At 45.0% G+C, this 71,761-nt stretch overlaps 2 protein-coding genes across 3 annotated transcripts; both read right to left on the bottom strand.

Annotated features, from left to right (window-relative positions):
- Positions 1–27,388: 27,388 nt before the first annotated feature.
- AMER1 (APC membrane recruitment protein 1) lies at positions 27,389–49,170 on the bottom strand. Of its 2 annotated transcripts, none has more exons than XM_015444219.3 (2): positions 49,046–49,170; positions 27,389–35,610 (listed from the first exon to the last, which is right to left on the bottom strand). In XM_015444219.3, the coding sequence occupies exon 2, from the start codon at positions 35,510–35,512 to the stop codon at positions 32,108–32,110; it is 3,405 nt and encodes a 1,134-aa protein (XP_015299705.1). In that variant the 5' UTR covers positions 35,513–35,610; positions 49,046–49,170; the 3' UTR covers positions 27,389–32,107. The 2 variants fall into 2 exon arrangements, with proteins under 2 accessions (XP_015299705.1, XP_005593829.1); XM_005593772.4 differs by lacking the exon at positions 49,046–49,170 and adding an exon at positions 48,337–48,475.
- Positions 49,171–64,888: 15,718 nt separating this feature from the next.
- Positions 64,889–71,317, bottom strand: ASB12 (ankyrin repeat and SOCS box containing 12). The gene is made up of 3 exons (XM_005593774.5): positions 71,171–71,317; positions 65,518–66,364; positions 64,889–65,160 (listed from the first exon to the last, which is right to left on the bottom strand). Exons 2-3 carry the CDS (start codon positions 66,338–66,340, stop codon positions 65,027–65,029), a joined length of 957 nt encoding a protein of 318 aa, XP_005593831.1. The 5' UTR covers positions 66,341–66,364; positions 71,171–71,317; the 3' UTR covers positions 64,889–65,026.
- Between the last annotated feature and the right edge of the window lie 444 nt (positions 71,318–71,761).

Genomic DNA, 71,761 nt, shown 5'->3' on the forward strand with positions numbered 1-71,761 from the left:
GGAGTGTAAATTAGTTCAACCATTGTGCAAGACAGTTTAGTGATTCCTCAAGGATCTAGAACTAGAAATACCATTTGACCCAGCACTCCCATTACTAGGTATATACCCAAAGGATTGTAAATCATGCTACTATAAAGACACACACACACACATATGTTTATTGTGGCTCTATTCACAATAGCAAAGACTTGGAACCAACCCAAATATCCATCAATGATAGACTGGATTAAGAAAATGTGGCACATATACACCTTGGAATACTATGCATCCATAAAAAAAAAAAGATGAGTAAGATGAGTTCATGTGCTTTGCAGGGACATGGATGAGGCTGGAAACCATCATTATAAGCAAACTATCACAAGGACAGAATACCAAACACTGCATGTTCTCACTCATAGGTGGGAGTTGAGCAACAATAACACATGGACACAGGGCAGGGAACATCACACACCGGGGATGGTCATGGGTGGGGCGCTGTTGGCAGGATAGCATTAGGAGAAATACTTAATGTAAATCACAAGTTGATGGGTGCAGTAAACCAACATGGCACATATATACCTAGGTAACAAACTTGCACGTTGTGCACATGTACCCTAGAACTTATAGTATAATTAAAAAAAAAAAAAAGAATTGAAGGGAGGGAGAGGGAATGGGTTGAAAAACTAACTGTTGGGTACTATGCTCAGTGCCTGGGTGAGGCGATTAATCATATCCTGAACCTCAGCATCACACATTATACCCAGGTAACAAACCTGGACATGTACCTCCTGAATCTCAAGTAAAAGTTGAAATTATTTTTTAAAAATGAATATAATTCGTAAGTGTTCAGCTCAACAAAGTTTCAAAAGTTGAACATGTTTATGTAACTGGCATTCTACATCAAAAAATAGAACATTATCAGGACTGTAAAAGCTCCCTCCTTCCTGTATCAGTCTCTACTTACCCTTCCAAAGTGATCACTGTCCTGATTTATAGACAAAAAATTAATCATGTCTGATTTTGAAAGGCATATAAACAGAATCATAGAAAAAAAAAAAAAACAGAACCAAAAAAAAAACAACAGTCTGGCACCCCCGCCCATTTCTTCCTTTCTTCCCATGTGATCTCTGCATGTGTCAGCTCCCTTTCACCATCAGCCATGAGTGGAAGCAGCCTGAGGCCCTCATCAGATGCATAATCTTTAACTTTTCAAGACATCAGAATCATGAGCCAAATAAATCTTTTTTCTTTATAAATTACCCAGCTTCAGATATTTCTTTGTAGCAATACTATACAGATTAAGATGAAAGGTTTACTCAGGGCCAAAAAAAAAAAAAAAAACAGTCAAGGGGAGAATGAGATGAGATCACAGAACCTTAGAACTGAAAGGTTCTCTCCTCCTCCATTGCTCAGACAGGAAACAAGGGTCCCAAAAAGGGAAGAAAGGAGCCCAAAGTCACACAGTAAGATACAGACACCAGATATCAGATTGAGGTCTAGGGATCTTAATTTCTAATCTATTCACTTTTTTTTTTTTTTTTTTTTTTTTTTACTAATTTTGTGAGGCAAGTATCAGGTTGCATATTTAACACTAGTATGACCCTTAAAATACGATGGAGGTTGAAGACAATTTTTTTTTTGAGTGTAGTTTCTATCTCGTAAAATAATGTGAAATTCGATCCACAGTTTGAGGCTGGGAGAGACGCAATGTACAGAACACTCATGGTATTAATGCTGCCCCCCTCCCACCCCCGCCCCCACCAATATTCTTTCTGTCTCCTAGAATGGCTATTGCAATCAAATAAAATAATACTAGTGAAAAATCCCATCCCCCCAGCACAGACAGACACTTATCCTCTGATTTCTGTAAAATAAATAACAAATTTTTATTGAGTACAGTGTCTGTGACAGGGATTATTCTGAATTATTTACAGATAGTAATCCATCTTCTCATTACAGCAATCCTTTAAGGCAGTTGCTGTTGTTATCATCCCAACGTTAAGGCAGGTACTGTAAAGATCACCTCAACTTTAGGGATGACAAACTGAGGCACAGTTATGTGACTTCCCCTGAGTCACAATGGGAGGAGCAAGAAAGAGTTGTCTGAACCCTAATTTTCAGAGTAAAGGCTTTTAAGAAGAAAACTGAGGTCAGGTGGTGGTGTTTGGTTTCAATATTATAGTCTCTAGCATTTTCTGAGCACATTATATTTTCTATGTGATTCTGTACACATTCTCTTTTTGCTCCTCACAGTAAACCTGGTGGCTAAGGTGGGAGGGAGGGAAGGACACACCACATCCATTTTATTGATAGATGAGGAAACTGAGGTCCAGAGAAAGAAATAGCAATGCAGGCCCAGGAGAACAAGAAAGTCAGAATTTTGCCCTAACTGCTAGGCGGGCAGTACGCAGGCACTTTTACAATGCAGGGCTATGGGATTCCCATCCAAAGCTTCAGGGAAGACACTCCCTGATTCCTGAGAAAGATGCTGGGAAGCTGTAGACCAACTTCACCGGTGTGGTGCCTGCCATAGGTTCAGCTAGCCAGAGAGGAATCAACATGAGACCATCCACACTGTATTCTGGCCAAGCCTAGAGCGGCTCAGAGAGGATAGACATGGCAGCATCACGACCTGAAACTTCATCACCCTGTTGCTGAAAGTTGGTTCAGATTTTACTTTCAGATAAAAAATTACTAAGTCATCAAAAGGGCATAGTGGAACTAGGGAACCAAGCTTTGAACGGAGAGTCAGGGGATACAGGTGACCCAGTTGCTTAGCTTCCTTTGTGACTTTGGCCAAGTGCTGCCCCTGATTCAGCCTGAGTTCCTCCTTTTCTAACATGAGGAGGTTGGACTCTTTTGTTATTTAAATTTCCCTCTAGCACAGGAGATTTTAGCCTGAGGTTCAAATTTAAAATTCAGGAGTTAATTTTAGTGGAAAAGAATATGTCTTTATTTTTACTAAGCTCTGACTGAAAATTGCCGTTTCCTTCAGTGATGAATGTTGGCACCAAACCACAGTAGTATTAGAAGCAGAGATATATTTGTATCATACTACAGTTGTGGTAAAAATAGCGAAGTATTATTAAAGCTCATCACCACTTTGTAATTGTGTTAATAGACTAATGCATCAATAATGATAGACATATATTACTATATTATACATTTTAACAGCTTCATTGACGTACAATTTACATACCATGAAGTTCACCTGTTTAAAGTATAGAATTCAATGATTCTGTATATTTAGAGTTGTGCAATCTTCATCATAATCTAATTTAGAACATTTTCATCACTCTAGAAAGAAATCTTGAACCCACTGTTGAAATCCTTCAGCCAAAGACCACCAGGGAATACACCTATGTTTGGGTTTATTACTTACTGCAGAAAGAGAGAACACACACCATGGGGAACCAGGGGGTGTCTCAGTAAGAGGTATAAGAAAAAAACTTACTGTAGGATTTGGGTTTTCGTTGGATGATTTGAAAGTGTATCTAAAGAAGTGGAGGTTTGCTCTAGATCATATGCTATCGAAATGGAGGACAATTTTATGATTGCACATTTTAATAACTGTTTTCTATAGGGAGGGAAACTAGAGCAAGGATAAAGGTGTAATTGGTAAAGAAGTAGCAATCACTCATTTTGGCCAAGGAGGGGTGCTTGGTACAGATAGCATAGCAAGCTGATTTTTGCCTGTGCTTAGACAGAAGTATGAAGTGACCTTGACTTGTCTCATTATATAATGGTCTCATAGTAACCTTGTCTGAAGTTGGTATTTTGTGAGATTATTAATATCATCTATGAAAATAATATTATTTAGCTGTGAGTGTGAGGCCAGCCTTAAATGTTAGAGATTACTGTTTTGTTTTGTTTTTTTTAATTCTCTCATTTGGATAAGGACAGATGAAGTTGGGCCACAGCACATGAATCCAGAGTACCCAGATATTAACCACTGCAAGATTTTGATTACAATCTATAGGGCGTCCATCCAATATTGTTTGTAGTTTATCTGGGGTTAATCCTTTCTACTACTTCTGTCATAGGATGAGATTTTGAAACACCTGACTTGACAATAGCTGCTTAGTAGCATTTAAGACTCTGGACAGGATATATTGGCCAACTGTAACATAGGCAATTGTCAGAAACAAAATGATTATTAGTCTTTGCCATAAGTCCAGACTCAGGCAATGGAAACATGTCCAAGAATTCGGTGAGGTCTGTTTCAGAAAGCCAGGTGGCTTTTTATCTTAGCCTAGTCACAGACTGTTCTGTTTGTCCTGTAGTATTTATATAAATGCAATAAAAAAAATGCCATAGCACAATTCCCCTTGGCTGAGAGGAAAGAAAGGGCTATACAATTACCCATGATAACTTTACTTAATTAATTCAGACTAATTTGTTGGCCTTCCAACAGAAGTAACTTATAATTTAATGACTTGTGAAAAAGTTTTCAATCACCCTTTCTAGTGCTATTATTCCCACTGTGAGAACTGCAGATCACAGAATATTCATGGAGAAGAAATTGGTTATCCCTCCAGGAAGTTTTACTGAATAACCTGTACTTGTTTTATTTTGGAGGCTTCAGGGTATTGCCTTTAAATAAATAAAATTTACTGAAGGGATAGTTTTAAATATCTGGAAATATCTAACAATTGCTGCTAACACACAGGAAAAATTAATGAACACTAGAACTCATTTTTCCTATCTACCTGCAATGTATCCTTTACCCAGCCTCTCCCCATTTTCCCCTCCTCCCTACTCTCCCCAGCCTCCAATACTGGGTTTTTCTTTATGGGAAGTTTCTTGATTACTTATTCAATCTTTTTCCTTTTAATAGTTCTAAGTAGACTTTTTGTTTCTTCTTGAGTCAGTTACAGTAGTTTATATCTTTCTAGGAATTTTTGTCCATTTTATTTATATTATTTATTGACATATAAATGTTCCCAGGATTCCTTTATAATTTTTATTTCTATATAGTTAGTAGGAGTAATATCTCCTGATTTTAGTAATTTTAATCTTCTTTTTTATTTGTCAGTCTAGCTAAAAGTTTGTCAACTTTATCAAACTTTTAAAAGAAACAACTTTTGGGTTTGTTGATTTTCTCTATATTTTTTTCTATTTTCTATTTCATTTATTTTAGTGATAACTGTGAAAAGAAAATAAAAACTCAGGACCCCAATTCACTATGCCAAAAGGAAAATAAATAAATAAATAAGCTAAAAGCTGAGTCATGCAAGAAATTGCCTTTCCTTTTGTTCCTAAGCAGATAGCTACAGGTAAAAGTTTAAATATTTCCACTATATGTTCACCTTATCTTTATGTAAAGTGCCGATTTACTGAGCGTGGGAGTAATACATAACTGACTATTCCCCTACCTGCTCCTCTTCTCTTGCAACATGCGGATTCAATAATGTGACCATAGCCTCCCTCTTTCCCTTCTAGCCTGCTTTTCTCCTTTAAATATCCAAGCCCCCAAAATCATCTTGGATAAAGGCACAGACTTGTCTCCCAGGCATGTCCTTAACCTTGGCAAAATAAACATAAATTGATTGAGACCTGTCTCAGATACTTTTTGGTTTACACAACTTTCAGGTCACATTTGACAGAAACCAGTCTTCCAAATTAATCCACCTTGGGGAAGTCTCGTGACTCAAGGGCAACATTCTCTCTCTGAGTAAATAATGTTACTGTAAATTTCTCAGATTTTTGATGTATTGATCAATGTGTAACCTACGGACACTAAATTGGATGCTGATTTATTTTAAGGTTAACTGAAGCATGAATTTCCACTGGATTGCCTTGCATCTAGACATATTTAGCCTCTATGATATAATCTGTAACCAATGATTATAACTTCTGTATTGTATCCTCCAATGAAAAGAGGACAACTCCATTATGAGGAGTCCCTCTCCCTTCTTTTAAACTTCTATAAAATCCTCTCACTTAGTGACAGATTTCAGAACACCCCCCAGCGTTGACGGTGTGTCTTCCAGATTGATCCTCACATTTGGCTTCCAATAAAGTTTTATCAAATTATTTCTGCCTCACTAGCCTTAATTTCAGTCAAATTTAATTATAATCTTTATTATATTCTTCTTTCTGCTCACTTTGGCTTTACTTTGGGTTAGGTAATTGGTTTAAGATAATTCTTCTTTTGTAATATAGGCATTTATAGCTATAAATTTTCAAGAACTACTTTAGCTGCATGTCAAGTTTTGGTGTGTTATGTTGGTGCTTTTATTCATCTTAAACTGTTAATTTTTGAGTAGTCTCTTCTTTGCACCATTAATTATTTAGAAGTGTGTTTTATAAATTCCACATACTTATGAACTCAAATTTTCTTCTGCTGTTGATTTTTAATTTTATTTCATTGTGATCAGAGAGTCTTATACTGTGAAATATATATTTGGTACTTGTCCCCATTCCCGGCATACAACTCCCTAAATCCTTGGAATCTTCAAAGGGATAAGTATCTTTTTGTATGCTAATGAGTTGACCACAGGAGGCATGGTAGTGCATGCCTGTAATTCCAGCACTTTGAGAGGCCAGGTGGGTGGATTGCTTGAGCTCCGGAGTTTGAGACCAACCTGGGCAACATAGTGAGACATAATCTCTAAAAAAAGAAAAAACAATGAGTTGACTGATGGCTGTAGCCTCTAGGTAGCTTCAGGATGGATGCTGGTCACCAGAAAGACAAAGGCAGAATTAGAGGGCTGGAACTTTGAGCCCCACCCCCTAACCTCCAAGGAGGAGACAAGGGCTGAAGATGAAGCTGATCACCAACGGCCAATGATTTCATCAATCATGACTATGTAATGAAGCATCCATAAAATCTCAAAAAAGAGTGGATTCGAAGAGCTTCCTAATACCTGAACACATGGAGATTTCTGGAAGGTGGTGCACCAAGGAAGGATTTGGACAATTCGCACATGTAATCCTGTACCCCCACCCTATGCATCTTCCTTTGTAATATTCTTTAAAATAAATCAGTAAGCGTAAATAAATGTTTACCTGAGTTCTGTGATCCACTCTAGTAAATTGATCAAACATGAGTAGGGAATCATGGGAACCTCATCTTATAGCCCATCAGTCAGAAGCACAGGTGAAACAACCTGGGCCTTGTAATTGGCATTAGAAGCAGGGAGCAGCCTTGTGGGACTGAGCCCTCAACCTGTGGGATCTGATGCTATCTCCGGGTAGATAGTGTTGGAATTGAACTGGGTTGGAGGATATCCAGCTGGTGTCTGCTGCAGAATTGCTGGCTTGCTCGATGTGCACTTACATCTGCTGTCAGAAGCACCTTGAAAGAGTATAGTGGGAGAAACTGAGGTTTTTGTTTGTTTGTTTGTTTGTTTGTTTTTCTCAGAGAGCATGAAGTGCATGATTTCAATCCTCCTAAATCTACTGAGGCTTGTTTTACGACCTAGCATGTGATCTATCCTGGAGGATGTTGCATGTGCACTTGAAAAGAATGTGTATTCTGCTGTAGTTGGATAGAGTGTTATACAGATATTGTATGGTTGATTTATAATGTTGGTCAGTTCTTCTATATCATTGATATATTCTGTTATTCTGCTATCTTTACTATTCTAAAATGGCCATCTTTATATATGTTAACAGTTTTTGCCTCAGTGTCTATTTTGTCTCATATTGATAAAGTCACTCATGTTTTTGGCCAGGTGCAGTGGATTATGCCTATAATCCCAGCACTTTGGGAGGCCAAGGCGGGTGGATCACTTGAGGTCAGGAGTTCCAAACCAGCCTGATCAACATGGTGAAACCCCAGCTCTACTAAAAAATACAAAAATTAACCAGTCATTGTGGTGGGTGCCTGTAATCCCAGCTACTCAGGAGGCTGAGGTGGGAGAATCATTTGATCCCAGGAGGCAGAGGTTGCAGTGAGCCGAGATAGTGCCAATGCACTGCAGCCTGGACGACAGAACATGAGTCTCCATCTCAAAAAAAAAAAGAAAAAAAAAAAAAAAAAGCCACTCATGTTCTCACATGATTGCTGTTTGTATAGTATATCTTTTTCTTCCCTTTTACTTTCAACCTATTTGTATCTTTGAATTTAAATTGTGCTTCCTGTAGAGAGCATGAAGTCTGATTGTGTCTGATGATCACTGTCTTTTGATTGGATTATTTAATCCATTCACATATTATGTTACTATTGATATGATTAGATTTATGTCTGCCATTTTATTTAATTTTATTTCAAAACATTTTTCTGTAGAGATAGGGTCTCGCTATGTTGCCCAGGCTGGCCTCGAACTCCTGGCCCCAAGTGATTCTCCTGCCTTGGACTCCCAAAATGCTGGCATTACAGGTGTGAGCCACCATGTCTGGCTTTTGTTTTCTATGTGCTCCATGACTATATATTTCCTCTCTTCCTCCTTCACCGTGTCCTTATGTCATAAATTGATATTTTTTAGTGTAAAATATTAATTTCTTTAATTTTTAACCATAATTTTTAAAATTATTTTATGAATGATTGCTCCAGGAGTTACAATATGAATCATAGTGAATCACAAGCTACTTTAGATTTATATAAAATTATTTCTGGTAAGGTATAGAAACTTTACTCCTGGGTAGCTCTCTTCCCCCTTTTTCATGTTATTACTATTATAAATATTATACCTATATAAGTTTTCAAACAATACTTTTTTATAATTTTCATTTCATATAATTTAATGTTTTTTTTTTGTTTGTTTGTTTTTTTGAGACGGAGTTTAACTCTTGTTGCCCAGGTTGGAGTGCAATGGTGCGATCTCGGCTCACTGCAACCTCCACCTCCTGGGTTCAAGCGATTCTCCTGCCTCAGCCTTCCCAGTAGCTGGGATTACAGGCATGTGCCACCACGTCCGGTTAATCTTGTATTTTTAGTAGAGACAGGGTTTTTCCATGTTGGTCAGCCTGGTCTTGAGCTCCTGACCTCAGGTGATCCTCCCGCCTCGGCCTCCCAAAGTGCTGGGATTACAGGCTGAGCCACCGTGCCTGGCCAGTTTTATATATTTTTCAAGAAACAAAGAGAATAAAGAAGAACACACATATTTCTAGTTTTTTTTTTTTTTAATTAGACTTCGTATTTACCATTTCTGGTTGTCTCTATTTCTTTCTGTAGATTTGAGTTGTCCTCTACTCTGTTTCCTCACCTCCATATAGCTTAATTCCTACTCTCTCTTTATATTGTTATTGTCAAATATGTTGCATTTCTATATGTTATAGATCCCAAAATAAATTTTATGTCATTGTTTTATGTAATTGTTTTTTAATTTGCATATTATAGAATTCACCATTTTAAAGAGTACATTTCAGTAGATTTTCAGATATTCACAGAGATGTGCAAGCATCACCACTAAGTCCAGTTATATTCATAACCCCCAAAAGAAACTTCTTACCCATTACCAGTCACTCTCCATCCTTTCCTATGCCTAACCCTTTGCAGTCACTAATCTGCTTTCTGTCTCTAAATTTGCCTATTCTGGGCATTTTATATAAACAGAATCACATCGTATGTGGCCTTTTGTTTCTGGTTTCTTTTACTTAGCATAATATTTTCAAGGTTTATCCATTATGTAGCATGTATTGGGACTTTATTTCTTTTTATGGCTGAATAAAATTCCATTGCATAGATAAACCATATATTGTTTATCCATTCATCAGTTTATGGACATAGGGTTGTTTCCACTTTCTAGTTATCATTAACAATGGTGCTATGAGTATTTGGGTCCAAGTTTTCATGGGGACATATGTTTCCAATTATCCTGGGTGAATACTTAGGATTGGAAATCCTGAGTCTTATAGTAACACTACCAAATACTATGTTTGGAGCTATTTGAGGGACAGCAAAACTGTTCTCCACAGAAGCTGCACTATTTACATTCTCATCAGCAATATATGACAGTTCTAATATGTCTACATCCTTACCAACAGTTTTTATTTTCTGTTTTAAAAAAATTATAGCCATAATTGTGAGTGTGAAATAATACTGAATTGAAGACTAGATTTGCAGTTTCCTAATGAATAAATATGCTGAACATATTTTATTATTGCTTATTGGCCATTTGTATATCTTTTTTGGAGAAACGTCTATTCAAATTTTCTGTCCATTTAAAACATTTTATTATTTATCTTGTTATTGATGACTTTTAAAGTTCTTCAGATACTCTGAATACTAGACTGTAAATCAGACATGTGATTTATAAATATTTTTTCCCATTTGTGTATTGTCTTTCTCTGTCTTTACAGTGTTTTTTAATGCACATTTTAAATTTTGATGAAGTTCAGTTAATCTATTTTTGGTTGTGTTTTGCTGCTTGCTCTTTTTGGTGTTATATATATATATATAGACCAACCTAAGTTCATAAAGATTTATTCCTATGTTTTCTTATAAGAATTTTACAGTTTTAGCTTTTACATGTATGCTTCTGATTTATTTCGAGTTAATTTTTGTATATGGTATGAGGTAAGTGTCCAAACTCATTCTTTTGTATGTGGAAATCCAGTTGATATAGCACCATTTGTTGAAAAGATTATTTTCACTCATTGAATTGTCTTGACATCCTTGTCAAAAATCAATCAACCAATAACGTAGACTTTCTGTTTTATTCCATTTATCTATATCTATATCTATATCTATCTATCTATCTATCCATCCATCTTTATATCAGAATCACACATTCTTGATTACTGTAGCTTTATAGTAATATATGAAATTGAGAATATTACTTTTCCAAATTTGTTTTTCTCTTTCAAGCACTTTTTGGCTTTTGGATTGCTTGCATTTTCATATGAGTTTTAGAATCAACTTGTGAATTTCTGCAAAACAAAACAAACTAAAAAAGATAAAAAAAAACCACACTTAACTGCAATTTTAATAGAGACCATATGCAATCTGTAGATTAGTTTGGGGATTAATATTATCTTAATAATATTAAGTCTTCCAATTCATGAACATGGGATTGCTTTCCAATTTTTTTATGCCTTTAAATTCCATCAACATTTTTTTTTTTTAGTTTCAGGATACAAGTTTTACACTTCTTTTGTTAAATTTATTCACAGGTATTTTATTTTTGATACTATTATACATGGAATTTTAAAATGTTTATTTCCATATTGTTCACTGTTAGTACATAGTGTGTGCCATTGATTTTTGTATATTGAGCTTGTAACCTGCAACACTGCTGAGTTGATTTATCGACTCTCAACTCTGGGTGAATTCCTAAGGATTTTCTATATATAAGATGGTGTCATCTGCCAATAGAAATATTTCACTTCTTCCTTTTGAATATTGACACCTTTTTTTTGTCTAATAGTTCTCGCTAGATTCTCAAATACAGTGTTGAATAGAAGTGGCACAAGTGGACATCCTTGCTGGTTAATGATTTTAGGAGGAAAGCTTTCAGTATTTAAACATTAAGAATTATGTTAGCTGAGTGATTTTTGTAGATGCCCTTACTTAGGTTGAGGAAGTTCCTTTCTATTCCTAGTTTTTGAATGTTTTTATCATGAAAGGATGTTGGATTTTGTCAAATGATTTTTTTGTGTGTGTCTATTGACATGATGACATGATCATTGCAGTTTTGGTCTTTTATCATATGGTGTATTGCATTGATTGATTTTTCATATGTAAAATCAATCTCTCATTTCTGGAATAAATCTCACTTTGGTCATAGTGTGTAATCTTTTGTAAGCTTCTGGATATTTGTCTGCCAGTATTTTTGTTGAGGATTTTTACATCTATATTCACAAAGAACATTAGTCTGTAGTTTTATTTTCTTATGATACCTTTGCTTTGTTTACTTTTGGTAACAGAGTAATTTTGGCCCAACAGAATGAGTTGGGAAGTGCTCCCTCCTTTTCCACTTATTTTGGAAGAGTTGTAAGAGATTGGTGCTAATTTTTCTTTAAACTTTTGGTACAAGTCACTAATAAAGTTATCTCATCCTTGACTTTTCAAAATTTTAGAATAATATTCAATCTCTTTACTTGTGATAGATCTATTTACATCTTCTCTTTTTTTTCTTGTGTCATTTTCAGTAGTTTGTGTCTTCATGGAGATTTCCTCTAGGTTATCTAAATTGTTGCATACAGATGTTCATAGTACTCATTTATAATCCTTTTATTTATTTAAAATCACTAGTAATGTCCCCTCCTTTATTTCTGATTTTAGTAATTTGAGGTTCTTTCTTTTTTTCTAGATCACTTAATGTACAGGTTTGCCAAATTTCTTGATCTTTTCAAAGAACAAACCTTTTTTTTTTTTGAGAACAAACCTTTTGTTTCGTTTTGTTGATTTTTGTGATTGTTTTTCTATTGCATGTACTTATATTCTATTCTTTGAGTGAACATACATGAAAATGCCCTAATTTCTCACTTCTGGCTGACTTTTTGGCTCTGCACAAATTAAGGCAGAGTTTTAAACTGCTTGCCTGAATGCTGAATACTTGTTCCAACATATACACTAAGCTACTTGGCAAGAGCTGAGAAACTTACTGGTTCCAAGCATTTAAGAATATCTCTATCCAGTTATTAGTCAACCACTCAGCTAACCAAACAGAAACTTCAGAGGCACACAGGTTAAAGAATACAGACGTTATAGAGTTAGTTGAGGAAAGTCACTAATCAAGCAAATAGTAACAAGTGACAACAAACACACATCCGGCAGAATCTGATTCCAGAGTTGCCACATTATATTACCTAAAAAGTAAAATTTTCGACACATGCCAAGAAACAAGCATGATTGATATACAGTGGGGGAAGCATTCAATAGAAACTGGCCCCGAGGAAGGACTTTGGACTTACTAAACAAAGACTTAAAATGAGCTCTTTTTATATTATGTTCAAAGAACTAAAGAAAACATTTCTAAAGAACTTTCGCTAAAGAAAAGTACATGAATAATGTCTCACTAAATAAGGACAATCAATAACGAGAATGAATGTATAATAAAGAACCAAATAAAATTTCTGGAATTGAAAAGTTAGATAACTGAAATTAAAAATTAATTAGATGTGCTCAGTGAAAGATTTGATATGGTAGAAGAAAGAATCAGCGAGCTTGAAGATAGGTCATTTGTGATTATCTAGTCTGAGGAAAAGAAAGAAAAAGAATGAAGAATAAACAGGCTTGTGGCACATAGGCATAACAAAGGAATAAACGATGGAAGTCCCAGAAGGCAAGGGTAGAAAGAAAGGGAGAGAAAGAATATTTGAAGAAATAATAGCTGAAGTCATCCCAATTTTGATGAAAAACATTAATTTACACATCCAGGATGCTCAATGAACTTTACGTAGGATGAACTCAACAAACTTCACACCTAGGCATATCATAATCAAACTGCCAAAACCAAAGACAAAGAAAGAATATTGAAAACAACAAGAAAAAAATGACTCAGCATGTGCAAGAAACCACAAGAAGATCAACCTTTACCTTCTCATCAGAAACAATGGAAGCAGTGGGATGGCTGAGTCTAAGTACAGAAAGAAACAAAAAATTCCTGCCCATCAAGAATCATATATATGGCAAAGGTATCCTTCAAAGTTGAAGGAAAGATTCCTAGATAAACAAAAACAGAGAATTCATTGCTAGAAGACATGCTTTACAAGAAATGCTAATGGACGTTCTTCAAGCTGAAAAAAGTGACACCAGACAGTAATTTGAATATACTGATACACCTGAAAAAAAAAAACAGCTCCAGTAAATGCAATTATATAGATAATGATAACAGACCATATAATTACATATTTGTTTCTTAACCAATTTAAAAAGCAATTGCATATGATACCATTGGTGAAGTCCTTTCAGAGTAAAAACCTCCAAAAATTTTCCCATCCATTAAAGCAACATAAAACCCGGTAAAAAATAGTCAGAATCAACTTTTTCAGAACACTGGAAGTTAGCCAAAGGCTCGCAGAAGCTGGGTGGTGTTTACTCAAGAAATACGACTGAATCTTGGTAAGAGCAGTGAGATTTGTTGTGTTTCAACTTGCCCTAGTCCCATTCTCCACTATCCAGTTAAGCAGTAACTTTGAAAAATAACAGCCTACTTTCTTCAGCATCTTATCAGCCCTTGGAGAAAGCAGAATGGAGCTGCAGCCCTTTAAAAATCTTACTCCCAAAGAATTGTCATTATCTGACCTGTCTGGTGGTTTCCTGGAGGAACTCCCTTACAAGCCTGACTTGGAGTTTTCCCAGTGATAAAAGCCCTCTATCTTGGCAGGGGGCAGGGGGGATGTTTGTTGAAAATAATTACAGGCAGCAGTTTTACATTTGCAGCTGCCTAAGACAATTGATAATATTGGGTAAACAGCAGACTAACCAAAATATAAACAGGAAAAGTGGAACAATAAGATGTACATACAAACTTTGAAAAGGTCCAACATATTCCTAAGAATCTGGAAGACCATACGTGTACCTAGGAATGTGCGTATACTCAGAAAGACTTGAGAAGGCTCTAAGCTGTCACTTCTGGCTAACCTTGAAGCTGTGCACAAATAAGAAGAGAAAGCCAAGGTAAACATGTAAACTACCTGACTAAGTATAGAGTTGTAAACTGCTTGGATGAATACCCCAACAAAGTACCCCTCAGCAAAGACTAGGAGATGTATTGGTTCCAAGCATTTAAGGAAATAACTGTGCAATTGTTAGCTGACCATTAAGCTAACTAAGCGGAGACTTTAGTGGTCACACACAAAGTATATGAACTTTACAGAATTCGTTCATAAAATCTGCAAAAGAAACAAAAACAACAATTACAATAAGCATCAACAACAGCAAACCCTGGGAAGCAGGGAAAATCTGCCGTCCAGAGTTGCCATATTATATCACTTAAATTACAGTGTTTTAAGTTTTAAAATTATGAGATGAGCAAAAGCATAGGAAATTATGGTCCACACACATGATAAAAAGCAAACAATTAGAAACTGTCCCTGTGAGAACTCAGACATGGGACTTACTAGACATTACTTTAAATCAATTATTTTAAATATGTTCAAAGAACTCCTTTAGTTCTTTATTATTTCCTTTAAACCATATCTAAAGAATTAACAGAAAGCATGAAACTGATTTCTCACCAAATATCAATAAAGTGATAGAAATTATCAAAAGGACCAATAGATATTCTAGAGTTTTATATAGGCAAACATAAAAGACAATATAAATTTTACTACCATGTAACTTAAAATACAACTACATAAAGCAACAATTATGAATCTATGTTAGTGGGTACACAACGTGTAAAGATGTAACTTGTGACAATAACGGCATAAAGATGGGGGGACACAGTGAGATAAAAGCAGTGTTTTTGTATATTATTGAAATAAAGTTGGTATCAATCCAAATTAAATTGTTATATATTAAGATGTTATTTATAATCCTCAGGGAAACCACTAAAAAAATAAAACCAAGAAATGTGGTAAAAGAAACAATAAGAGAATGAAAATGGTACACAGGAAAATATCTATTTAACTCAAAGGAATGCAGTAATAGAGGAACAAAAAGACCTAAGAAACTTGAAAACAAATAGCAAACTGGCAGGCAGAAATCCTACCTTATCCATAATTAAGTTAAAAGTAAATGAACTTAAATCGTCCATTTAAAAGGAAGGTACAAAACAAATAGCTAACTGGCCGGCAGAAATCCTACCTTATCTATAATTGTGTTAAAAGTAAATGAACTTATATTGTCCATTTAAAAGGAAGATACAAAACAAATAGCTAACTGGCGGGCAGAAATCCTACCTTATCCATAACTAGTTTAAATGTAAATGAACTTAAATTGTTCATTTAAAAGGAAAATACTGAGACATTTGATAAAAACAACATGATGCACATACTTCCTATGAGAGACATGATTTAGAATCAAAGACACAAATGGGCTGAAAGTAAATAGTTGCAAAAATGTATATCATGCAAATAATAACCAAAAGAGAAGTAGAGTGGCTATACTAGTATCAGGCAAAACAGACTCCTTCAAATTATCTACAGATTGATGTAGTCCCTATTAAAATCCCAATTTATGTCTTTTCTTTTTCTTTTTATCTTTTTCTTTTTTTGAGACAGAGCTGGAGTGCAGTGGCATGATCTCTGCTAACTGCAATCTCTGCTCCCAGGTTCCAGTGATTCTCCTGCTTCAGCTTCCCAAGTAGCTGGGATTATGGGTGCCTGCCATCATGCCTGGTGAATGTTTTTGTATTTTTAGTAGAGACGGGGTTTCGCCACGTTGGCCAGGTTGGTCTCGAACTCCTGACCTCAGGTGATCCACCCGCCTCAGCCTCTCAAATTACTGGGATTATCAGCATGAGCCACTGCACCCAGCTCCAACTGATTTCTTCACAGAAGGCATTAACGTTTGATTTTTCTGGCTCTTGTTATAATGAGTGATTTTTTTTTTTAATTGTATCCTAGACATTTTGTATATTATGTTAGGGGGCCCTGCTTCTATATAAATGTTTTATTCTAGCAGGGAGTCATCTTGTTTATTTTAGGAGGCAGGTCCTGGTCTACTTTTGTGGGCCGTGGTTCCAATGACAATTCAATTTTCCTTATGATTATGCTGCTATTTTAATCTGCTTAATTTATTTGGTGCTTCTGGGGCCCCAACTTGCTTCTGCTGATGCTTCCTGAGGGGTGGGAGGAGTGTTCCCTAGGCCAAACCACCTGGCAAATCTAGGTTAGGGCAAAAGAGTCATTGTCCTGCAGGGAGAATGAGCACTTCCCAAGCAGGGCTGCTTATTTTGATGGGACAACCCTGCTGATGCCACCTAGTCACCTTATGTGTCTCAATGGGAAAGGAGAGTCTCAGGCCTGTTAGGGAAAGGAAGTGGTTCCTTTACTTCCTTATTGTCAGTGGGGCTCCCAATCAACCCCCTTTGACTATGCTGCCAGGATCACCTGATGTTGGGATACCTATTCTATCTTGGGGAAGGTTGAGCCTTCCTGGGCTGCCTTCTGATGCTAGGTTGACAATTAGGAAATGCCAGGTTGTGGTTGCCTACTTCTCTTGGATGAGTGATCCGTGATGCCCTGCAGTTGTGCTATTCCTTCAATCCTGTGGTCCCATCCCAGCTTGCTTTCTTCTTATCACTTTTTCAAGTTTTGGTGGTGTCTTGCACTATTTTCAGAGTTTATAGTTGTACTTTGAGAGGAAGAGCAGGGAGAAACTATCTTTTGTAGACCAGAAATTCCTGTGAAGCATTTCAAAAAATCCTTATTAATTGTCACAAACAATGAGCAATATGTGATTTCTATCATCAAGGAACTATGGTCTAGTGGAAAAGATGAGACAAGAGTATAAACAATTCTAATAGATGCATTTACTATTTAACATATTTTAGCTTATAGTTAATAAATATTCAGTTTCAAACATTTATTAACTTGTGCAGCTTCTGAGGGAAATATTTATATGTTGCCCATTTTAAGGATGATCAAGTAAACTTAAGCAACTTGTTCAATGTCACATAGCTAATAGGTAGCAAAGTCAGGATTGGGACCTAAGCAGTCTAGCTGAAAAGCTGCTGCTCTTACGACTATGCTAAGTCACGTGCCAACAGAAAGAGACAAATGAATGACTATAGTGTTTAGGAGAGCAAATGAGCCCATCATGATGTGGAATTCAGGTGGAAGTGGCCCACGATTTCCAATGAGCAAAAGTGATGGAAGTCTAGATGGAGGGAACAGCATGTACAAAGGCCCTGTGGTGGTAACAATGGGGGCCTACCAAGGAAACAGCTGAAGTATCCAGTATATCAAGAGGTGGGAGTTAGGGCTGCAAAGGAGGTTGGAGCCATAAGAGAAAAGGCTTTTAATGTCAGCCTGAAGAAGTCATTCTTAATTTCATAGGCAATAGTGACCTCACAAAAGGCATGGTCTGAACAGTTGGGTGATACTTAAAGAACATTCTGGTGGCAGTAGTTGAGAAGCATGGAGCGCAGTGGAGGCTAGGAATAACGGCCTGACCTAGGACCATGGCAGCTGAGATGAAGAAGAAGGGACAGATTCAAGAGATATTTAAGAGGTAGAATCAGCAGAATTCTTGTACTGATTAGAAATGGAGACTGAGTGAGAGAAAGGAGTCAATGATAACTCTCAGTTTAGGAGCCTGGAAGGCTGGAATGTTGAATTCTTCTGGCTTCATGAAATGGAAAAGGCAGTATAGATCCTCTATATAGCAATTATTTTGAGACATAAAGCCTATTCTGTTGACAGGTAGACAGGCAGACTTCTTTTCTCAAGGCAAAATTACTTTCAACTTTCCTCATGGATTCTATTTCCAACTGCTATATTCATTTTCCTTTGCTTTCTTCTGGACATGCTCTAATCTCTGACAGTCTCAGAATGCAAGACACAGGCAGAGTGGTGAGGGTAGGGTGGAGGGAGGGAGGCAGAGAGAAAGAAAAAAAAAAGTGTGTTGGGACAATGAGTCTAAGACATAAGAATATCCGCTGGATTCTAACCTTTAACTCAGAGGAGACAAAGAGACAAAAGAAGACTGTGGATAACCTACTCCATCAGTACTACAGTTCCCACGTCAGAGCCTTGTCCATTTTGACAAAGAATCAGAGGACAAAAGAGTGATGATGAAGCCTTCAGGGTTAAGACAAGGAACCATGAGTCCTGGAGCCTAACTCCAGCTCAGCCTCAGATCATTGGAGGGACCTTGGGAAATTCTCTTCTATTCCAGGTACTCCCTTCTGCTATAAATACTCAATTAGGTTTAACCATATGCAGTTGTCAATACTAGGCTAGTTTTGATTGACACAAATAGCAATATCTCATGGTTCAACTTAATACTCTTATCTATTGTAGTCATGTGCCTGCTTATTTTACCAACCTGTATGCATATGCCTTCACACACAGATGCTAGCATGCATGCACACACAGACACACACACATACACACACACACACACACACACACACACACACACACACACACACACCACTGCTAGATTGGCAGCTCCCTTGTGGCTGAGACAGGTCTGGATCTCTGGGGAAAAAAAAATAAAAGCCCTGATTTATAGTGTCTTCTGATTTCCATTGTGGAAATTACTCCCACCATAGCCAATTTCAGTCAACTAATGTGATGTCACTGAATGTAGAGTTAAGAAGAGATGTGCACAATTGGCTCTTGAGAGCTGTTACCAGCTGACCCTGGCACATCACTGTTTGTTTCCATATCTATAGCACCTAGCACAGGATCTCAGACTTAGCATGAAGGCAGTAAAAATTTATTACTTCGGAGATGCAGCCTCCTCCCTGAGAATCCAAGCTGCACAGATAATGCCAGTAATAATGACAATCATTTTGTCTTCTTCCTTTACAGTTTTCAAAATACTCTTTATAAGCATTGCACAGGAGGGGGACATGGCAGAGATCCGTATTCTTACCTAATGGCTGAGGAAGCTGAGCTCTAGAGCAGTGAGGGAAGTGCCCAAGGTCACAAAGATGAGCAGGCCAGAACCAGAAAGGCAAGTCTTTTATCTAACTCCCAGGAGGATAAGTGAACACTCCTACTGCCATTGGACTGTACTCATTGGAGCTCAGCTCTATCTCAGGTTGTGGTGAAGATACTTTTTGACTCATGAGCCTAAACCTGGGATGCTGCAAACAGTTTCCACCACCTGCCCACAATTATTCTGAATAGTGGCTGCCATGAATAAAGCCAGCCAAGAAGGAAGCTACATGAGACCATCTGTACCCTGCATGGTCCTCTGGCTAAGCCAAGAACATAGTCAGTCTTGGTACTGAGAATGAGAGTGAGAAAGAGAGGAATATCAAAAGATTGAAATTGAGGAGTTGGGAGCAGCAAGAGAGTGAATTCCTCTAAGTATGCCAATTTTTCATATTCCTAAAAAAAAAAAACCCCACTCACAAGTCAAAAATAAAACTCTAAACTTACTGTGTCCAATGACTAGCCTATCACAGTGTTGGTCTCGCTACTGGCAGGTTTAAAGGATTTTTTAAAAAAATTTTTCTATTATTTAAAAAAATTGTGGGTACGCAGTAGGTGTATATACTTATGGGGTTCTTGACATGTTTTGACATAGGCATGCAATGTGAAATAAGCACATCATTGAGAACAGGGTATTCATCCCCTCAGGGCCCAAGCCTCGTGACAGAGATGAATTCATAGAGGGCAGAGGACAACCAGTGCCAGAGTATTCGCATAATACTACCACCTTGAATTTCTATATCCTTTTACAATTTTCGAAAATTAATTTAATATCCCGTGTCTACAGCGTTGTTCAGTGGGGGAAATGAGAATGGCCTCCACTGGATCACAGGGCTGGTGAGAGGGAGGATCACTGGGCATTACTGGTCCTGTTTAGCAGCTAAGAAAACAGACTCAGACCTATCCAGGTTCTCAAAGCCTTGCCTGTTACTCTGGCTGCTCCCAACACAGGCCTGTCCCAGTTATTTCAACTTCCAAGTGAACAGGGTTACTTCTCAGACTGGCCTACCACTAAGCCCAGCCATAAAGGTGGAACCAGAGATATCCTACAAATACTTGGCTTTATGTCTGGACTACCCTGAAAGTAGTGCTCAACGGACCCTTAGGAAAGCATCTTGGTGGATCCCCTGTTTGCAACCTGTATGCAGATATGGCTCATTCGCTCACACACAAAGCTACTGGAGACTCATAAAAGCCCAGCCTTGGCACCAAGCACCAGCAACTGTCATCTCCTTCCTGCTCACCTGTTTGGTCCCATTGTTATGCACTTGCTTCCCCCCTTGGCATTGGACTTCTGATGCCCACTTTAGGTTCCTTACTTACATGATGATTTTAATTCTGATTAAGCAGTTCGCATCTTAGCCTGGTTTTTCAGGTACAATGTGATGCAGGTCCCTGGGCTTTCAATTGCAGGTCAAATAAACACTTGCCACTGACTTCGTTTGAAGTCTCCATTTCAACCTTCCCTCAGAAAAGGAACATTAAACTTTGAGCCTGAATGCTGACAGCCCTGGGTCTCCTGAGACCCCGGGTCTAGCCACCAATAGACACTCACATAACTCAGTGGGAGAAGCACACGAGGTCCATACTCTTACATCTCCATCTGCTGAGCCCTACAAAAATGTGATCATTTTGACCAAATTCTCTCCAACTACAGGGTCCTACCAAAGATCCAAAATGAGGCTGCCTATGTGCCAAGGATAGGAGACACAATGATAGTCAAGATTGACCACCATATGTGCAGGGCCTGCATAGGGCAGGCAGTAGACAGAGAGGCTTTATACACATTATTGCTATCTCCCATGATGAGGTGCAGATTATTTCTTCTATTTTATAGATTAAGATGCTGAGGCTTAAAGAAGGTCTCATTTACGAAGGTTGTACAGCAGGTAGGTCATGGTCTTGGGTCTGTTTGACTCCAAAATTCATAATATCACTTAGACTCTTACAGGTATCCAGGAATCATGGCAAAGAGCTTCGGTAAATTTGTCCAAATTGTTCACTTTAGCATACGAAAATATAGAATTACCTGCTCTATGATGGTGAATTTTTAAACCTTATTCATTCTTCCTCAAAGAATGTCAGCATTAGGCCAGGCACAGCGGCTCATGCCTCTAATTGCAGCACTTTGAGAGGCTGAGGTGGGCAGAGAGCTTGAGTCCAATAGTTGGAGACCAGTCTGGGCAACATGGTGAAAGCCCAGCTCTACCAAAAATACAAAAAATTAGCCTGGCGTAGTGGCCTGTGCCTGTAGTCCCAGCTACTTGAGTCTGAGGTGGGAGGATTGCTTGAACCTGGAAGGTGGAGGTTGCAGTAAGCCAAGATTGGGCCACTGCTCTCCAGCCTGGGTGACAGAGTGAGACCCTGTCTCAAAAAAAAAAAAAAAAAAAAAAAAAGTCAGTGTTAAAAGTATGCTAGAGAACATCAAGGAAATAATGACCCCATACCTCCCTGCCTAGGTTAGGCAGTCCCTGAGAGATCATATCCTATTCGGGGACCCATGCTTGAAGGGGGCACCAACACACTGGGGTATATCTAAGAGGGAGCAAGAAGGCTGGGGAGGGGGCTAAGACCCAAGGCACATAAGGAAGGACTAAAAGGAGCTTACTTGTTATGGTCTGAATGTTTGTGTAATCCCCAAATTCATATGTTGAAACCTGGCCCCCAATGTATTAGTAAGTGAGGCCTTTTGGAGGTGATAGGTCATGAGGGTTCTGTTCTTATGAATGGGATTAATGACCTTATAAAAAAGGCCCAAGGAAGCTGTTTGCTCCTTCTACCATGTTAGGACAAAGCAAGAAGGCACCAGCTGGGCATGGTGGCTCACGCCTGTAATCCCAGCGCTTTGGGAGGCCGAGGTGGGCAGATCACCTGAGGTCAGGAGTTCGAGAGCAGCCTGGCCAACATGGCAAAACCCCATCTCTAATAAAAATACAAAAATTAGCTGGGTGTGGTGGTGCAAACCTGTAATCTCAGCTACTCAGGAGGCTGATGCAGTAGAATCACTTAAAACCAGGAGGTGGAGGTTGCAGTAAGATGAGATCACACCACTGTACTCTGGCCTGGGTAACAGAATGAGACTCCATCTGAGGGAAAAAAAGCAAGAAGTGGCACCATCTATGAGGAAGTGGGCCTCACTAGACACTGAATCTGCTGGCACTTTAATCTTGTGCTACCTAGCCTCCAGAACTGTGAGATATAAATTTCAGTTGTTTATAAGCTATGTTATAACAGGCCAAATGGACTAAGACAGAGCTGAAGCTAGTTAGGCATAGAAAAGACACCTCTACAGGTGACTTGAGTCAGCTCATGTCACTGCTCCCACCTCAGGAGTCTTTACAATGTATTTACAATTGTCTACAAGGCCCTGTTTCATCCCCCTAGCCCCAACACTACCTCTATGATATCGTCTCCTAGCATTGTCCCCCTCACTCACTCTACTTCAGCCATACTGGGCTCATGTTTGTTCCTCCAATACATTATATGCTCTCACCTCAGAGCCTTAGCTCTTCTCTCAAATGTGACCTGCTCAGTGAGTCTTCTTTAACCACTCTATTTTAAATTGCAACCCCTGTCTCTCCTCCCCTACTTAATTTTTCTCCTTTGTACCTATCATCATTTGACACACTATTTTATTTTATTTTCTGCCTCCCTACTCTCACAAAAAAGTAAGCTCTGTGAAGGTAAGGGTTTTATCTCTCTTGTTCACTTCCATATGCTTGGCATGGAGAACAGAGTCTGACACAAAACAGGCACTCAATAATATTTATTGATCCAAAGAATACCACCTCTGCCTTCAGATCTGGAAGGGCTATGATGGGGTAGATAGCAGACAAGATCTGTGTGGCACCCAAGAACTAAACTAGGCCAATTCCAGCTCAATATAAGAAGGGGCATCTCAGGTATTAAAACTTCTCCAGGAGTCTATGCCAGCTGCAGTGAGCAGGCAGAGGACACATGGTGTACGAGGGGACTTCAAGCATCAAAAGGAGCAGGGTGAGAAAAGAACTGCAGCTCGAAATTCTATATTCTCCAACCCCTGCCCCCCACATTTACAATGAGGAAACTGAGACTGAGAAATCACCCAAGTTCCCAAGAGTTATAGGAAGAGCAATGACTAAAATCTTGGGGTCTTGAGTTCTAGGATAGTGAAATCACTTTTTTCGCCAATGAGAAAGTTTTCTGTGGCAGAGTAATTTCTAGAAATATTTATGTTTGTGTATGTTGTCTCCCTATGTCCCCATTCCCCATTTTTCTGCTTCATGGAGGTAATCAGGCCCTTGACAGACCTCTTAAAAGAGGGATTTTGGAGTGTAGAAAGAAGAAGCAGGCCGAAGCCACTAAATCTATCATTCTTTTATAAAACCCCCCAAACCACAGTGAAGACATAATATCCTACAGGCAAAGGAAAGATGGAAGAGACTTCTGAGAGCCCAGAGAGAGAAAAGAAGAAAGATTCCTACCATTCCCAGCCCCAGCTGGGAAGGGAGAGTTCCTGAGTCTGGGACTGTAGGAACCCTTAGCTGTAGAACCTCCTCCTCAAGGAGAGGGTGGACATAGTCCTAAGGTGCTCAGAGGGAGGAAGAACCTAAGATCTCGGGGCTCTTAGCTTTCCTTCCCCTACTATTAGTGTAAAAAATGAGGGTGTCAGTGACGACTGGAACAGATGGGAGATTAGTTGCCCTTGACCTGGTTTTTGAGAACCACAAATAGTCCCTGGATTCCAGTGCCACCCTTGAGGGAGTGGGGACTCCCAGTCATGACTGACATGGAATTTCCCACTTCCCTGTTTGGATGGGGAGTCTGGGGTCAGAATTCAGTTACTTCAAAGAAAACAAACAATGGCTGTTTCTTGCCCTAACACATCTGAGTCTGAAGATGCAGATGGATGCCCATCCCGTTTTCGGCCTTTTAAAGGACATAACATTACTTAGAGCATCCACTTCCTGTTGGTGATGGGTGCTGCACAGGAGCCCTTGGAAAGCTGCATGAAGTGCCCCACGGGCTGGAAGGAGCAGAGAAAATGTTCTCGGGCATCCAGAGGGAGCAAGTGGGAAAGTAGGAGAGAAACTGAGGGAACAAAGAGCAGCCTTCAAGAGCCCATCAGATAGCCATTATTTCCCCAAAGAAAGAGACTATTTCCCACTGTGGCTATTAAGTGATTTACAATTAAGTAGCTCCTCATGAGGCAGCGCTCCAATTGATGATAAAGGTCTGAGCGGTGAAAGCTGAGTGGTGGGAGGCCCTGTCTCCAGGCATCTAAGTGCTCATGTCTATTGACTCACTCTGCCATTCATCATCTTTCCCAGGCCACTTATTAGAAGATTTAAGTGAGAGTAGTGTTGAGCTCACCTGGAGGGAAACAATTCTCAGAGATCCAAGGCTGGGGGTTGGGAGGGGGATGGGAGTCCCACCCTGGACTCCACCAGGGCCACAGCCACCAAGCTCCCCTGCTGACTGGGGGTGGGGGCCTTGGAGCTTGGAGGCTGGGCTGGGCACAGTGGGATAGGGAGGCAGCTAGCAGTCCCTTTCAGCTTTTGGATGCTCTGACCTGAGGCCAGCTGCCGGGACCATTGCTGTGAGTTACCCCTAATGTTCAGCTGACAGCTTCACTAAAAGTGCAACAGTAAAAGCACAAGATTTGGAGTCCAGTGAGCTAGTTGGGTGAATTTTGGAAAGGGTCTTAACCTCTCTGAGTCTCAGTTTTCTCATCTGAAAATAGGGATAACAACAAATGTCAACGTCATAGGGTTAAGTTGAAGATTACACAAGAAAATGTAGTGTTTAGTGTCCCGCACATATCAATGATATTATTCATTCTGTGCTTGGAGAATTATTAGCAGTAAACTTTCTCTTCTACCACCTCTTCTAACCCAGCCTGCCCTACCATCTTTTCCACACTGACTTGCAGTCAGTATTCTGTATAACCATGAACAAGTCACTCTACTTCTCCATGACTCTATTTATTCATCTACAAAGTGGGGATGAAATTACCTGCTCTTTTCATCTACTTTGTAGGGCCATTTAGAAGATAACAAAGATGGAAGGAGTTTGCAAACTACAAAATGTCACCCTCCGGTCACTTGCTCTTACTGGATAGTTTTGGCTCCCAGAAGCCAGGCAGCTCAGCTAAAGCCTAGGAGTTGTTAAGCAAAGGAAGAACATGATCAGTAGGGCCCACAGCCCAGTCAACCTCCTTGGGAGTGGGGCAGTGGGAAACTAGCAGCTTGCCCACAGCAGTTTCCAAAAGGCTTACAAAAAGCTCTCTTATCTGTTGGATTTACGTCTGCTTTAAACATTAACTGGGAACAAGGGCAGACCACTTGCTAGGCACAACCCCAGCCCTCAAGCAGGCCATAGAACAGTGCTGGAGCTGACCAAAGTGAATTTCTTGATGATAAAAGGAAATTCTTAAGAAATTCCCTCCATTAACACCACCCACCCCTCCGGCCCCCCACCCCAAAAAGCACTGCAAAGCACTCCTCAGGGGACCACAGCAAAGGCAGCCATCTGTCATGGCAGAACAGGAAGAGCTCTTGTCCAGCAGGTTCAACACACCAGCATCATGTGGGTAAAACAATAAATACTCCCTCCCAGGCCACCTGAGTCAGAATCAGGGTGAGAAATCTTGCACTTAGGCAGTTGAAAACGTCCTGAGTCATTTGAGGTAGCCCAGTCTTCTGACTTACATATGGGAACTAGTCAAGTAAAATCTAGCCCAAGATTTGCCAAAGATGAGATTTGCCCACGGCCCAGTTGATTAACTGGGGGCAAAAATTGGGCAGAAACCCAGGCCTCTCAGACTCCAGGACCCCTATGAATTTCTAATGGATATAATGAGATTTTATGGACTTTCCCAGAGGTTCTTGCTCCAAAAGTTCCTTTAGCAACCATGCCTGCTCCTTCCTTCCCTGGACAGCCCAGGAGAGTTAATCCAATTTCTATGAAATATCAACTCCCCTCCCATAAGTTTCTCTTTTTTTGTCTTGCTAATTTGCTTTTAATTGGCTTTGCTTGATTCATGAAATACTGAGGGCCACCAAGCTTCTTTGTTGCTCTGGGAAGGGGCCCTAAGAATCCCTTCAATTATATCCATGGCAGCACTGCCCACAGCACTTTCAAGCAACTGTGGCTTGCTTAGAGATTGCAGTTGGGGGGAACTCAGGAATGCATCTACAGCAGGTGCCAGATGCCCTTGCTTGCCAGGGACCAAGGGTAAGAATCTGGATTAGAGAAACCAAAGCCATGAGCACAATCACCTTCTCTTGGTTGGTGGCACAGGTAGGCATTTGTGTGGTAACAGAAAGTGGCAAGTGATTCCTACCTAGGCTAGGACAGGCCTGGAAATCAGCACATGTCCCCAAGGTGACTGATTGTTGCTGTGGTATACCACTGGTGCTCACTGGATAAGATGCCCTGCAATAAGTGGCAGAAGCCACATTCCCCCACCCAGCCCAACAGCTGAATAGGTGGGGCAGGCAGCTATCTGGCCAGCATCTCTGCCCATAGGCCTGGATAAAAGATGCCATTCCTGCAGCTTGGCCTGCTGGTCCCACCATTAGACATAACCTTTTGATTGAGCCATCAGCAGGAGGTACACATCTTTGTCTCCTGGCTGGTAGGGAGATCGCATACTTGCAGAAATTGAGGCTAATTTTAGAAGTGCTAGCCAGCCCCTGGCAGTGCACAGGGACTTCAGAGGCAGGTCTTAGGGCATAGAAGGTGTGATAGAGTTTACCAATATGGCATCTGACTGGGATGTAAGGCATGGCTTGGATGAAAAACTGCAATTTCCTCTACTTTCAATTTCAGCCCTGGCTTCTGTTTCCCCTGCTAGGTTCTCCCCATTCCACCTCCACCCACCACCTCCTTGGTTTCTCAATTTCTCTCCAAGGGCAATCTCAACAACCATGGGTTACAGGCACGCTACTGTGGAACAAACCACAAGAATGCACATTAGTGACTGAGGGGTTCCCTCTTGAACCCAGAAGTTTATTAGCATTCAGCAAAGATGTTGTTACAAACAGGCAGTGCATCCAGATATCCAGATGTCAGTGAGAGCTAGAAGTGGAGAGGTCAGAACCCAGGTGATTCTGTGATGTCTCAGGGATGGAGAAGAGGAAGCTCAGGTACAGCCAGGGGCCACACTCCCCTTTCTGCACTGGGAGAGAAATAACTCTTACACCTGGGGTGATGATGTACTGCAGTTCCTAATTTCTTCCCTCCTTCCTCCAGCCATTTTATTTAACATGACCTAAATATACATTCCTGTTTTATTCCCCCACCCCCACCCCCATATACAGCAGGAAAAATAAGCACCAATAATAATAACAATAATTAAAGTCCCACCTCTCAATAGACCCAACCCTCACACATATACATACCATGTGGATTTTCTTCTTTGGAGTGACTATAGGATTGGAAAGTTGGGGATCAGGCCAGCAAGCCATCACCCTGAAAGTCACTGTTCCCCAAAGTACCATCCACGTGTGAGCTGGAGCAGGGCAGGGGAGGGGGAATGGTGGTAGGGGAGGATATTCCCCCAAAGCAGCAAGAGGGGTGAAGGAGATCCCCAAAGCCTCTTCTGGGCAAATGTCACAATCAACTGAGCTCCTAGGAAGTCCTATGCAAAGGTTTCCTCAACGAGATGGTAAATTCCTGATAGTGCAAGCATCATTGTCATCTGTCTCCCACAGCTTCTCGGGGAAAAGGGACATGGCTGAAACCCCCTGCCTTCCCCATTGGGTGGAGAATGTCCCCAAAATGCTCCTTTGGAGAAACTCAACAAGACAAATAGCACAACATGGGCACTCTGATTTCAAAACAAAAGCACAAAACATAAAGAGGAAAAAAAAAAAGGCACATGAGTACTCTCAGAAGGTCTAGACATGGGGAAGGAGGGTTCAAAAGAAAGAAAAACATAAAATAAAGCCAGAAAATGACAAGCTGTCTACCAGGTCCCACACGCCTGAGTCACCTGGCGTTTGTCTTCAGTACCTGGGCATCTTCTGCTGTTCCTATCATGAGGGGAGGGAATGGACAGTGTGATACAGCTAACGTAGGAAGAGGGGAAAGAGGGAGGGCCCTAGGCAGTTGAGATGCCAGCCCTCTGCACAAGCAGCAGCAATTTTTGTGTCATCTTTGTTTTGTTTAAAACTGTAAACAGCACCGCTTAAAAATAAATCAGAAAAGAACAATTGATAAACATTGTTTTCCATGAATATAAAATGCAAACAATATAAAAATAGATAATTGACTTTTGATATATATATATATATATTAAAAACAACTTGAATGCAACATACACATGGGTAAACTTGAAGTCTCCCTGCTAAACCCCATGCCTCCCTCTAGCAACTGGGCCTGGGGGCTGAGGGCAGGTGGGGTGGTGGCACTGGCACAGGTAAGGAAAGCTGCTGGCAGCAGGATGAAGGGTACATACCCAGCCTCCTGAGTGTGTGAAGCTACTTCCCTTCTTGTCATAGGACTAAGGAGGGAGAGAGACTGGTGTTTACTGAACCCATTATCCGGGCAGTCTTGTGGCCTGGTACCCAAGTTGAGGCCAGATAGGTAGGGCTGGCTTGAACTGGGCCCCAAGGCAGTGCTTCCTTGGAGACGCTAAAGCACCAAGAAACTGGCATCCTGGCCCTGGGAGAGGCCTACTAGGTAGCCTTCTCTATCCACATTCACTGGTTCTCCAAGGATCAGTCTCATCTGGGAATTCTCAGGATCACAGCTGTCTGGCACTAGGCCTACTGGGTAACAAGATTAAGGCAGCTGCTTTCACTAAGTCCCATTTTCCCTTAAAGTCACATCCAAAAGCGTTATTCTAGGACCTTGCAATGGAGACATGGTGTTCATTTAGTCATAGTCTTGGAGGTGTGGACATGATATCAACAGTTTTAGTGGTCTGGGGCGTATTTGCTGCCAACCAAGTCAGCACTGGTCTGTGTTTGGAAACAGGCCTGAAGCTTGGCTGGCTCTCCCAGTGTCACCTTGTGCTGTCATCACCATGGGTGCCCAGACAGGTCTTCCTTCCTCCTCTAAGCTGCAGTTGGATTTCAGCCATAAACTGCTTAGCGCTAGAGATTCAAAGGAACCTGCTTCTGCAGCCACATATCTTGGCTGCCCCACTTCAGGTGGTAAGGATCCTATCCCTGGGCTGGCTAGGGCAGTGAAGGGACTTGCAGGCAGCAAGGCTGTCCAAACCATGAACTCTCACTCAGCCCCAGGCCCTACTCTGTGGTGTGTGACCTTCCAAAGCCCATCAAAGTGTGTCAGGGCTATGCCACTGCCCCTCAGAGACAATGCCTCATGCTGCCTTCCTGACCCTGAGGGCAGCTCTCAGCCCTTAGCCAAAGGTTGACCACCTCCTTTTTCTCTTCCCAGATAGGCTGGTGGCCCTTCTCCAGCAGGGTCCGGAGGCTGGTGATGGCTCTACTGCCTGCTGTGGCTGGCACAGTCCACATGTAGACAGGAGCTCAAGCTGCCCTGAAAGAAGAGGCAAGAGGTGGGTTTTTCCCTGTTGTAAAGGCATTTGGTGAGTGTTTACTTCCTGCCAAACAGCCAGGCCAATTTCAGCCCCACCATCCCAGAGCAGCTTTGGTAAGAGGCCAGAAAGTTGGAATTTGGGCACTTCTCTCTTGGAATGCTGTGCTTGGGGTAAGGAGGGCCTTCCTCACCCTCTTTCATTCTCCAGCTCCACAACAGACACATTTCTTCACAATGTATCTGTAGCCAAAGTCAACTTGAAGAGCTGGTCTGGGTCCCTTGAGTGGTGGTGTTAGTGCCATGCAAATTCATGTGGTGCTTCCAGGGGTGCAGCTTCTACCAGCCAGGTCTGCTATTTGTGAGTAACGGCCAACCCCAATCTGAGAAATGGTGACAAAGACCAGCATGGACACATCCCCTGGCCAAGAAACAGTTTGCCCACAAAGTCACCTTGACTTAGAGGGCAAACAGCATCTGTTTCCAAGCTAAAATGCTGTATCTCAGGAATGGCAAGAACCCTGTTGACTTCTCTCAACAGGCATGGAGATGGTGGGATGTGGGGGTGGGGGTGCAATAATCATAATTTGAGTGAACACAGCCAAGCAAAAAATGTTCCATATGCCATTTCCAATAAAGACATGTAAAAGGAACCCTCTCCTATAGGTGACTAATGAGAGGTTGGGCTTGGCAAGATTAGCCTGTTCCAGTGGCTTCCTGACAGCAAGCTCTTCCCCACCAGTATTTCCAACCTAGTTTAACATGAAAACTGCATGGATGCAGAAGGGAGGGTGCCATTCATTCCATAAAGGGCTGCAACTGCCAAGAAGCCCTGTCCTTTGATGATGCTGAGGACTTGGCTAATTGGAAGATAAAAGCTCTTTAAAGGGCCCAGAACAGCAGCTGAGATGCCTTTGGTATCCTGTCTTGGGAGTGCAAAGCTGGGGCCTTATTGCAGAGTTCAAATGATGGGGTGGGCAAGGCTTAAGGAACTTTTTGTGTTGGGAGGCTTGAGAAGGGAGTAGTTTTCCCTTTTAAGAAACTGAGATACCTCAAGCTCTGCAAAGTCTGAAATCCCCTCTCTTGCTGGCTGTGATAAAAGGACCCTCATTTTCTATCTTTCCCCTACACCCCACAAAAACCCCAGCCCCTATAGTCAAGCCTAATTTAGGTTGTTTTTCTTCCCTTATCTCAATTAAAAGACCAAGTTCCTTGTGATGAGATTATGAAAACTTCCTTTAGAGGAAAAAAGAACAAAAATTCAAAAGTTTCTGCAACTCAGGTAGTCACAGGCTTAAAAGAAAGAAAAAAAAAATCCTATCATTCCAGAGCTCAAGATTCTATGGCAGTGTCCACAACAGAACTTTGTTTTGTCTTCTGTTTGCAAATCGATGAATTTTATCGCTCCATCAAGGGGATTAGCGTTTTTGTCTTTAACCCAAGCTATGGCAGGACAGGTTAAAAGGCCCCCATCTGGTCATGATGCCGAAGTCCACAGTGATAGGCTGTGAGACACATGCTACTTGATCCTAAGGACAGCTAGCTGGGATGAATAGCTTATAGTCATCTGATATAATGATGGCAGCTATGCCAAGGCTAGAAGGAATAGGGGTGGGGAGGATCTGTACCATAATTTCACATTGCTAATAGCAAATAAGCCCCACTTCCCCAAGTGGGAGGCAGTGCAGACTTGGCTGCTAATCAGTGGTTCATCATTCACTGGGGGAAACGGGCAGGAAGCGCTAAAGGTTTAGCCTGTGTCAAGGATGCATGCTAAATATGTGTGTGCGTGTGTGTGTGTGTGTGTGTGTGTGGGTGTATATATACATATATATATGTGTGTGTGTGTATATATATACACATATATATATAATCACTAACTTGGCAACTGGAATAGGCACAAAATTACAGCATCCCAAACCCGGCATGGGGTCACAAGAAGAAACCTCAAAAGCAAAAACTGGAGTGCAGTAGCAGCAGCAGCCTCCCTGGGCAGATGGACTTGAGTTGAACGTGGCCATAGATGGCAGAAGAGGGAAGTGGGAAAACCAAGGTGAAACCTCATAGGAGTTTTCCTTGGCCCAAAGGGTTTTCAAGTTAAACAGCAACCCCACCCCCCACCCCTCTGCCCAACCCCTGATCCCCATTCACATGCTCAGGCCCCGTGCCCCTACTCCAGAACTGATGATAACTACTTGGCTAGGTTTCCATTCATGGCAGTGGAGGAGTAGCTGGTGGCAAGAGAGGCACCTTGCTCGGACCTCTCCTTTGACAGGTCAAGGCTGGAAGGTCCATAGTGAGTGGGCTGAGGCTGGGGGTGCTCAGGCTGGACCCTGGGCAGCTGAGGAATGCCATGGGTGATGCCCACAGGCTTGGCCTGTGGTAGAGGGCTGGGGCTGAAGCCTCCAGAACTGGAAGAGCAACTGGGCTCATCAACAGGCAGCAGCACATCTCGAGGCCTGGCCCTCACACTCTGGGAGGCCTGTGGCTGGAGGTTATAGCAAGGGCCCATGGGCAGGTGTAGGTGTGAGGGACGAGCTAGCTGAGGCCTGGATTCCCCAGGTGCCCTTGACTCTGGCACTGATAGTGACATTGATGTGGTCATAGGAGGTATGCAACAGGTTGCCTGCTCATATGGAGACTGGCTGGAAGGTCTGTCCAACTGGTTAGGGCTTACCCAGGCAGGACTTGGCCCCACTGGAATAGGGCAGGGAGCCCAAGCAGGCCAATCATAGGCCCCTGGGGGTTCAGTATAGAGGGAAAGGGGACTGTCTCGGCTCCATTCCCCTTCTTCCTCCTCTTCGTCTTCTTCATCTGAATCTTCCTGCTGGGCCTGCAGCTCATCAGACTCCAGGTAGCCCTGGGCCAAGTGGGAATTGGAGAGCTCCATCTCCAGGGTCTCTGCAGTGTCGAGAGAGCGGCTTCTCCTGTTGAGGGCCATAGCAGCAGGCGGAGGTCGAGGGTGCAGGCCAGGCAGTCCCAAGTATCGAGGGAGGCTGCTCACACCCCAGGGCAGGCCTTGGTAGAATCGACTATGGTAGTTGTTGAAGGCATGTTTGTGATAGTAGCCCAGCTCAAAGGCTTCCAAGGAGGCTGCAAGATCTTCATCATTGTGGAACTCAGGATTCTCTTCACACTTGCCTTCCCCATCCCGTTCCACATCAGCGATGTCAAAGGTCACCATGGGAGGCAGCTCAGGGAGGTTTTGAGTGAAAGATGAGTCAGAGTCAGAGCTGCAGGACATGCTGGAAAAGAGGTTTCCATTGCTGGTGAACTCTACCAGGGCCTGTGAGAAACTCACAGTGGCATTCCCTTCCTTCTCAACCTCCTCTTCCTCTGGATCTTCAGGGGGTGAATAAGTAGGGTAGGCCCTCCTGGGAGATCCTCCAAAATTTGCTTCTTGCATATCTGGCTCAAACATGGCATCACTCTGGAAGAGCTGCATTAGGCAGGTACTTTGATCTTTCTTGGAGCAGGTTCCTTCATAACGCTTCTCAAGAGGACGGAAGTCCCTCCAGTCTGGCTCGCTGCTCGCAGTGGTGGGAAAAGCTGAGGTAATTCCCCGGTGGGAAATCTGAGAGGTCCCTGATAGCCCTGCTGCCAGGCCCATCACTGATGGGCCTAAGGGCCTCATCTGATACTCTAAGACGGGCTTCTCCTGCCGGGCCTGGGCCTCTCGGACTTGAGTCTCTCTAGAACGAGCCTCTCGGGCCTGGGTTTCTCGGGTTCTGGCCTCCCTGCCACGAGCTTCCCAAGTGTGGACCTCCCTGGCATAGGCTTCCCTGCCATGAGACTCTCGAGTATAGGCCTCCCTGGTGTGGGCCTCCCTGGCATGAGCTTCTTGGGCACGTGCCTCCTGGGCCTCAAGCTGCTCCCGCCGAAGCTCCCAATACAGCAACTGTTTCTGGATGGTCACTAGCCGTTCTTCCTCTGTCTCCATTGCCCCAGGTGGCCGGGAGGAAGAAAAGGGCTCAAAGTTTAAGAAGGGGTCAAACATCTCAGAGCTTCGACCATGGAGGTCATAAAGGCAGTCATCTCCAGGTGGAGAGTTCTCAAGGCTGTCATCTGGCTCATAGAACTCATATAGGGCATCTCCACTGTAACTGTCTCGGGGTAGACAATCCCTGTGGACAAGCCCCAGGGCCTCACCTGAATCATCCTCAAATCCAGGTGTGGTGGAGTCATAATAACCTTCATCACTATTGGGGGCGGATTCTTGCTGGTCACTCTGAGGAGTCAAAAGTTCCCCAGGGGCTAGGCCAGGATAAGACCTAACTGGGTCAAGGAGCATGTAGCCGTGGTGGCCTGGGGATGTGGTGGGATGGTAGCCCAGGTTCATATTGGGCCTTGGATACATCTGAGCAGTTGCCCACAAATATTCTAAGTCATCATCTTCTTCCTCCTCCTTAACCTCCTCTTCTTCCTCCTCTAATTCTACCTCTTCTTCCTCTTCCTCCTCCTCGTCATCATCTGGCAAGGCCATCTCCTCCCCACCTCCCTGGTAGGTCACCAGGCAGGAACTTCGCTTGGTCCCATCTCGGTTTGCTCTCTGGCCCCCAGAAGCCATGCTGTCTGTCATACTGTCCATGTCCTGTTCTGCTATAATGTCACCACAACCTGTCAATGAGTCAAAGCTTTTCAGGGATGTCACATCCCCAAACAAGAGGCTCAGCTGGTCCCCCACAGGGCCATTGGGTGGGTTTACCTCTCCTGCTACTACCTTCTCCCCTGTTTCTGGGCTATGGGGTTCCTCTAGGCTACTGGATTCAGGGGCAGGTTTGGGTTGCACATGTGCTGAGGCACAGACCTCCATGGGTTTTTCTGGATCTTTACAGGCCATTGTCTCAGTAGTTGGTGGAGAAGGCTCTGGTGTTGGAGAAACTTTTGGCCCAGGGGCATCTTGGGGGTTAGCATTTTCCTTTCTAGGGGCTTGGAAGGTCTCCTCAGGGCAGGGCACCCGAGGGGCTGAGCTCACGTGCTCATGAGGCCTGGCTTTGACCCTCTCAGGCCCCTTGGCCCCTGGCTCACTTTGCTCAGCCCCAGTGACCTTGCTCTTCCGGTGACGGCGGATACTGCTAAAAAAGCCTCTTAGGCCTTTCTTTGGCTTGGGCATAGATGGAACCTTCTCAGCCACAGCTTTCTCTGTGGCTCCAGCCACAGACGTCTTACATCTGGAGCCTGTCTCCAAAGCCCCATGGGCGCTCTGAGAACTGGGAAATCGGCAGGGTAATTCAGGCAAAGGCAGGGAGAAGCCAGTTCCTTCACTGACAACATCTTCAGGGCCATGGGCTGCTTCACTCAGGCCATCGTGGGTCTTGCTCTTGCTGAGACCTTTCTTGGAGCTGCCTTTCCCAGAACCTTTGCTCCGTCCCCCTCCAAAGAAACTAGGCAGAGTACAGATACCCTTCTTGCCACCAAAGAGTTTCATGGCAGTTTTCTTCAGCCTACCTGGGCCGGATGAGGATGGCTCTGATGTTGGTCCTTCTATCGCCTTAGCTGCCTTGTTCTTGGCTCCTTTTTCTGTCGTTTGTTCATGGGTACTCCCAGAGGCTGCAGCTCCCTTGGCCTGAGCAGCTTCATCCTTTTGGGTCTCCATGATGATGGGGACAACTGAGGTACGTCCAGCTGGAAATTCAGCCTCAGGCTTCCAGGCACTGTTATAACATTATCAGTCAGGAAGCATCACAGTGCGGTCTGGAGGAGATAGGAGAGACAAAGACAGAGAGACAGATACTAGTGAGCAAGCATCCAGGCTGGGTTTGCTTTCACCGGACATCAGGCTTGAGCGGAACGAGAAAGAAAGTAAGGGGAAATGTGGGGTAAATCTTAATCCACTCGATATGCTTGGCTTGCTGGGCCAGCTCCCTCTGGGCCCCAAGGCAGCAAAACTCTACACTGAGCAACAAGAAGCCTTCACCCACTACCTTCTTGCTGGGTCCACTCCCTTCAGACCATCCTAAGCTCAGGGGACCACTGGCAGGGGGACCTGCAGTTGTGTGAAAGGCCTAGTGGTGCTATTGGTTGCGGGAGGTATTATCAATTATCAAAGGGGATGAGGATAGGGAGAGACAAGAAAGGAAAAAGGGATGTTGGCTCCAATATCACAGAATTTTTGAAAAGTATCTGGCAAAACAGTCTATTGAGTCCTCACAGGGTTCTGTTGGAGTCAAGCTTCAGTTTCACATTAGTCTGGGCTCTCACTGACATTTCATCTGAGACTGAAAAGTGGACCTGAAGTTTCACCTCCCATCCATAGCTTCCTAAATTGCCTACAGAACCATGCTCAGGCTTCAGAATCTCAGAACAGGAGCCTCACAGATCTGAAAACTAGGTATGCAATCTAGGACCTGCTAAGACAATGAAATGGGAGCCTCAAGAAAGGTACTCTCTGGGCTTCAATATTCGCCATCCAAGAGGCCTACCAACATCTCTCCCTCAGAGAGGTGATATGAGGGTGGGTCTAAGCCAGACCCTCTATTGGCTGTCCTGTTGGGAAGATATTTTAATGTGATCATCAATGGAACCCCAAATTCCCCTTGAGAACCATGAGGTAGACTGTTTCTCCTCTACTCTCCTCCTCTTATTATTTTTGTCCCCATCTAGTTCTCTATCTAGGAAGGGAACTTCTTGAAGGCCCTACGTGATTCATATTCCTGGTGTGTGAGATAGGTTCCCAATAGCTTTTTAAATAAATAAATCTGGTGCAAGCCACACCCTTCTGGTTAAGGCTCTCAATCCTCCAAATGCCCAAATACCAACAAAGACGGAATAAAAACAAGACCTAGCCACTACCTACCACAATATACCTCTGCACCTCTGGTCATCGGCTAGCTCAGTGACCAGCCTGCTAAAACCCAATGACCCCTCCCTGGGAAGTCCCTCACCAGTGTGTCCCCTCTCTGTAGAGTGGCACCAGCAGATGGGGGATCTGGGAGGAGAGGAGAGAGGGGAAGGGGAAAGGGAGGGAAGGAAGAGGAAGAGAGGGGGAGAGAAGCAAGCACCCTTGGTTCAGGAACAGCTGGACAGTACACCAGGCCTGTGATTGCTTGCCACAGTAATAAGATTCACACATTCACCTGAAGTGGAAGACTGTGGACCAGCAATGAGCGTGGAAAGAGGCTGGCAGCTACACTCTAGCCTTGGAGCTCCTGCTTCTGTCTGGCAAACATTAATTTTGTGCCTGCTGCCTTGCTTGGCTTGACACTTGAATCATCAGTGTGATAAAGAACACTCTACATAACTGAATATTAAAACTGGAGGAAGATAACAGCTGGTTATCCAGAAAAGAAAAGAGCAGGTGAAAAGGAAAGTTCATCTGAACCTCTCTCCGCAGAGATCTGCATTGCCATTTGCTCAGGTTAGAGATTTTTCTGTGACATATTTTGACATCACACTATTCCAACTCAGCCCTGCAACTGATAGTCCCACAATAGACAGCGCCCCCTCCCACTTCCAAATACACACACAATCATACCTAAACACACAATCACCCAGTTTTCTGTCCCTGGGTCTGGTGGGAATAGGAGTCCTATCATGTCTGAATGCCCCACTTTCCACAGCACATTTTTACCTCAGCCTTAAAATTACTGGTAAGGTTATCGTCACGGTGTTGGGGATAGGGGAGTTGGGGTGGCAGTACTGGAGTTGTTTGTGAAATTCTATTCCTCTCTGGAATTCAGTGCTGCAGGGCAGGCCAAGAAGGGAGAACTCCCGGCCTTTGCTTCTAGGGAGCTCCTAGGCTAACAGGGAGAGTCCTACATGTAACAGTCTGTTAGAAACTGGACCACACAACAGGAAGTGACTAGCATGCAGGAGAGCGAGGTGAGCATTACCTGAGCTCCGCCTTCTGTCAGATCAGCAGAGGCAGATTCTCATAGCAGCGTGAACCCTATTGCAAACTGCACATGCAAGGATCTAGGTTGCACTCTCCTTATGAGAATCTAACAAATGCCTGATGATCTGAGATGGAACAGTTTTATCCCAAAACCTTCCCCCTCTCCATCCGTGGAAAAACTGTCTTCCATAAAACAGGTCCCTGGTTCCAAAAAGGTTGGGGATTGCTGCCTTAAAGAATAGCCCGTTATTTCTTAAGCTGGTTGGTGGAGTATCATTCTTTATACCTTGTAAACATATTCAAAGATAAATGTGAAAGGGAGAAAGACACTTCTTGGACAGTAAGGCTGGGCCTCAAGGAAAACCTCAGAGTCAAGTGAAAAACCTTATGGACCTAGACATCCTTGTGAATCACAGGCTGACTTGTCCTGCTGGGTTTGGGGCTGGAGTTCCTGGGAACAGAGTGATTAGGCAAATTGAATCACAAAGAAGGCTGCTTTCCGGAGCCTTGATGCCCCAGTTGGAGGACAGTCTCTTTGGGCTTTCCCTTGCCCTTGCTCCTATGCTCTGTGGGGTAGAGGCCAGCCCACCCACCTCTCTCTGTATTGTCCCCTTTCCTGCCACAGGGAGCTGCAGTTTGTTGTGGAAGGAGCCATGGACCACAGGGCTGGGGTCCAGGCCATGTCAGCCTCCCATCTGCCAAGGGACCCTGAATGTGCCAATGTAGCCTGCTGAAACTCAGGTACTTGTGAGCTATTTTGAGATCAAAACAGCTCCTCTACCTATCCTTCTACCTGCCCACTACAGTGGTGTGACGATTTGATGTGATAATAGGCACAAAAAAAGCACTTCATAATCTGTATAGTACAGTGCAAATGAGAAAGACTGTCATTACTGTTATTATTACTCCTTCTAGGTCAGATCCCAGTTTCTTAGGAAGCGACTGGCCATGTGTTAAAGGCTGTTCATTTGGGAAAGCTATTCACTCACTGTGGGAAGCTCAGGGACTTGCTGCCTTGGTCCACGCTGAGAGGGAGACAGATATGAGGGGATTTTAAAGAGGTGTGTGTATCTACACAAACTCCTCTGCTAAGAGGTTTGAAAAGTCCTCTGTGTGTGTTGTGGGAGATAGATGAATTAGGCAGGGTGTCCCTGGGATGGAGTTTCTCTCCCTCCAGTTCAGGCCCTTCTCCTAACCAAGTCCAGGGTCATCTTTGCTGGCAGGTACCAGCCTTAAACTAGTACTCTGCGTTCTCTCTCCCAGAGCCATGTACCCCTACAGCAATTCACAGTGTCTCCGCCTATGTCACCCAGAACACTGGGAAGGAAGGTAGCAGGGTCTAGCTGGTAGCTCCCTAGCCCAGCCCCACCTAGCTACCTCTGCCCTAGGCCTCTTCTCCATCCTCTTTGCTATCAAAACAGGTGCCAAAGCTATCCTTCCTCAATGGGTTATGCTGCCTTTACTTAGGACCACAAGAGTTCACCAGGAGAGTCAGGTGGGGCAGAAAGTAAAGGAGACAGCAAAGGACAGACTCTGCAGATCCCCTAGGCTGGGACTGGCTTTCCCTGGGGGTCCTGCCAAGAAAGTGACACTGCCACATGCAGGGCCCCACAACCCTCATGTTCCTTAACCAGTGTGGCTGAGTTTCAGGTGGGTTAGGGGTTAAGAGAACCCTCCCAAGCCACTCTGTGGTCCCTTGCAGGGGCTGCCTGCTGCAGTTGCTGCTATCATGGCAGAAAGCAGACTGTGGTAGAAAGTGCTGGGGCCATTCCAGCTCCCTGAGCCAGATTTAGGCCATTCTGGGGCCAGTGGAAGGCTGGCTACAAAGGAAGAGCTTCTTCCTTCTCCTCTCCACTTAAAACATAGGCAGGAGGCCAACCACATACCCGCCCTAGAGACCCTTCTCAAGGAGAAGGGACAGCTGCAACATGAGCCTTGCACATTCTGCTCCAAATCAGCTTCCTGGGGCCAGCTTGGCCAACTTAGAGAGGGCTGAATTGGGGAAGAAACAGAAGCATGTGGATTTATGCAGTAGCTCCAGAGACATGGCCTTGACCAGCCATAGTTCCTCAGGCCTGTTCCAAGCAGTTTTCCTGAAAGCAAGCCCACTTCAGGCCCACCTGCCCTTCTGTATGTTGGGGAGGGTTGGTTAAAGAAAAAATAGTGAGGATGGCCCTCCAGAGAGCTGGCCAGTTCTGCGCTGGAATCAACTCTGCCCAGCTAGGGGAAATCCAGAAAGTTTTTTTTCCCATGTTTATGCCTCAGTTTCCTTAACTGCAAAATGAGGCCACCGAGAGTGCTTACCTCTTAAGGCTATTGTAAGAAGTAAAACCAGCCCACATAATGTACCAAATCAAGTGCATTACATAGCAGAAGCTCAAAACATTATAGTAACTAACTTTTATTCATATTTTATTCAAACTATGGTAGAACAATTTCTAGAAGTAAAATCATCTCAGGTTCAGTAGGGTGCTCCCTAGGGCTCTGTGGGTAAGTCACCAAACTTCTTTGGGGCTCAGTTTCCCCAAATGGCAAATGGTAAATAAGGATAACTGTATGGTCATGTCATAGGAGGCTTTACTTGCTCATTTAGCCAACTTTCGATATTTAGGAACCTAAAAGAGTCAGCTAGCTACTGGCTAGCAGCCCAGGATTATGTGGGACTTTCAACTAGCCAGGTTCTCTAGCCCAGGTCAAACTCAGCTAAAAGTACCAACATCAAAGGAAATGCAAATCAACAGATATTCTTCACTCTCAGGGTATTTACCACTTTACAAAGCACTTCCTACTCCCACACCCCGCATTTGCCCTCCTCAGCCACCCCATTATTCAGGCCTGGTGGGGGATGGCAACTCCTTGTCACAGAGAAGGAAACTGTGCCTAGAGTTGGGAAAAGACTTGTCCAAGGTCACATAGTGAAATGGTGACAGAGCCACACTAGCTCCCAGGACTGTTGAGTCTCAATTTCATGCCATTCTGCTGCACCGTGCAGGCTACCAATCAAAGGAGGAAGACTGAGCGAGAGAACTGCAAAGGTTCCCCTCACACCAGCAAGAACTATAATCTCCCACTCCCATCCCACCTCTGTACCAGCCCTGCTAAGCCTTCTTTGCCACATTTCCAGTCCTCACTGGTTGCCACTGTTTGGATCCTACCAAACACATTCTAGAAAGCCTGGTGACGTTAGAATCTAGGGGCCAACAACCCAGCCTGTGGCTGCTCTCCTCATCAGCAACCCTACCACCACTCCTCTCAAACTACAGGACATGTCACTCTACTCCCCTTTTCCTTAAGAGATAGGTTTGAGTGGCCCAAAAACCAGAAACCTGCCAATATGGACAAAGATGCAGAATTTGAGCTATTTAAAGAAAATGACTTATCAGATCATCTGGAACTTGAATGATCCATTTCTAACACCCATAGCCAAGTACTGCTCTCAAAGCTATTTGGTCAGAGCCTGAAGGAAGGGCTGCTTGGCTTGGTACCCTCTGATGGAGTTGTAGGGGCAGCTGGCAGAGCCCCCTCAGCTACCCCTTCATTCACTCCTCCCCTAATTTGCAGCCTTCTTGCTGAGGGGCACCTCCTGCCCAGGGGGCATCTCACCAACTCCAGATTCAGCAAGACCCCAAACTGGGACTTCTCTCTCCTGTCCCTATTCCCCCACCAGCCCCCCTCAACTGACTTGTTCACATACTGAGCTTTGTGTAATTCATCCTGACAGGCTTTGGTCTGTTCATTCATCTCTCTCAAATGGACCCTCCTTCATCTTACAGTCACTACATCTAGCACATAGCAAGAGCTCAAACAATGCTGATTCAACTGAATTCGAATTCGGCTGAAGTTTCTTGGTCCGGAACTGGAATGCCAGTCTCACCTTCTATAGGCTGTGTGGTTTGAGAAAGTGACCTAACCTCTCTGACACTCAAATGCCTTATCGGCAAAATGAAGAAAATGCTATGTACCATGCAGGATTGTGGTAAGGATTAGAGATGACCAGTGTAAAAGCAAACTGGTAACTACATACTAAGCAGATATTCAATAAAGGGCTCTTGTGATGAGGCCACTTGCAGGCACCTTTTCCCCTCCAGCTCCTCAATTGTCACTCCACATTCTCCGAAGATGACACAAGCCTCTTAGCTGAGCTCCCTCTAGTCCTTCCCTGTCGCAACACCCCCTGGCTCCCCTCTCCCATCTCATTCATCCTGTACATTGTTGCCAGGTTCATTTTCTTACAACTCCTATTTCAGCACATCACTCCTCCACTTACCAAATTATTCTGCACTGCCTATAGGATAAGGGCCAAACCCCTATGTCTGATGTTCAAGGCTTGCTCTCCCTGAGTGCCCCTTGCAAGTTTCTCAGCCTTGTTTCTCTGCCTCTTGGCCCCAGCTCCAAATACACAGAGGTTTGCCCAGTCTGGGAGATGTGGTCACCCAGATACCACCTCTCCCTAGAAATGGGCTTTCCTGGTGAGTCCTCTCAGTGCCCCAGCTTTGTCCTCAGGCTCTTGAGGTCCCCTCCCTGCCCAGCTTGCCTTGAATGACAGGGGCTTTGGGAGCCACTTACTTGCCACTCCCATCTCAGGCTCCCAAACTTTCTTAGAGAGAAGTGTATCTGAAGTGGGTACCATGCCTGCCTGCATAGGCTTCCACTAAGTCAGTACTAGCCCAGCTAGAGTGAGATCAGACAGGCGCCAACCCTTCCCCAACCCCTGTTCAAATGAAGAACAGGAGAGGAGTTAACTCCAGAGAAACAGATGTGACAGAGCAGCCAAGGAAAGCCTACAGAGGAGCAGCTGGGTCAAGTGAACAACAGATACCTCTGACTTTCCTATGTGTCCACTCCCTTCTACTAACCATGCCCTGTATGAGAGGCTAAGTGAGGAAACTGAGGCTTGGGAGGGGACTAGGAGAGTGTAATTTGAGGAAGAACTCTGGAACTGAATTGGGGACCAGGAGCTTTGGACTTCTGAGTAAACTTGAGCAAATCCTTTCCCTGTTCTGGACCTCAGTTTCTTCATCTAGAAATGGGAGATTGGACCAGGCAGTCTGCTTGCTCCAGGTTGCCCTGAGAGGCTGGGGGAGGAGTGGTCCTGTGCCCAGTTTTCTAATGGTTGCTGAGTCAGAAGGCATAGCAGGGGGCACTGGATTGGCTTTGGGGGTCCTCGGTCTTACTGGTAGGCCTGGTTACCTAGCTGGTTGGACCTAGTTCACCACTTCAGGACAGAGGTGCACTGTGGCCCAGCCTCATTCCTTGCACCACCCCTCAACATTTTGCTCTTTCAAAATGCACTGAGTCTGGCCTGTGAATATTTCCAACATATCCAGAAAGGAGGGGGCCCAGAACTGGTCATGCCATTCCTCATTCCCCTGAAAAGAGCCACAGCCCCCAGCAAGAAGGACTGAGCAGATGGGGAGGGAGGCTTGAGGCATGCTCACTAGGGATGGAGGATTAGTATCCACTTGGAAGCCCAGCAGGGGGAAAAACTGTAGGAGATGAAACTTGGGAGCTTCATAAGGGGAACCTTTCACTCGTTTCATGTCTCTTTTGCCCCTTGGTCTTGGTCTGCAGCTTTGCCAGGACTGAATATTTCAAAAGGAGAGGAGGTAGTTGGAAGAATTTGGCAGTCTAATGATCCCCTCCTAGTATAGTGGAGGTGTTAAAAATTCCTTAAGGGCCAGGCATGGTGGCTCACACCTGCAATTCCGGCACTTTGGGAGGCCTAGCCAGGTGGATCACTTAACCCCAGGAGTTCGAGACCAGCCCTGGCAACATGGCAAAACCTCATCTCTACAAAAAATACAAAAAATTAACTGGGTGTGGTGGTGTGCACCTGTAGTCCCAGCTACATGGAAGGCTGAGGCAGGAGGATCTCTTGGGCCTGAGATATCAAGGCTGCAATGAGCCATGGCCACGCCACTGCACTCCAGACTGGGCCGCAGAGCAAGACCATGTCTCAAAGAAACAAAATTCCCTCAAGAACTGTTACATCTCCACTCGTAGACAGTGTGTATGGGAGAAACAACCCTGCTCCAGCAGTGAAATCTCTATTTCAAAATACAGATCAAAGGATCACAAAGGCCACTGCAGCACCAGTATGCCTGCCTATGACCACACCAAGCCTCTCAGGTCATTTCTCCATTGTTCATATTTTCCCCTGATTCCAAAAGGGGAGGTGGAGGGAGCAACGTACTCTTACTGGGCTAGCACCTGTACCTCTGTAGTGGTTCTGATTTCCCTGCCTGCCTTTGCTAGAAATAACACTTACACATGCACAGGTTTGAAAAATAAGACAAAGCAGAGGAGACGGAAGACTCTGAGATTATTTAATTCAGAGAACAGAAGTTGGGGGGTGGAGAGAGAGTTTAATGCCTATGAAATCTCCAATAGATTGTTAAGCAGAAGAGCAATGGAGGCCAGCTATTCGCAGCTCCTTCCCCCAACACACACACACACACACACACACACACTCAAGGTTTAACTACAGCATGACAGGCTCAGATTAGCCCTGAGAAGAACTGGGCAATGAGGCAGGTGACCCAGGAATGAGTGACACAGAAAGGCTATGAAATACTGCCTCAGGGGCTTAACCCTTTATCACCCACACTGTATCTTCCCAGACAGGATTCAGGTAGGGAAATTGAAATAACGTTGCACATTCTTCTAGCCTCAGATAGCCTATCTGTTAAGCAAGGGGGCTGGAAACCCCTTCTCCCTCTTGGTTCTACCTGCCAGGCTTGCTGCTGTTTCCCAGTGGAGCAGGGTTGTTTCTCCCATACACACTGTCTACGAGTGGAGATGTAACAGTTCTTGAGGGAATTTTGTTTCTTTGAGACATGGTCTTGCTCTGCTGCCCAGTCTGGAGTGCAGTGGCGTGACCACGGCTCATTGCAGCCTTGATGTCTCAGGCCCAAGAGATCCTCCTGCCTCAGCCTTCCATGTAGCTGGGACTACAGGTGCACACCACCACACCCGGTTAATTTTTTGTATTTTTTGTAGAGATGAGGTTTTGCCATGTTGCCAGGGCTGGTCTCAAACTCCTGGGGTCAAGTGATCCACCCGGCTAGGCCTCCCAAAGTACTGGAATTGCAGGTGTGAGCCACCATGCCTGGCCCTTAAGGAATTTTTAACACCTCCACTATACTAGGAGGGGATCATTAGACTGCCAAATTCTTCCAACTATCTCCTCTCCTTTTGACATGTTCAGTCCTGGCAAAGCTGTAGACCAAGACCAAGAGGCAAAAGAGACATGAAACGAGTGAAAGGTTCCCCTTATGAAGCTCCCAAGTTAACTCAGTCCCCATTTCCTCTTCGGGAATGAGGGAGGTAAGATGAAGGGGATGGTTAATGAAATCTGCATTGATTGGAAGCTGCTGGTTCCATGGGACACAGTGGAAACAGCCACTGCACAGGAAGCAGGAGCCTATCCTTAAATAGCTGTGTGACCTTAAGCAAGCCCCTGATGCTTTCCAAGGCTCAGGATTCTCATCTGTAAGCACAGCAGTTCAAACTGGTGCTCCCCAAGGACTGCCTATCTGAGAGGAAGGTGTTCAGCAGAGGCCTGGGGAACACTTCTCGGTCCCAACCATGTTGGTATTTAGGCCCCACTTCCCACCTCTTCCTGCCCTTTCCCCTGCAATGCCAAAGGGAGGCTGACATAGTAAAACTTTCCTTTGGAGGTAGCCTGCCCACAGCTCTACTTCCAGATCCAAAGGTGGCCTCTTAACTGGCTGACTTTGCAGCATGCTTCTGATCCCTTTTTAAGATCCCATTCTACCACTCATTCAAAAACCTTGTTTGTATTACAGCATATTTATATACAAAAATAGCAACTCCCTGCCAATTCTCTACTCTTTGATGCCCCCTTCCCCTAAAAGGATCAGATTCCCATTCCACAGCCTGTCATCTGGGAAACCCCATCACTGAGCCTCAATCTCTTCTCTACCTCTGAGCCACACCATCTCAACCAGAATAGACTCATTCACTCCCCTCACCCTGCCTGTCAATCGCTTTCTCTCCTCCCATTCCTGGGTCTGCTTACCCTTTGCCTACCAAACCCCTCTACTTTCTGGCAGCTTCCAAGGATGATCCCCCTGCTTATACAGATCTTTCATCTCTCTTCACATAGTTTGTCTCTAGGCTCATGAATCAGCAACCAAAGATATGCATGGTCTGGGATCTGAGCATTCCAAATCCTGAGCCTGTTGTTGGGAGAGGATATATCATTATTTTTTTTTTCTTGTAGTTGCAATCATCCCCCTTCTAATCCATCCTCATTAGGCACATTCAATACAATACATATCTGAGCCTTGACTACCATTTCTCTAGTCACTTTCATATGAATCAGGGCAAGCACAAGTTGGAAAGGTAAAGGTCTACTCAAAAACTCTACAAAGAAAGCAAGTCCTTCCGGAACAATCGTTAACTGCTCTGCACTGCTTGGCTTTGAGAGGGTTGTGGCTGAGGTCCAGGTTTTATTTACTCCTCCAAAGGGTTCTGAGAGAACCCAGACATCCATGATATCAGACAAAACAGAGGCAGGCCAACTTAATTATAGTCTGCATCCTATTATAATTTAAGCCTGAATATGCCCAGGAGAAGGAGGCAGCCCTGGAGGAGTTCCAAGAAGAAAGAAGTCATCATGGGTGGGCAAGAGCCAGGCAGGAAAGGCACCAAGGAAAAGGTAGGCCCAGAACTGGGGTCTGAGAAGGAAGAAGATTTGGACAGGTGCAGGCTGAGTGGGTTTGGGTGTGGGCAAGGGAGTTACATAGAGCAGATACATTAGGTGCCTGTTGGCCTAAGACAAGGCAGAGGGCAGGTCCAGCCCTGGGCTAGAGATGCCCAGCTGCAAGTAGAGGTTTGTGTTGGGGCCTAATCAAGGTGGGAGGAGGTGGCTGTAGTGTGATATCTGTGGTCCTGGCTCCTGTCATAAAGATCCAGAGCTAGCCTTCCTCCAAGTGAGGAATTTACTGGGTCTCATTGCCCCTCCTCAAAGTGCCCAAGCTTTGCTTGGGCCCTGCAGCCCACATGACTCTCCACACCAGAGATTAATCAAAGGTCCAAGAAGAGCCTACCAAGTCCCTCAGTGGCTTTCTCTGTCCTATTCCTCAAAAAGGCCTAGAGAGCCCACTGCCAGAGGTGCACCATGGTGCAGTGACTGTGCAGTGGGTGGGGCCGAATGAGGGGAGCCGCACTGGGGGAGGGGGCTCTGCTGGAATCCTGGTGGGGCAGGCAGTCCAACAGTGCAGTGCCCTCCGCCTTGCCCATGCCCACGCCGCTGCAGCAGGCAGGCAGGCAGAGCCGCAGAGAGAGGTATTTGTGCGTTGAACAAGGCTCGCCTTGACCCCGCAGCCCTTGCCAAGAGGAGCCTGGCCAAACGGACACCAGCTCTGAGGGACCAGTCCAGCTGCTGCCTAGGCGCTTGGGCTGTGACGCATGTAGCCGGCGCAGCCCCTCACCACTGGGGGAGCCAAGCAAAGTCCAGCGTTCGGGCGGTCACCAGTGTCAGAAGTGTCTCCAGGAGACAATGACAGTGGCCTAGAGAGCTGGGTATGTTAAGTAACTGCGAAGTTGGAGGGGTTAGCCACCTCGATAGCTCTCCTGTACACACAGAGACGGTATGATACGTTCCGTACTACAATGAGGGCTCCTTCGGCCTCAGGCAAGGAAATGCCCCCCAAACACCGTGCCTATCGCTATTTTTAAACGGGAGGCTGGAGAGAAAAACGCGGCCAGTATCCTCCAAGGGAAACGGAGGTGAGGCGAGGCGGGAGACAAAGCGGCCTTGCAGCTCTAACTCAAGGACTAGCTTGCGCCGCTGCTCTAACCCAAGGACCAGCAAGAGCCCGGCTGCCAGCCAGCCTGCCCGACCGCGGGGGCGGGCGCCAGATGCGCCGGGAGGCCCAGGAGGAGGGGCGCGGCTAGTTGGGGCCGCAAGGCCAAGGTTCTGAAGGGAAGTGTGCGACTGAGCTCAGCCCACAGGCCCCACTGAGCTCCTCTGGGGAGGGGGCAGTCTGTGGATGTCCTAATCCACGCCAAAGCCGGTTTCCGTCGGGCCCAAGCCAGCACGCCAGCTTGAGTCCGCAGAAAGGAGGGAGAGGCTGGAGATGCACAGGGGAGGGGAGGGGCGGCAGCCAGGCAGCCAGGGTGAGGGGTGAGCGGTACCCGCGTTACACAGCTGTTCCAGCAAATGTGCTAAAACAAAGCTGCAGAGCTCCCGGCCTACAAATGCATGGCTTGGGGTGCTGGCTGGCGGCGCCCTTCCCGGGACTGTGCGGCAGCACGTGCGGGCCCATCCCCGCCCCCCCGAAAGCCGGGAGGCATGGCCCAGGCTAGCCTGCCTTCCTACCCTCCCTCCCCAACCTCCCCCCTCTCCCCAGCCGTGGTCGCTTGTGCCCAGGGGACTCAAGGCCGCTCGGCCTCTCCACCGGACACTCCGCAAACCGGGTTCCAAAGGAGAAGGGCGAGCGACCGGGACTCCGACCCGCCCAGTCCTTAGCGCCCTTCTCCAGTTCGTAGGAGCAGAGCACGCGGGAATGCACCCGACCGCGGGCAGGCGGAGGCTCCTGGCTGTACGCAACGCTTACCCGGCCGGGTCAGGTTCCTAGCCTGGTTATTGTCCGCTGAGCCGCCCTGGGCCGGGCTGCAGCCTCGGCTGCCGCGGCTGAGAGCGCCGCCACCGCAGCTGCTGCCGCCGCCGCCGCGGCTCCAGTCACCTCCAGCACTGACTCCCCTTCCCCAGGCTTTGGGAAGCTCCCCCATACCCCCTCCCCCAGTACTCCAAGGCCACCGGGTGGGGCATCTGCGTCTTGATTGGCAGGCGTATGGTCCAATCGCTATGGTGGGAAGGCGTGCCCCGGCCCGCCCACTGTTTTCCTTGGTGCGTTTCTCTTTAAATGCAAATAAGTGCAGGCGTGGTGTTGGCAGGGGGCGGAGAGGGTGCGGAACCACTGGCTGGGGCTCCCCACTCCCGCCCCCATGCCGGGCTGGTAGTGGCGTGGCTGCACCGTGGCTTCAAGGAGCCGGTCCTGCCCGGATGGGGCTCGCCGGATCCCTGGAGCTCGGTTTCGGTTTTCACGCACTGCCATTTCCGTGGCCGCTGTGCATTCGCGTGTGCCCTGGACGCCAGCAGGCCGTTTATTCCTGAGCTAGAGGCCGGCGGGGAGTAACGAGGCAGAGAGGTTGAGGAACCTGGGGAGACTGCAGAAACCCTTAGCACCTCCGCCGGCCCTTCCTTAGTCGTAGAGACAAGGCCCTGCGGATCGCGCCGCCAGGCCACCCAGAGGAGGGACTCACCTGCCAGGAAAGCCAGCTGCAGCGCCTGCGCCCTAACTTCCTCCGCCTCTCTGGCACACCGGTGCCCCTAAGACCATAGAGGCCAACTTCCACCCGTTACCGACGGGCCCTCTGCTGCCCCGAGTAGGGAAAGCCCCTCCCCACAGTTACCCAGCCGGCCTGCGACATGGGCCAATTTAGAATACAGAGCCCCGGGCTCCCCTTCCAGGATTGCTTTCACTTTTCTTCTCTGAGATGATACCTGTTTTCCATAGATTGACCCTCACCCAAATTTCCCACCTTCTATGGAATGTGGAGGGAATCCCCAAGGTCTTCAGAGTCCCCCTTCCCCCTATCCTTTGTGAGCCTGGCTTTGTGCAGGCCTTTTTTCCTGAAAAGTCTAAATATCGAGAGGAAAATCTTGTCTGGGCCCAAACCGGAGGTCAGGCTGAGGACAAAATGAGGAGGCCTGTACCAGCCTTGTCTGCTACTGTGTGTGGGATGTGGCAGGGAGCCAGCCGAACTTGGGTCTCTAGCCTAAGGACATTAAGTGGCATCAGTGGCTGCCAGGGCCAGGTGAGCGGAGGCAACAAAGAATCTAGTTCCACCTCTAGTTCAAGAATATCCAGAAGGCCCAGCCCTAAAACTCTGTGCGTGTCTAAAAAGGGAGGTGGGTGGATTAAAGTTGAGGATAGAGAGAAGGATTAGAGAACAATGCGTGCTATTTTTGCATTGCAGGAGTGTTCTCTGCTGCTTCTGGGTCCTGACAGTCTTGAAAAGATCCAGCTGCTGAACTGGTAAGAGGTGGACTTCTGCCTCTGCATGTGTAGAGCACAGGAACTGACATGGCTGCTAGGGATCTGACTCTAGCTCTACCTCAGACTTGCTGGACACCTTGGCCAATTAGTTTTTTTTTTCTCTGGGCCAGTCCATCACCCCGCCTCCACAAGGAGAGGGTAAGCATCGTCAGGCTCTCTTGATATCTTTGAGATCTGAGAGTTCAACTCATTTTTTTTTCTATAGTATTCCATGACCTTCCACGGAATATTATAGGAAATATAGATGTTCCATGACCTTCCATGACATTCTATACATTGCCAACAAAAATCAATATTGAACATCAGACTCCCTTCCTAGTACCGAGTCTAAATAAATGGTGAGGAGTAGGGAGCTGCTGCTGGCTCATTATGTAACTTTTTTTCCCATCTGAATGGCTGGACTATAAAAGTTTCCCTGGGGCTATGCTTTCCTGCTTTGCAAAGTCCTGATTCTCACTTGTAGGCCTGATTTGGAAGTTTATTTTGTTTTCCAGAATCTCCATTATAGACTTCCTCCCTACCTCGTGCCTCTGGTCACTGCCACTTGCTCGCATTTCACTCAGAACCTTGATTCTCTGAATTAGACCAAGATTATGATTTGGAGAAGGCAGTTTGCAAACCTGGGGTCCACGGAAACAAAGGGCCAGAGCAGTCTCAGTTGTGGAATCAGGGAGAGAGGAGGTGTGCAAAGTAGTCAGGTGGCAGGCTTGAAATAGTCCCAGGCACTATTGTGCTTCTCCTGTCACAGGGACTAGTCTTCTATGCCTTCTGCCCAGTCACCAAACATTCTGTCACACCAGGATGGTCTCTATCTCCTGACCTCGTGATCCACCCGCCTTGGCCTCCCAAAGTGCTGGGATTACAGGCATGAGCCACCACGCCCAGCCGAAACCAGTTTTTAATATAAACACACATGAGCCTATGATTTCTTATGCACAGATTCACTTTATTGTGCAGACCTAGACCCAGTTTTCCAGGGCAGAATATTTTGTTCATCTTCATATCCTCGGCACTCAACAGAGAGTTTGGCACAAACTTGTCATGAGCATGTATTTACTGAACATAGTCAAATGAGGCATTTCAGGCCTAATATCAAGCTTAAGTGCCAGCATCCACCAGTAAAGTGTGATGTTACCACTCATTGGGCATCTCCTTTGTGCCAGGCCCTGTGTTAAGTGACACACTCATTACCCAGAATGATGGACTACACACAGCTTCTGGTCTGAAGGGCAACCAGTCTAGTGGAAGAGGAAGAAAACTCCTGAGTTTCTTGCTTGGGCAAGGGACTGCTGGATGGTGTTGTCATCAACTGAACTGAGGAATATAAGAACACAATTAGGAAAATGTAATGATTCTGTTTAGGACATACTGAATTTGACTTGTCAGAAATCCCACCTCAGGGTCTTTGCACTGGCTGTTCCTTCTGCCTACAGTGTTTGTCCTCTGAATATTGGCATAGTTTGCACCTCATTTCCTTCAGGTGGCTGCTCAAATGTCATTAATAGTGACACCTTCACTGAACAGTTGTTGTATAAAATAGCAATTCCCATTTCCACCCCCTTCACTCTCCAATTCTTTAATTGGCCTTTGTTTCTTATCCATAGCATTTACCACCTCTTGGTATATTTCTTATTGTTTTTTATTTTAGAGTCATTTTTGAATTTTCTGTTTCTTATCATGAAAATGGAAGCTCTGTGAGGGATAGACAATGAACAAATAAGTACATAAAGTATACAATAGGTCAGATGGCAATAAATGTGATGGAGATCCTGGGGCAGTGGCACATGCCTGTAGTCCCAGCTACTTGGGAGGCTGAAGCAGGAGGATAGCTTAAGTCCAGGAGTTCTGGGCTGTAGTGCAGTATGCTGATAGGGTGTCTGCACTAAGTTCAGCCTCAACATGGTGACCTCCCAGGAGCAGGGGACCACCAGGCTGCCTAAGGAGATATGAACTGACCGAGATCAGAAACGGAGCACATGAAAGCTTCCATCTTGATCAGTAGTGGGATTGCGCGTACAAACAGCCACTGCACGGCAGACTGGGCAACATAGTGAGACCTTGTCTCTTGAAAAATAATGCGATGGAGAAAAATAGAGCAGGGAATGGGTACAGGGGGTACTGAGGGGTGCTGTTTTAAACAAGGAAGTTGGAGAAGGTGATATTCTAGCAAAGACCTAGAGGAACTGAGAGAACAAACCATGAGGATATCTGGAGGAAGAGCATTCCAGGTAGAGAGGCCAGTTAATACAAAGTCCCTGAGATGGTGACATGCTGAAATATTAGAGGAGCATCTAGGCAAGCCAGTGCACCTGGAACACAGTGAGTGAGGAGGAAAGTGGTAGGAGAGGAGGTCAGAGAGGACATAGGGAAACACAATGTATAGTTTTGTGAGTCATTTTAAATACTTTAGATTTTGCAGGATTTTGAGCTGAGGAATTACATGACCTCAGTAAAGCATTTAGGGTGCTATAGCAACAAAGGAAGAAGCAGAGAGGAGGCTCTGATAGTGATCCATATCAGAATAGAGGCAGTGGAGGTGGTGGAAACTGATTGGACTCTGGATGTATTTGGAAGATAGAACTGGCTGGACTTGGTGTTGATAACTTAGATGAATGATGTGAGGGAAAGAGAAGAGTGAGGAATAGAAGCCCACAAAGCCCTGAGAAAGAGGGATTGGCAATGTGAAACCAGAGGAAAGAGAATTGGCTCTCCTAGAAGCCAAGTAAAGTACTGGGATTTTATACAAGACAGAGTTACCAAGAATGTATGTGTCAGATGCTGCCCAGAAACCCAGCAAGATACAGGCAGAAAAGATGCCACTGGATGGGCAAGTCACTGGTGATATGGGCAAGGCCAGTTCAGGACAGAGTTGTAGATATACACCAGACTGCGCTGGGGTGTCAAGAGAATGGTCTGTGAGAAAAGAGAGAATGTATACAGCTTCCTTGTTCTAGAAGTTTGACCACAAAGATGTGGTAGCTAGAGGGGGCCCTGGTGTTCAGGTTTGTTTTTACAAGATGGAAGGATGTGAGTTTGTTTATGTGCTGAGAGGAAAAGAAATCAATCAAGTAGAAGATACAGGAAACAAGATAATTGATGGGTGGGGGCTGCAGGTGGGAGTGGGGGATGGAATCCAGAGCCCTTACAGATGAATTAACCTTTGCTGGGACGAGGGATCAAGACAAGAGGGAAAAATGGGTGGATTCAGCAGAGTTTGTTGTTATGGAAGGTTGAAGATGTCACTCCTTATGACCTGTACCTGCTCTGGGAGGAAGGATGCAAAATTCCTAGTTGACAGTGAGAGGAAAAGCAGTTCTGGAGGGAGGTTCAAGGAAGTCTGTCAATATTGGACAAGGTTTGAAATAGCCACTGCAGACAATGGGCTAGTTGGTAAAGGTCCAGCTAGGCTGTCACCCAGGAATGTATAGCCACCCCACTCTGTAGTTTTGTGACATCCTGCTTCCTAGCTATGTGACCTAGAGCAACTTCACTTAGCCTACTTAACTTCACTGCACCTCAGTTTCCTCATCTATAAAATGGGCATGAGTAAAACAAAGCCATTGAAATAAATGAGTTAATCCATGTGAAGTAATTACTGAGGACACTGCCTGGAACATATAAGTGCTTGATGGAAATCAACTCTTTAGAGTTATTTTTATTTTTGATTGACAAATCATAATTGTATGCACTTATGGGATATAATATGATGTTTTAATATATGTATAAAATGTGGCATGATTAAATCAAGCTAATTAACATATCCATCACCTTGTTTACCTGTCATTGTTTTATGGTGAGACATTTGAAATTTACTCTCTTAGTTACTTTGAAATAGATCATGCATTCTTATTGACTGTAGTCACCCTACTGTGCAATTGATCTCAAAACCTATTTCTCCTGTGTATTAGTCAGTGTTCTCTAGAGGGACAAGACTAATAGGATATATGTATATATGAAAGGGAGTTTATTAAGGAGAATTAATTCACATGATCACAAGGTGAAGTGCCACAATAGGCCTTGTGCAAGCTGAGGAGCAAGGAAGCCAGTCCAAGTTGCAACACCTCAAAGGTAGGGAAGCTGACATTGCAGCCTTCAGTCAGTGGTGAAGGCCCGAGAGCACCTGGCAAACCACTGGTGTAAATCCAAGAGTCCAAAAGTTGAAGAACTTGGAGTCCGGTGTTCTAGGGCAGCAAACATCCAGCACAGGAGAATGATGAAGGCTGGAAGATTCAGCCAGTCTATTCCTTCCACGTTCTGCCTGCTATATTCTAGCCCAGCTGGCAGCTGATTAGATGGTGCCCACCCAGATTGAGGGTGGGTCTGCCTCTCCCAGTCCACTGACTCAAATGTTAATCTCCTTTGGCAACACCCTCACAGACACACCCAGGAACAATACTTTGCATTCTTCAATCTGATCAAGTGGACACTCGATTTTAACCATGATAAGTCCACCCCTTGTCGACTTGAACCCATACACATCTCCTGAAATCACATATAATCTTTAAATAAAGACAATAATAAGGTCAAAATTAAGCCTAACATAATACAGCTATCCTTTGTACAACCGGAAGCTGACTAGTCCTTAGCCTAAATGCTATTACATAAAGATAACAACACTTAAATGCTGATAGGAAGTCAATAAATCTTATGTCACATGATGAAGGAAAAAGAAAGGAAATAAAATGGATATTCTCTTAGTACAAGTGTATACTTGCACAAACATGTTCTTAATGAAATAAGGAGGAAATACACATGACAATTACAGTCCTTATTTCTGCAACTGATCTGAGCTGTTATTGATGACTATAATCTTCTAATACCCATTTGGCATCCCCTTTGCCTTCAGCAAGCACCTCAGCAGGTCGTGGTTTTTTACCTGATGGAGTGACTCAAACTTCCATTCCTGAAGTGTCTGGCTCTTTGTAGTCCTGCCTGGATTGTGTTGTTGTAGTTTCTCATTGGCCTTAATCACAGGATATGGTAATACTAAGAGATGCCCGAAGGGACCTCCCATATTCCACACATACCCTTCCTTACCTCCACTGTGGAGTAGTAGATTGATTTCATCTTGATGGTCCAGGTCATTCACACCAGCCAACGTTGGAACTCCCTTCTTAGCCTGTTGACTTAGAGGTAGGAGGAGCCCAAAGTGTCCAGGTGGCAATCTTAACTTCCAGTTTAATGGAGTCATTGTTGTGCCTCCTGGTGGCAGTATTCCTCCTTCTGGAACTAAGACCTCTGGGCCAGTAGAAAGTAATGAACAGGAAGCAAAAATTTTGTTAGTGGGTCATTAGGGGTAATGGTGAGTGGTGCCACCCATTGATGACTGGACCTGTGAATCCTGGCTATGAGAGGAACAGTACCATATACTGGACACTGATTTAGAGCATACACAGCATTCTGGAGAATTTTGCCCCAGCCCTGCAAAGTATTGTCACCTAGTTTGCATTGTACTTGTGACTTCAAAAGGCCATTCCACCGTTCTATCATTCCAACTGCTTCAGGATGATGGGCAACATGGTAAGAAGAGTAAATTCCATGAGCATGAGCCCACTGCTGCACTTCTTTAGCCATAAAGTGAGTGCCTTGGTCAGAGGCAATGCTGTGTGGAATACCATGACCGTGGATAAGACATTCTGTGAGCCCACAGATGGTAGTCTTTGCAGAATCATTGCACACAGGATATGCAAACCCATATGCAGAATAAGTGTCTGTCCTGTGGAGGACAAACCACTGCCCTTTCCATGATGGAAGAGGTGCAATATAATCAACCTGCCACAAAGTAGCTGGCTGATCACCCAGAGGAATGGTGTCATATGGAGGGCTCATTGTTGGTCTCTGCTGCTGGCAAATTGGGCACTCAGTGGTGACTGTAGCCAGGTCAGCCTTGGTGAGTGGAAGTTCTTATTGCAGAGCCTATGCATAACCTCCATCCTTGGCACCATGGACACTTTGTTCATAGGCTCATTGGGCTATGACAGTGGTGGCTGGGGAAAGAGGCTGAGTGGCATCCACAGAATGAGTCATCCTATCCACTTGATTATTAAAATCCTCCTCTGCTGGGGTCACCCTTTGGTGAGCACTCACATGAGATAAAAATATCTTCTTAATTTTAGACCACTTGGAGAGGTCCATCCACATACCTCTTCCTCAAATTTCTTTGTCACCAATTTTCCAATCATGCTTATTCCAAGTCCCTGACCATTTAACCAAATTATTGGCTATAGCTCATGAAACAGTAAAAAATCGCACATCTGGCCATTCCTCCTTCCAAGCAAAGTGCGTAATCAGGTGCACTGCTCCAAGATCTGCCCACTGGGAAAATTTCCCTTTACCGCTGTCCTTCAGGGCTATCCTAGAAAGGGGCTGCAGCTGTTCACTTTTGGGTGGTGCCTGCATATCATGCAGAACCGTCTGTGAATCAGGCCCTAGTTTTCTCTTCCTCTGTTAACTGATCATAAGAAACTCCCCATGAGGCCACTGGTGCAGGCTCGAGGAGAGAAGGCAGGGTGGCAGGAGTGGGGACCCTGGACATTTGAGTCATTTCTTCATGTAACTTACTTGTGCCCTCAGGACCTGCTCAAGCCCAATCATGTATATACTACCACTTTCATTTGATGATGGAATGCTACTATGCATGCCCCACTTTATGGCTAGATGGGTCAGAAAGCACCCAGTTCATGACAGGCAGTTCAGGTCGCATGGTGACTTGATGACCCAGAGTCAAACGTTCAGTTTCCACCAAAGCCCAGTAACAGGCCAGGAGCTGTCTTTCAAAAGCAGAGTAGTTATCTGTAGAAGATGGCAGGGCCTTGCTCCAAAATCCTGGAGGCCTCCACTGTGGCTCACCTGTGGGGGCCTGTCAAAGGCTCCAAACAGCATCTCTATCTGCCACTGACACCTCGAGCATCATTGGATCTGTTGGGTCATATGGCCCAAGTGGCAGAGCAGCTTGCACAGCAGCCTGGACCTATTTCAGAGCCTTCTCCTGTTCTGGACCCCACTCGAAACTGCCAGCTTTTCAGGTCACTCAATAAATGGGCCAGAGTAACACACTCAAATGAGGACTGTTTTGCCTCCAAAATCCAAATAGGTCCACTAGGCATCGTGCCTCTTTCTTGGTTGTAGGAGGGGCCAAATGCAGCAACTTATCCTTCACCTTAGAAGGAATACCCTGACAGACCCCACACCACTGGACCCCTAGGAATTTTACTGAGGTAGAAGGTCCCTGAATTTTAGTTGGATTTATTTCCCATCCCCTGGCATGCAAATGTCTCACCAATAAGTCTAGTGTGTTTGCTACTTCTTGCTCAGTGGATCTGATCAGCATAATGTCATCAATGTAATGGACCAGTGTGATATTTTGTGGAGCGGAAATGTGATCAAGATCTCTGTGAACAAGATTATGGCATGAAGCTGGAGAGTAGGTATACCCCTGAGGTAAGACAGTGAAGGTATATTTCTGGCTTTGCCAGCTAAAGGCAAATTGCTTCATATGGTCCTTATGGACAAGAATGAAGAAAAAGGCATTTGCTAAATCAGTGGCTGCATACCAGGTGCCAGGAGATGTGTTAATTTGCTCAAGCAATGAAACCGCATCTGGTATAGCAGCTGCAATTGGAGTCACCATTTGGCTAAGCTTATGACAATTTGCTGTCAGTCTCCAAGATTCATCTGTCTTCTGTAGAGGCCAATTAAGAGAGTTGAATGGGGTTGTGGTGGGAATCACCATCCCTGCATCTTTTAAGTTCTTGGTGGTAGCACTAATCTCTGCAATCTCTCCAGGGATGTGATATTGTTTTTGATTTACAGCCCTCACCCTATCACCCAAAGAACCAATGTGGGGATTCTGCCAGCTGCTAAGTATGTCTCTGCCAATTATGCATTCATGCACTGGGAAGATGACCATAGGATGAGTCTGGGGACCCACTGTAAGTCAGACCTGGCCTAAAACTCTATTAATTACCTGACCTCCATAAGCCCCTACTTTAACTGGAGAACCACAATGACGTTTTGGGCCCCGTGGAATCAATGTCAGCTCAGAGCCAGTGTCCAGTAGTCCCCCAAAAATCTGATCATTCCCCTTTCCCCGATGCAATTATTCTGGTAAAAGGCTGGAGGTCTCCTTGGGGAAGGATGGGAGAAAGATTAACAGCATAAATTGTTGGTATTGTAGTTGGGTCTTTCTTCAAGGGGATTCGGCTTCTCCTTCATTCAAGGGGTTCTGGGTCTGTAAACTGGTTCAAGTACGGAAATTGATTGAGGGGCTGTGATTCTGTATTTTACAATTCAAATTAGTCTTTTGTCCACTTGACCTCGAAGTTTTCTGCTCATACAAATTAAGAAAGAATGCAGTAGGCTTTCTATCAATTTCACTTCCAGGAACACCGTGTTTCCACGCAGAGCCAGAGCTCTGCACAAGTCAGACTATTATGATGGCTGCTTTGCCTCTGCTGTCCATTATGGTAACTACACCCATCTTGCCTTTGACGGTTGAGAGTCGCCACTTGATCCCTGCCACCTCAGGATCCAATTATTCCCACTGCATTTAATTTTTTCTAATTTAGTTACTGCAGTTCCCAGTGTAAGTTCTGGCATACAGAGAAGAGCAATCACAGAGCTCTTCAAGGATGCAGGTGCTCCCATCATAAATCTGTTTCACAAACTACTGGTGAAGGGTGTGTCTTCTGGATCCTCCCAGCTGGGTTGAGTAGGTCTAAAGTGATTAATCCACTCTAGCATTCCAATCCCCCTAAGCCTTTGGATCCCTTCCTCTATAGTAAAACAAGGGAGATCAGGCATTTCCAGCTTGCTCACAGTAGGCCATCTTTTGATCCATATTTCAGCTAACCAAGCAAATAAACTATTAGAATGTTTATTAACTCCCCAAGCTGCAACATTAAATGCAGGATCCCTGCTTAGTGGGCCCAGATCAATAAATTCAGCCTGATCCAACTTTGTGTTCCTTCTACCCTTATCCCACACCGTTAATATCCATCCTCATGCCTGTTCTCCAGATTTCTGCTTATATAAATTAGAAAACACAAGCAGTTCTTTTGGAGTGTGTAGTGCACCTCCTTGTGTGTCACACTCTAAACCTCATCTCTAGGGTCCTGCCGGGACTTAAGTCTAGTTATAGGTCTAGAAGCAAACAGTGGTATTGCAGGTGGGTCCTGGGAGAATCAGCATTGTCTTGCCTGGCAACTGCCTCAAGGCAGGACATTACTGTTGCCTCAGGCAGTTCATGGTTAATCTCCTCAGACAAAGGTGGAAAGGCTGATGGCAGCGTGGGTAGGGAGGGGATCTTGCCACCACTGGGGGTAGGGAGGCTGTTTTCTCTGGCAAAAAATTGCTCATCACAATTTAGGGGCTCAGTGCCTGCAGCCTCATCAGTGTCCTCCCGCATGTCCTCATTCCAAATTGCAGGGTCCCACTCTTTTCTAATCAATGTCCTCACTTTAACAGTAGACATCTGGTGAGGCTGTGCATGCACCTTTCATTGCAGGTCAGCCACTCGCATGACAAGAACTTGTGTCTGACTTTACACAATTTCAGCTGTTTCTCTATAGGAGATAAGACTCTCACTCAAGGCAATCTTAGAAGATTTGAGGATCAGTATGTACTTCTGGAGCTGGGAGTTACAAACCCTGAGTTCATCATTTTCTTTCATCATTTTGTCCAATTAACTTAGGAGCAACCAACCAACATTATTATATTACTTCGTTCTCCACATATGGTCAAAGGTATTATGTATAGTCACTAAACTCCTTGCCTCTCACAAGCAGTGAATCAGGAGTATCAAATGTGTTTATTTTTGCATAACTCTCCAAACAGTTCACCCCAAGGACTATCAATCTTCTCCATAATATTAGAAGTAGAGTCCTTAGCATTTGGGGGCCTAATCATATTAAGCAGCCAACTCCAGAAACTCCCAAACCACCTAAAGAACTCCATCCTTAACATTCTGTTCCTCTAGAACCACCCCACATCTGGTACCAAACTCTGTAATAGGGTTCTCTAGAGGGACAGAACTAATAGGATATATGTATATATAAAAGGGAGTTTATTAAGGAATATTATTGACTCCCACAATCACAAGGTGAAGTCCCACAGTAGACCTTGTGGAAGCTGAGGAGAAAGAAAACCAGTCTGAGTCGCAACACCACAAATGTAGGGAAGCCAACATTGCAGCCTTCAGTCAGTGGCTGAAGGCCTGAGAGACCCAGGCAAATCACTGGTGTAAGTTCAAGAGTCCAAAAGCTGAAGAACTTGGAGTTTGATGATTGAGGGCAGGAAGCATCCAGCACAGGAGAATGATGAAGGCTGGAAGGCTCAGGCAGTCTATTCTTTCCATGTTCTTCTGCCTGCTTTATTCTAGCTGAGCAGGCAGCTGATTAGATTGTGCCCAACCAGACTGTGTGAGGCTGGGTCTGCCTCTCCCAGTCCACTGACGCAGATTTTAATAATCTTTTTTGGCAACAACCCCACAGAAACACCCAGGAACGATACTTTGCATCCTTCAATCCAATCAAGTTGACACTCAATATTAACCATCACATCCTGTTTATCTGAAACTTTGTACCCTTTGATGAATAATCTCCCATTTTTTTTCCCCCCAAAGTCCCTCAGCCTCTGGTGACCATCACTCTTCTATCGATTCTTTAGATTTCTATGATGATTAGTCATTTCTATTTCTTCTATGGTATTCCTTAGACCAGGCTTAGGAGAGGACAATGGCTTGATCCAAAGTTAGTGTGGAGAATGAAGTGATTGAAGACAGAGTCAAAGATGGACAGTGAGGGAAGGGAAGACAGGGGAAAGGGGAAATGCAGATAAATTAGGTTATGTGGTTCCTGAAATGCAGTTCCTGACACAGAATAGGTACTCAATAAATATCTGTTGAATTGATTCTGTGGAATCAAACCATAGAGTTCCAGGAATGTAACTTCTGGGAAAGCAAGCAAATCTGACTAGAAAGGGGAACCTGCATTTCCAGGTAAGGCCAAGGATACTAAAATGGAGAGTGAGGGGTGGTGTGAGAGTCAAGGAGGTGAAGGAACTGCAAGCCAGAGCATTGGAGGTATCAGTGGACCAGATTCTGCCACTAGCCTAGCCTCTGCTTTTCTCCTGGGAAGAAGCAGCCTACTTGGAGACTGGCAAAGTAGGAGTTGGCAAGTAGTCTAGTAGCTGGAAGCTAATGTCTTCTGTGCCTATAGGTGGATAGAGCTCAGAAGATACCAGGATGAAGCAGATGGTCATTGGCTTGACTGTTTAGGAACAGGGTTTCCTCAGGGTTGAGGGAAAAATGAAACCCCTTTAGAGTTTGGAAATTACCAGTAAAGTAGGATTGGGGCCCCTCTGAGCCCTGGGCAGGGAGAGGGAGGCCTTTGATCTTCCCATATGCCCAGCCCCTCACTGCAGGCTTACCCCAGCCCCTTTAGCTTATCCCCAGTCACTGGGGCTGCCACCTTTTCCTACCTCGCTACATCACTCCTTAGTGCCAAGCTCTGTCAGCGGGAGGGCGGGGACCCAGGCCTGCAAAATGAAGTCAGAGCTTGCAAACTCCATGCACCACCCTGCCTCAGTGCTAACATTCACACGTGAGGCAAAGCAGCATCTTGGGAAAGGACAGTGGCTTGGGTATCAGGAGTCTTGTGGGTTCAGTCCTGGCTCTGCCACTGCCTCACTGTGTCAAGTCCCCTCCCTTCTCTGGGCTTTAGTTGCGACATCTGTACAAAAACTGTTCTGCTTACTTCACAGAATTGTTCTAAGAAGTAAATGAAATTATAGGTGTGCAAATAACTTGTAAGTAGTAATTTGATATGTGCACACAAGACAGTGGTTTAGTTAATGCTAGCAGATATGTCCTGGGAAATCAGGGAACATGTTCTCCATATGCTCACGAAGTCATTCCTGCGACTGTAAGTGTCCCATTCTAAGAACTGAAACCTTCAACTCTAAAAAACTAAGGTATTCATGACTCTCTTAGGTCTAGTCCGCAACCTAGCTCCTGTTCAAATTCACTGAACTGAAACCAAGCTGCCCTGCATTTTCCCACTTCTATGCTTTTGCTCATTGAGTTCCCTCCACTAATACCTTTTGCTTCCTCTCTGCTGACTAAATTTTTTTCCACTTTTCAAAGCAAATATCAAATACCCCTTCTCCATCAGGCTTTCTGTCAAGTTAGTAGCTGAATGGAGATCTCTCTGGTTTCTGGAGTCCCATGGGCCATTTTACACTTTGGATCTAGTCCTTGGGGGCCATCTTTTTGAATAAAGCAAAATAATTTTCCCATTGCAGGAGAGTGTGCAGACTGATAGTGGCATGTAGAAAGCAGAACCAAGATCTAGGATAATGGCAATGTCAGGAAGGAAGAAAGGGAGGTGTCTTAGTCGGCTTGCACTGCTATAACAGAATGCCTTAGACTGGGCAATTTATAAACAACAGAAATTTATTTCTCTCAGTTTGGGGGGCTAGAAAGTCCAAGATCAAGGTGCCAGCAGATTTGGTGTCCGGTGAGGGCCCACTTTCTAGTTTTATTAACAGCATCTTCTTGCTGTGTCTTCACATATGGTGAAAGGGGTGAGGGGTGTCTTTGGGGCCTCTTTTATAAGGTCACTAATCCCATTCATGAAACTGGAGCCTTCATGATTTAATCACTTCCCAAAGGCCTCACCACCTAATACTGTCACACTAGGGATTAGGTTCCAACATATGAATTTGGGAAGTACCACATTAAGATGATAGCAGGAGGGAAGAAAGGAGGGAGAGGGGAAGGAAGAAAGGCAGAAAGGAAAGGGAGGTCAGGAGGAGAGATAAAAGGGAGATAAGGGGCCTAGCTTACCTGAAGTAGTTAAGATTTGGCCTTCTGAAAGCTAGTGACTGTGCTGGGGGTAAGGGAGATTGAGGAAACTGAGCTTTCACCTGGACAAGACACTAAAGGCCAAGAGGAAGATTTCATTCTAGGTACAGTAATAGCATCTCTGCTTTCTCCTCATACTTCCTAGGCAAAATTGCCTTGGAAAAGTCATCATCAGAATTTGAGGTGATTAATTCCAACTCCTGGCCCATTTTCTGGATGGGAATGATGAGGCCTGGGGAGGATAAAATCTTAAGGCACCAGGTCTTAAAGTTGTCTCTTCTCACTAACAGCACAGGCAAGCGGAGAAAGAACAGCTAGGAATGTTCTGAAGAGCTGGACCGTAAATAATAACATGGGCACTTACCTTAGTTGGGTTCTCAATTCCCTCCTCTGGGAAATTGAAGCTAAGAGTTTTGGCCCTTCCTCTTTACCTAGAATTTTGTACATTCCTATAACCTCCTCAAGCGCATGAACTTTGAAATGCCTAAAGTATCCATGTGCCTTCATGAGTCAACCAGAATCTGTGTCCCAGATGCCATGGAGGAGGCCACCTTGTCCAGACCCCATTCGAAGGGTGTACTTTCCTGGGGAACTATAGCAGATAGGGCTGCTGAGGTTGACTCAATCCCCAAGGGCCCTAAGAGAATCACAGGCAGGGCTAGGGGTGAGGTTTTGCACAAACTACCACTTAGGAGCCCAGATTGAAAGAAAGATAGAAGAGAGCTGAGGATGCCTACCCTGAAGCCCTGAGTTCTTTAGTTTTCATGCTCCTTGGAGAAAAACAGTTGCACTGTTTCCCAAAGTGCCTAAGAACGAAAATCTGAAAGCTGGGTGGGGTGGGAGCATGGAGATAGATATCCAATTTTCTCACCTTCTTTCCTAAAGTCTCTCAGGCAGCAGTAGCTAGGGAGAATGGGGGAGGTGAGAGAAGTAGGGGGCAAATCAGATTAAGACTCCGTGCTCTGTCTCCCTTTCCCAGTGATAGGGGAGCATGATGTAGGAGACCATCAAAGCAGCTCCCAGGAGGGGCTCTAAATATGTAAAGTGCTTCCTGGGTACAGATTATCTGGGCTCTCCTCCTCTACCCATTAATCTTGTGTCCCTTTCACTGCTCACCCATGTTCTCACCCACAGTTGTGCAGGAGAAATACAAGAAGGTCCTGTGGGGGGATTAAAATTTAGTAAAATGAATTTCCCTGGATTTAAGTGGATATCCTCGCTGGTCCAGGGTCTGTTTGCCTCCTTCCCCTGTTCTCCACATTATAGGGGGTCTGACCCCTACAGGCTGTGTTTCCCAGGCTCCCAAGTCAACTACCTTCTTGCTGGGTTTAACCAATAGAAGGCACTGGTGGGAAGGCAGGGAAAATGGAGAAGCCAGGTTACTTAGCCTCTGCCTTCTCTGCCTTGGGTGGTGCCCCTGCTGTGTCTGCTCTGTGGTTCCTGCTATCAGCATACTTCCAATTCTGCTGTGTGATTCCAGCTCCTGGTTTAGGTCATACTACCTCCTCCCATGGTCCCTCCATTCTTCACCACCCAAATCATGGGCAGGCCTGTGATTTCACTTTCAATCAGATGACCCCTGTCCCTCCTCCCTTACCCCTGAAGCCTAGAAATTATGCTGGCTTCCTGCACTTGCTAATCTCTAGGTTATCTGCTTGTCTTACTTGAATTCCCAGCCTATCACCTATGTAACCAAATTATTTTTCACATTAGATACTCTGTCATAAATATTTGATAGTTTGCTTACCCAGGTAGATCTTGAACATAAACTGGACTAGCGGAAATGCAGCCTATGATTCAAGGTGAGTGAATGGGAGGCTCCTCAGTCACTTGACTCAAAGTAATATGAGACTAGGGGACAGCCAATGAAAAGGTGTCTTGCAGCAGCCAGAGAATTGAAGGGAGGCACAGGGCTGGGCAAGCTGATGCTACGCTTCTACCCACTTGTATTATTCAGGACCTTGCTTCCAGGGCAACACAGCTCCCAAAACTCTCTAAAGGATCTTGGTGTGGAGGTATAGGCCATTGGGTTATTTTCCTCTTTTGCTCTTACAGACTCCTGTGCCTATCAGATACCAGACCATTTGCTATCCTTCCCCATGGCCAATCATACCCCTTCCCTCAATAATGCCCACGCCCCCATCCATGCCCACACACACCAGACACAACAGACACTGGGACTTATTTTCTGGATAATTTTATTGTGGAGGATAATACAGGAGAGCAACTCCAGGTAAGTGGATGAGGCTGTAATGCCCTCCAGCTACCTGAGTCCCCAGGTGGTTTTTGGAGGCATCATAAGTTCCTGGGGAGACTGCAAGATTACAGTTGGTGTTTTAAATAGCTAATCAACATGGGAGGAATATCCAGCTGGTTGATGGCTTGTGGCTGGCCAGCCTGGCACAGGGCTCTGCGGATGACTAAACGGGCCTGTGATAGAAGTGACCGTGGAGTGGCTACAGCAAGAAGAAACAGGTCATGAGGAGCAATTATCAGCATAATTCTCCCACACAAGCCTACATCCACCCTCCCCTGGCTACTACAGCCCTAATGCTCTATCCTTTCCAAGAAATAAAACAGTCATTGGCAGAGCCAGAACCAGAAATTGGGCTAGTGCTCCCCACCCCCACCCAACCTTATCTTAGTGACCTTTCTCTAACATGGAATACATAACCTCTTCTCTACTGGGGCCACGGGAGAGGGAGGAAAATGGAGTTTTCTCCATTGCATCTCAGAGGATTGGCTTTTACAGTGATTTGGGGCCCTGAGATCTCCAAGCCTCGTGACCCAAGGCTGGCCTGTTCACCACTCACCTCGGGCCTGTAGCAGCAATGCAATGCCTTTATCATCTTGTGAGGTCAGGTCAAGGGATAGAGATGGAAGGTAGATATTAGCACCAAAATCTATTAACAGCTGGATGTACTCTGGCTCACAATTATGGTGTAGGCAGATTTCAAGGAGGGTGCGGGGTCGTGGGACACGAGCCAATAGGCCCTGGTCAGTGCAATTGTAGTCAGGGTCTGCCCCGTGGAGCAAAAGCAGGCGGAAACAGTCAAGGTGCCCGTAGACTGCGGCCAAATAGAGGGGGCCAGAACATGAAGCTATGTTTGATGCCCAGACTGGTAGTTTAGCTTTGACGTTGGCCTCTGCACCATGGCCTAGGAGCTCCTGCAGGATAGCAACAGCACCATCACGGGCAGCTGTGAGCACGGGAGAGCAGTTGTTGTAGATGCTACCACCAGGGCAGGCACCAGCTTCCAAAAGCACACGTACACAGTCCAGATGGCCATGACTGACAGCAGTGAAAAGTGGCGTCTGCGCCTTGACATCCAAGCTGTCAACATCAGCGCCATGTGCTAAGAGGACCTGCAAACAGCTCAAGTGGCCATAAGAAGCAGCCAAGCGCAAGGGTGTCCCAGGAACGCCCCAGCCACTCCTGCTGTTGATGAAACGTTTGTAACGCTCCTGGCGCAAAAGCTGGTCCAAGGTATAGGAGTCGTTGTCATACACTGCTTGATTGAGAGCCTGCTTCTCCTCCGTGTCGGTGTCCTCCTCCTCCTTGTCGGGCTGCAGGAGGGAGAAGATCTTGGTGATGTCCATGAGGTTCATCTTGGCTAACTGGAGAACTATTCTCATTATGAGCACAAGGAAATGCCAGATCTGTGGGTGACAAACAAGTGGGAGAGAATGAGGGTACCCATCAAAAGCCTGACCACACACCCTCCTTGAAATCTGCCTCCATTTCAACCCCTTGCCCCCTGCCCTTCACCATCAGGCTACTCATTCATGGGTCTCCTACTTCTCACTCCCAATCCCACTGTCTTATTTCAGGCCCCAAAGACACTGCCAAAACAGGTCAGGGCATTTTATAGTTTGATGCCTTTGCATATACTCTTCTGCCTACCCCTCAAACTCCTACTTCTAGGAAGCCTTCCCTAATCTCTTCTTCCTGCTCAGGGATTCTGAAGGATCACAACTAAACTTCAGCTATGAACTTTCAAACCACATTTCCGCTTATCTATATTCCCTTAGTGTATAAACTCCAGGGCAAGGACCCTGTATTCATCTTGTATTCCTCTACCCCTAGTAGGGCTATATCATGGCTGGAAATTTGGTAGATGCATTTTTCTCAGATCAGAATGTGTGGATTAGTAAGGTGGCTCTGGCCTGGCACTGGCTAGGCCAATAGAACCATACTTTGTGGTGTCAAGCTGTCATCCCTGAGCTTTCTGACATCAGTCTTTTGGGGCAAGCCCTTAACTCCATTTTCAGATAGTTTAACTCTTCACAGCCCCTCATATATGACTAAAGCTCCCTCACCCGAGTGTTCTGTAACCTTCCCTCAGATGAAGGCCCCACATTTCAGGAACAGAAGTATTCAGGAAATTGGTATCGAATGATATTTACTGATTAAATGAAGAGGTGGCATTACAAAGAACATATTTCAAGTAAAATGAAGACAGATGGCAGGAAACAGTCGCGGTTCCCAGGGCAAATTTCCTCTCTGATTACAACTAGATTCTCCCCCAGGGCCAATTTAATCCAGGAGTCCCTTTGATTGCCAACGCTGACTCCCCATTCCTCTGGTTTAACCCTTTTTCCATCCTCTCTGTCTGACCTGCCTAGAGCCTTTGACTCAACCTTCAACTCTTCTCTTCCCACAATCCTCAGGCCCTACAAAACCACTCATGGCTCAATGTCTGACTCAACCTAACCTCTGACCTTACCAGTCCTATTCCTAGTGCTTCAGTGTCAAGGTCACCCACCTCAGTTTGTAATGTCATCAGGGTGAGCTGGCAGGTTTCTCAGAGCTTAAGTTTCCCTACTCTCCCATACCCTGCAGCCGAGGTCTCAGGGCCTCATACCTCATTTTATTCACTGTCTACCCCCACCCCTCTTTGTTAGTCTGGGACCTCAGGTACCTACCTCATAGAAAGAAAATTATGAGGTGGGTGGGTAGGGTCACCCTAAACTTTAGGCCCCTCCCCACCCACCAACATCAGCTCCATATATGGTCTTATTATTTATTTATTCTTGGGGTGCAATGGGAAGGACAGGAGTTTAGAAATCCAGCAGACCCAGATTTGCAGCTCAGCACTCTCAGTTCCTAGCTGAGTAATCTTGGGTAAGTCTCCTCCCTTCTTTGGGACTCAGTTTCCTCATCTATAAGACAGAAATGAAAGTCCCTTTCTCATGAAGTTGTTAGGAGTAAGAGGGCTACTACATACTCTGTACCTTCAGCCTCCTCACACTGGCTCCTCCCCCTCAACCATCTTAGGAGACCAAACAATAAACTTCTATGGTCCTTTGTCTCACTCTAGCTATCTTTCTCTTCATCTCTCCCTTCTTAACCAAACATATCCAAAGAGTTTTCTACTATGTACTTCACCACCTTCCATTCACTTATCCAATCTCTGTAGTCTGGCTTCACCCACCCTCAAACACACACCAAGAAAACTCTTCAAAAGGTCATCTTTGTGGTTAAATCCAGTGGATGTCTTGAAGATCTTTTCTTCCCTGACTTTTCTGGAATATCTATCCCTACAGACCACTCCTCCCTACAAACTCCTCCATCAGCTTCCTTGCCAGCATACTCTTCTGATTTTTCTCCTTTCTCATTCTCCCCTGAAATATTTATGTTCTCTTCTCCATCCTCTTCTCTCCAGTCACGCTCACCTTTATTCTGATTATTTTAAACCTCTCTGTCCAAGCCCCCAGCTCTCTCTTTAGCTCCAGGCATGTATCTACTGAGTTTCTTCAAGCACTTCAAAGTATCACATCACCGCCACTACCACCATGATGAAACTTGATCCATATATCATTTCCTCACCATCTACCTGGTCAACCAAACCAAAAACCAAGACTCCTGTCAATCCTCTTGTGTCTTTATCTCACTCTCATCAAATCCCATTAAGTCTTGTGGATTTTACCTACTAAAGACCTCTCCAGACCATCTGTCCTCTTCAGGGACCATTCTCATTAACCATGCTTTATCTAGGCCCCCACTGCCTTTTGCCTCAGCAGTTATAGTGGTCTCATAGGTAGTTTCTCTTTTCATTATTTTCTCAACATTGTTGATAAAGTGGTAATTTTAAAATACATATCTGATCTCTGCCAATCATCTGTTTTAAATACTTTAATGGCTCCCCTTTCTTTCCAGCTACAGCCCAGATACTTTAGCCCAGCTCAGAGGTCCTTCATGAACAAATCTTGGCCAATCTCTCCAGCCTCACTTCCTACTACTCCTTGACTTATACCCTGAGATCCAGTGACAAGAGACAAGAAATGATGGCTCTCCATATACACCATGTTTCTTTCTGCCACAAGCAACTCCTTCTGCCAAGTTAATTCCTCCAGAGAATTGTAACTCCTATATGGGTCTTTGTTTGCCCCCAGTGCAGATAAAGAGGCTGTATGTGGTAGTGGCAAAACATGGGAGTTCTGCTTCTACCCCAGCTCTAGCATTTAGTAGCTGTGTGACTTAGGGCAGGTCACTTAATCTCTCTGTGCCAATTTCTTAATCTGTAAAGACAAAATAACAATAGTACCTGCCTTGGAAGGTTGTTAGGATTAAATGAGTTAGTACATAGTAAGTGCTTAGAATAGTGCCTGAAAGTAGTTCTCGGTAACTATTTTTACTATGAGGATGATTATTACTTATGTCTCCATTTTCTATGGCTATTGCTCCCTACTTAATGTTCTAGAACCTCAGAGCTGCAATGGACGTTGTAGATAACTTAATTTAATTTTTTCAATTTAGAGATGGGGAAACCAAGGTTCAGAGCAGAGCAGGGACTTTAGTAAGGTCACATGGTTGTTATTGCTAGTTGTCTCATGAACAAGAACTCAGAACACACTTATAATCCTGTACTTTTCAAAGCAATTTCATGTAACAAAATAGGTAATATTATCCCCATTTTTTGGATGGAGGAAACTGAGTCCAGAGAGGGTAAGGGGTTTGCCATATGCCTTACATCAAGGCAAGAGCAGAGTCAGAAACAGAATCCAGGTTTCTCTACTCCTCCTCCTGTTCTTTCTGTTACAAGATGAAACACAAACACATAACCCCCTCCCTTGACTCCAGCAGAGTCACATTGCAGCTCCCAGGATCTTCAGCTTTTCAGTGTCATGATGAATTCCAGGGTCTTCAGTAATGGAAGGTTCTTTTACAAATAATTTCTTCTGAAAACTGATAGGAATTCCCTCCTTAGTATTTTATTTTGGGGACTAGGGTCTGGGGAGATAATGTGGCAGGGAGTGGCAGAGGAAAATGCCGAAGCTCTTGCAAAGGTCATACCAAGAGCCCACAGCAGTGCTCATATAATGAGCCTCCAGAGGGAGACCAAGCCATGCTCTCCAGCTGGCTTTGGCACTGGAGTGAACTGTGCCTCCGTTAGATAAGGACAAGAAAATCCAGCTAGCCTGTTGTCTAACCTCACTTTGCTGTAGTTTATTAATCAAATAGTTATTATGTGCCTCCTATGTGCACGGAGCTCCTTCCTGATCCTAAAGATGTAGGAATTTTAAACCTTTTTTTGTGATACTGGTTCCTGTGACAAACTAGTGAAGTCTGTAAACGCCTTTCAGAATGGTTTTTACTACATAAAACACATAAAATTAAAGGAAACCAATTATAATAAAATGCGACTGTCAAAATATTATTAAATGCATGATATAGTAAGAGATGTTCTTTAGTAACACATTAAATTAAAAGGTCTAGTAACAATTTCTAAGTGGTAATAAATGACATTTCAAGATATCTGCCACAACTGTAATATGATATGAAATATCTGTGGTTTCTTCTGGTAACCAAGTTACAGGAACTGGTTATGCTACTGCCATTTGCTACCTGCATTCATCCTTGAAGGAAATAGTAAATTTTAGTTAGAGGTTAGGGGAAAAAAAGGTAATTGTCTACTCATCCAAGTTTCTGGACCTCTTGAATTCTATCTAAGGTCCTCTTGGTGTCTGTGAATACAGGTTAAGTACTCCTACAGGAAAGTGATTGGTTTCTGTGCACCCTAGAGCACTCCTTCAGGCATTAGTAGAACGTTTTTAAGCCTTACCTTCCTTCTCCCACCCTTAGGAGTTCTGCCCTTATGCCCTTAAACCCACTCCAAGGCACCCATACACACAGACTAGCCAACACCACCACACAGGGACACAAAGACAAATCTCCACACTTCCTGTAGTGTATAATCTCAATTGCTCTCAAGAAGCAGGTCTGTTTAGACTCGAGGTCCTAGGCAGACATATCCTCTTGGGACACACAAGGCAGGGAGCTGGCATTATATCCCTCCTCCCTCCTCCTGGTGGGTTACCCTAACGACCTCCCAAGCGCCTGCCCCAACTCCCACCAGGTCCCAGACCCAGCGGAAACAGCCTACAACGGGTAGTGGGTGATCACAGGTCTGCGGCCCGCAGTGGTCACTGTTCTCAAACCAGTCCTTGGCTCCAGGTACTCACCGGGCTTCAGCCTGAGGCCGTGCTGCCCGGGGTCGCTGCCCCCACCCGTCTGTGAAACATTGGGGCCTTGGTGTCCCCTCCTTAGGGAGCCTCTACGACCCCAGCCTGGAGCAGCTGGGGCTCTCGGTTCCCACTGTTAACAATGCCGCTGAAAGACTAGGAGTCAGCCCCTAGTCTTGGTCCAAGGGGCTAATTTTAGGCTACCCTCCACCCCCTCTTCCCAGGCCGTGTTATCTTACCAGTGCCATTCTGGGAGCGATTTCAGTAAGAGGAGGGGCTCGCCTGCGGGGAAGTCCTGGAAGGACTGACTGACAGATAGACAGGTGCCTGGCGAGGCTAGGGTTCCTGCTCCCAGCCTGTCCTCCTATATCCCTCCCTGCCACTCAAATGGGAGACAGGGTGAGGCCCCTGAGCTGTGGGTGTTCCCACACCTCCACCAGGAAGCACTGAGAAGGCCCAGCCTCAGCCTAGCACACATTTTTTTTTTTCCTCTTCTGAACTGAGCCTCTCTGCATATCCTCCAACTCATTGCCCCTCCCCTTCCCCCACTGCTCAGAGTGAGGAGGAGGGTGGGAAGGAGAAGCCTCCATA

Source organism: Macaca fascicularis, chromosome X, assembly GCF_037993035.2.
Source record: "Macaca fascicularis isolate 582-1 chromosome X, T2T-MFA8v1.1".
NCBI lineage: Eukaryota > Metazoa > Chordata > Mammalia > Primates > Cercopithecidae > Macaca > Macaca fascicularis.

Bases quoted from the DNA above. Each gene is read 5' to 3' on its own strand.
- AMER1 (XM_015444219.3), bottom strand. From the start codon at position 35,512: ATGGAGACCCAAAAGGATGAAGCTGCTCAGGCCAAGGGAGCTGCAGCC.
- ASB12 (XM_005593774.5), bottom strand. From the start codon at position 66,340: ATGAGAATAGTTCTCCAGTTAGCCAAGATGAACCTCATGGACATCACC. The intron at 65,161-65,517 runs GTGAGTGGTGAA...TTCTTGCTGTAG, and splicing joins ATTGCTGCTACAGGCCCGAG to CCACTCCACGGTCACTTCTA.